Genomic DNA, 72,089 nt, shown 5'->3' with positions numbered 1-72,089 from the left:
GAAGGAACGTAATGCCCAAACATTTAAGAACAATGAGAGACTTGTTGATTTATTGATTTTCTTTTTTATGTTAGCTCTTCCCTTTGATTTGTTTGTATTTGTTTTGTTGGAGATATTACATAAAGTAATAATGGAAGAAAAATGTTAACACAAAAGACAAACAGAAAATAGATAACTTCGAGGCACTACATCAAAAGGCACGTATGGAGAGTTAAAATATTTCATAAAACTGTTAACAAGGCTTGAAACCTTTCCAACCTTTCTAAACAGTCACCAAAAAATTATGCAGAAAATTATGTTTCGCGATTTTTGATTCGTCAAAAATTACTTTCGATTGATCAAATGCTCTTTCCGATCGGTCGAACAAGAATCGAACAGCAATCGAGACATCCAAAAACTCCAGGATTTTTTCTTTATCATTTTCAAACGATTGAGCCAAAGCTTCGACTAATCAAAAATACTGATTTTCGAATTTTTACTTAGAAAATTTCAGAACTTGAATTTTCACTTTATTAAACCATATTCTCCAAACTCAAACATCATTATTACAACCTACCCTTGTATATACCTATATATACAACACGTTTTAAGTGTAGTGAGTTTACTATCGTCATCACATTATACTTTTCTTATCAATAAAACTTTAATTACCTATAATAAAAAAACATACATTATTTTTCAAAAAATGTATACAATTTTGTATATTCAATATACACAAAATTTAAAATAATTTACACAATTCAATCATTTAACATACACAAATTTTCAAAGAATGTACACAATTCTATACATTTCACGTACACAATTTTTTTACCGGATTTACATAATTATGTATAATCAATGTACAAAATTTCAAAAAAAAGTACACAATTCTATACTTTTATGCTTAGTTTTTCAAAAAAATTTACATAATTCTGTATATTCAATATACACAAATTTTCAACTCTACACTTTCAATATACACAATTTCATACATTCAACGTATACATTTTTTCAAAAAATGTACACATCTTTTCAGTTCTTTACCTTCATTATACACAATTTTTCAAAGAATATACACAATTCTGTAAATGTACACAGTTCAATATTTTCTAAGCACAAAATTTTTCAATTCTGTATATTATATGAACATAATTTTTAAAAATGTATAAAATTATGTATATTCAATGCGCACAATTTTTTGATGTGCACATCTTCCTTCACAAATTAATAAATGTAAAATTTGTACATCCAATCTCCAAACAATCAAAGAAGGTACACAATTTTGTATATTAAATGTTGTGAGAGACCGTGCCCCTGGCCCCCTTTTTTTATGGAATGTTGGGGCCAAATTCATGTGAATGGGTGGAGTCGTGTTATTGCCTCTCAAAATGGAGATTCGACTGATTGTATTTTCCCATTTTGATTAAGAGTTTTACAATAGAGTCGCCACTTATTTAATTATTGGAATAAATAAGAAAACCAAAATTGAAAAATTCCTCATTTTATTAATTTGAAATTAAATTTACATTGACCATAGGAAACTACATGGCTTTGGTCCTAGGTACAATCTAAGATAAAGTACATGGCTTTGTTTCCTAATTACAATCTAGAAATTAAAAAATTACATGGATAAGCATTGGATCTACTAACCCTTTATCTAAGTTTGGAGGCTATGTTATAAGGTAGGAAGGTGTTAGGCACCCACCTTGTCTGGTGAAACCAGTCTTTTAGACTATGGTGGCCAACATTCATATCATATCATTCAATATGTTAATCAATTTACATGGTGAATTTAATGTGTATGCATGTAATAGATCCTAATTCAATTTATTAAGCATTGCATTTGGATTGAAAAATAAATTCTAGTGAATGTGTGTGGATGGTGATAACCTAGATTCAAGGATTTGAAAAAATTATGAAACAAACATGTTTTTCATATTTTTGATGTGGATTTAAGATTAAAACTAGTGTTATGCATGAATATGTGATGAACAACCAAAAACATGTGAAGAACACATAATAACATTTAAGAACATCCAAACATATTCAAGGAAATTTAAATAGTTACTATCATGCTTTAATTCTAAATTCTCATCATGACCAAAAAAAAAAAAAAAGTTAGGGAAATGGATTATACCTTCATGCAAGATCCATATGATGGAGGAGGAGACTCTTGGTAGAGGTCCTAAGGGTGGGGGAAAAGAAGAATTAGGAGAGAAAGAGTGAGTCTCACTCAATTTCTTGAGTCTCAAGAAGACCAAGATATGACAAGACCGCTCAACTTCACTAGAACACAAGAGAGGGGAAGAGAGGGGGGTTTTTCTGTGTCTTGGAATAGAGGAGAGGGGGGGTTTATATAGTAGTGGTTGAAGAAATATGAATGGAAGACCATTTGATGAGGGTTGAGGAAGAATTATGAACCTAGAACTCATTTTAGCCTTTGAGGAAAATTGGTGCATTAAATGTAGAGATTGGTGGGAATGAGGAGTAAGCAAAATTCAATTTTCTCATAATTACTGTAACGGCCTGTAAAGCCAACTTCAAAAAATCATATCTTACTCAATTCTGATCATAATTATCTCATTCTTATGCTCAAATTGAAGCTTCGGATGTCTAGTTTTTGAGAAAATTAACCTCATTCACAGATTCAAAATATTTTGAGAGATATCAATGAAATAGTTAGCAGAGGTCATTTATTAGAAAACAATTTCAGCACAATTAGCATTAATAGGTCCCAAATTAGTTTCTAATTAACATTAATAGACTCCAATCACTCTCATTTCAGTCCTAATTAGTTTCAAATTTACCCTAATTAAAAGATAATTGTACAAATTATTCATTGAATGATTAATGTTTAACTATCTAGTTAATTAGGTGTATGCAACCCTACCATAAAATGTAGTCTTAACCAATCAAATTATGGCACATCATTGATCTCAAATTTATTATACTTATATCCAATTGAAATCAATTGTTGATAATCACATATAGTCGGACTCAATTTGTGATAGGTCATCTCGGCCATTAAAATTTGATTTGATGATAACTTTCAATCTGATGATCCGATTAGGGTTTATGACTAGTCAATTTGATCGTTACAACAACAAGATCATTTTGGTGAAATGCGATTAATGATCTAATGACCAGAATCAAGATGCATATTTCTAAGGTGAAATTATCCTTTTATCCTCCATATGAGGTTAAATGCGGGTTGCAAAATGGGGTGTCAACAGAATGCCCCTCATTGACAGAGCTTGAAGAGCGAATGTCAATGTATGAAAAAGACACCTAACTTTGCAATCGGTATTTAACCGTGGTGAATGTATGATGCATGCAGATAAGAATGCAGACCATCATGTAGTGGATCAAAATGTGGACCGAATCTCAAGGGAGATTGCCTACGTACCTCTTGGTGAAAGGATCAGGTTTAAACGTAGTTCGTACATGCAACATATATTTTTGGGAAAAAAATTAGTACAAGAAATGCTTACCAGTGATCACAAAAAAATGAGGATTTCAGTCATGATCTTGAATTTTGGATATGCTTACCGAAGGTCTAAGGATTTGAATTTTGGACATGCCTCCTAGAGGTTCGATGGATTTGAAGTTTTGGACGTGCTTCCTAAGGGTCTGTGGATTTGAAATTTGGACATGCTTCCCAGAGGTCCGATGGATATGAATTTGGACATGCTTCCCAGAGGTCCGATAGATTTGAAGTTTGGACGTGCTTTCTATAGATCCGATGGAAATTAAATTTTGGACGTGCTTCCCAGAGGTCTGATGGATTTGTGGAAGGTAGGAGAACTAAAGCCTATCCTATGGGTTTTGGGAGAACTATGGTCGATCCCTTAAAGGTAGGAGTTCTATTGTTGATCCTATAGTGTATAGGAGAACTAAGGTTGATCCTATGGGTTTCAGGAGAACTAAAGTCGGTCCCTTAAATGTAAGAGAGCTATTGTCGATCCTATAAGTTTCGGGAGAACTAAGGTCGATCCCTTGAATGTAGGAGAGCTACTGTCGATCCTACAGTGTATAGGAGAACTAAGGTCGATCCTATGTGTTTCAGGAGAACTAAAGTCGATCCCTTAAAGGTAGGAGAGCTACTGTCGATCCTACAGTGTATAGGAGAGCTACTGTCGATCCTACAGTGTATAGGAGAACTAAAGTCGATCCTATAAGTTTTAGGAGAACTAAGGTCGATCCCTTGAATGTAGGAGAGCTACTGTCGATCCTACGATGCATAGGAGAACTAAGGTCAATCCTATGGGTTTCGAGAGAACTAAGGTCGATCCCTTAAATGTAGGAGAGCTACAGTCGATCCCACAGTGTATAGGAGAACTAAGGTCGATCCTATGAGTTTCGAGAGAACTAAGGTCAATCCCTTAAAGGTAGGAGAGCTACTGTCGATCCTACAGTATATAGGAGAACTAAAGTCGATCCTATAAGTTTCGGGAGAATTAAGGTCGATCCCTTGAATGTAGGAGAGCTACTGTCGATCCTACAGTGCATAGGAGAACTAAGGTCAATCTTATGGGTTTCAGGAGAACTAAGGTCGATCCCTTGAATGTAGGAGAGCTATTGTCGATCCCACAGTGTATAGGAGAATTAAGGTCGATCCTATGGGTTTCGGGAGAACTAAGGTCGATCCCTTGAATGTAGGAGAGCTACTATCGATCCTACAGTGTATAGGAGAACTAAGGTCGATCCTTTGGGTTTTGGGAGAAATAAGGTCGATCCCTTGGAGGTAGGAGAGCTACTGTCGATCTCGTAGTGTATAGGAGAACTAAGGTCTATCCTATGGGTTTCGAGAGAACTAAGGTCGATCCTTTATAGGTAGGAGAGCTACTATCGATCCTACAGCGTTTAGGAGAACTAAGGTCGATTCTATAAGTTTGGGAGAACTAAGGTCAATCCCTTAAATGTAGGAGAGCTACTGTTGATCCTACAGTGCATAGGAGAACTAAGGTCGATCCCTTGAATGTAGGAGAGAGACTATTGATCCCACGGTGTATAGAAGAACTAAGACCGATTCTATGGATTTCGGGAGAACTAAGGTCGATCCCTTAAAGGTAGGAGAGCTACTGTCGATCCTACAGTGTATAGGAGAACTAAGGTCAATCCTATAAGTTTCGGGAGAACTCAGGTCGATCCCTTGAATGTAGGAGAGCTACTGTCGATCCTACAGTGTATAGGAGAACTAAGGTCAATCCTATGGATTTCGGGAGAACTAAGGTCGATCCCTTGAATGTAGGAGAGCTAATGTCGATCCCACAGTGTATAGGAGAGCTAAGGTCAATCCTATGGGTTTTGGGAGAACTAAGGTCGATCCCTTGAATGTAGGAGAGCTAATGTCGATCCCACAGTGTATAGGAGAGCTAAGGTCAATCCTATGGGTTTCGGGAGAACTAAGGTCGATCCCTTGAAGGTAGGAGAGCCATTGTTGATCCTATAGTGTATAGGAGAGCTAAGGTCGATCCTATGGGTTTCGGGAGAACTAAGGTCGATCCCTTGAAGGTAATAGAGCTACTATCGATCATACAGTGTATAGTTCATTCTATTATGAGAGAGCATAACAGGTCCTTCACTTTGATTCCTGAAAAAATGAAAGTTTCAATTAGCAATGGACATAATAAGAAATTGGAAGTACTTAGCCAATGCCCCTAGTTTGGGGCATATTCCATGCTTGGATGGGAGCTGAGTTAATTTTGATGTTGCAACCATTGGGGAATATGGAAGAAGATCATGGTCTGCCACCCTTGGCTCCTGAAAAATGGTTTTCTTTCTCTAGCTTGTTAGAAACCATTTATCATGAAAACATTTTTGGCCATTGCCCTTAGTGTGGACATGCTTGCCAAAAAAAATGGATTGATGCGTCAAATGAAAACATGCTTTCATGCAAGAAGGACATATCCACATACAACATAAATAGGCCAATGCCCCAAGTTTTAGCATGCTTGATGCAAAACAAATGGGCTTAGCCTAACATGCATCCAAACAATTTTGACACATTGTTTTGACTTCTAGCCCTAAAGTTGTTTGGGTGATTGGAACCGAGCCTTTGAAAGGTTGCCTACGTACTTCTCTCATAAAAAAAAACAAATTTCCATTTTTTTTTGAACAAGATGTGATCCTTTGGACAACCATTTTGGAAAATCATAGTGTTTAAGAACCAAAAAAATCTCCTTGATTATGAAGGATCAAGATCATTAAACTCATTTAATCAAAATTTGCTTCTTTCTTTTGAACATTGTCAGATTTAGTCTCCAAAGGAAATCAAGAAATGAAATGCGATAATATTTAGGAATCACATTGTTGGGTGCAAATAAGGAGAGTGCTCCAAGTTTGAAAGTTCTTTTGAATCATATGAGGATTTGAGAAATTTCATTTTTGCCTCGGATATATCATCCTGTGGGGTTTAACTATTTTAAGCATTTTTTTTTTTAATTCAAGAGAAAATATTATTAGAGCTTAAGATGTGCCTACAACTAGCAAAACTTCAAGGAGGTCTTTACTCACGGGTTGTAATATAAGCTGGGTTTAGGTTATGAAATGAATGATATAAAAGGCTCAAAATTCCCTATGATATTCCCCCAAGCATGCAGAACTCAAAAAACCAAGTATTGGAGGAGTTTTCCCATTTCTTCGTTGTCATCTTCTCACTAGTCTTCATTGGTCACTTGTATCAATATTTGTTTTTATACTCATTTATCTTGAATCATACCTCTAGACTTCCTCTTGTAAAATTCTTCTCTTTTTAGGTTGCATCCTTAAGTTTCTAACTTGGTAGGATTTTCCAATTTTTTCTTTTCTTCTTCTTTTCTTTGGCCCTAACTTTTTCCTAGACTGCCCTTTTGGGTTTTCAGCCTAGTGGGCTTTCTTTTCTTTTTTCTTTTCTTTTTTCTTTCATCTCTTGATTGAATGAACTTTTGGGGACCTTTTTCCCTCCTTGTTTTTCTCAGCTTAATGATTTTCAGTCATTTTGATGCACTTCTAGACTTCTTTCTTGCCTTGATGCACTTGCACTTTCTGTGCTTGATGAATCTTTTCCTTTTTTGATGAACTCTCTTTTAGATGAAACTTGTATTCCTCTTGGCATGATGAATTTTGGGCTCTTCAAACTTGATGTACACTTTTTTTTTTCTCTCACATTGATGAAATTTCATTTATGTTTCCTTGATTGAGTGAAACCTCATTTTTCTTTGATGATCTCTTATCTTTAGTTTAATGAATTCTCTACTTGTCTTTCATGTCTTCTAGGAGAGCTTTACCAATTAGCTTCAAAGTTGCAAGGTCGACTCCTTCTCAACATGGGATTTAAGCATGCATACTATGACTTTTCCCACCCTAGGTTTAGATTTTAGCGGGTTCATGCGAAAAAGAGGCTAAGTGTTTAAAGGCTCAAATGGGCTAGCAATGGATAATTAACATTCTAGGTAATAGGAAATAATTTGGTTTAATGTTTGCTTGTAGGCAAAGTGACTCGAGCTCTTTTAATAAATTCATCTTAAAAGAAAAATTATGGATTCTTTTTTATTGCCTTTTAAGACCATTTCTTCTTATATTCTAAGTCAAGTAGCAAAAGTCTTTACATGAATCAAATGAAATTAATCATTCCTTGGTACAAGTTGATTGCTCAAGCCTTTAAACATCAAGATTTAGAAAATGTTTTGTCCAAGGGTTCCTCATGTACCATTTTGAAAAGGAGACTCTTTTTTTTTTTTTAAATCTTGAAAAAAAAAAATTGGGTCTTTTTGAAAAAGTCGCTAGAAAGTTCAATGGCCCTAGTTCAAAGATTTTTTTTTAATAACTCAAAGGCCCAATGCCCCTAGTCCAAACAATTTCTTATTTGATTTTTTTTTTGGAAAGATTTGGGAATCTTGAATTTTTTTTATAAAATATATACATGAACAAAGTGCATCAAATGCTACATGGATTTTTAGAATTCAAAGAAGCATAGAAACATGGAATAAACAGACAAATTTCAAGCTTGACCATGATGTTGCAAACCAAATGTGGAGTGAGGCAAAGTTGGGCCACTTGCTTCTTCTTGGTCCATTTAGGATGCTTAAGACTTGGTATGCTTAAACCTTGGTTATGATAAAATGGCTTGGGCTTGCACTTGGAAGACTTGAACCTTGATTATAATATTTTGGTATTTGCTTGAAATGGCTTGTGCTTACACTTGGAAGGCATGCATCTTGTGAGCTTTTGGCCTTTGATGTTGACCATGTCTATACACCTTTGATGGGCTCAAGTGTTGGGCTTAGACTCATTCAAGAAACAATTTTGGGCTTCCATGCCAAGTAGGGTTCAATCATAGGCTTTTGGGCTTAAGTTCATTCATAACATACAAGGTTCAAACAATTATGATGGGCTCAAGCATTGGACTAGAGTCATCATGGTTCAAACAACGGCCAAACACATGCATAATGAAATGCAATTTACATGGACCAACCTAAAGGTAGGTTCTATGGGTCATTACAACATGGGTAGAAGGTAGGTTAAAGGTCCCCACAAGCTAGGACGTCATACCTCCCAACTTGTGACGTTAGAAGCGCCGCATTGGTCTGAACGATACAATTTGTCCCCATGAACCACCATGGTATAACCATGATGATCCTTGTCACGGTGGGTGGTAGGTTCACAGCTGGGTACGCGAGTCTCAAGAAGACTACAATCCACGGCTAATACTACCGGGCTTCTGGGCTTGCACATAAATAAAATAAATTTCATTCAAACAAATGATGCATGACATGCAATATAATAACATATTAAACATATTATATACAAAAAGCAAATAACAAACAATGACATGGTTGGCCACCATGACCTAATTGAAGCTTAGTCCTCAATATTCCCAGTGGAGTCGCCACTGTGAGAGACCGCGCCCCCAGCCTCGACCCCCCTTTTTTATGGAATGTTGGGGCCAAACCCACGTGAATGGGTGGAGTCGTGTTATTGCCTCTCAAAATAGAGATTCAACTGATTATATTTTCCCCTTTTGATTAAGGGTTTTACAATGGAGTCGCCACTTATTTAATTATTGGAATAAATAAGAAAACCAAAATTGAAAAATTCCTCATTTTATTAATTTGAAATTGAATTTACATTGACCACAGGAAATTACATGGCTTTGGTCCTAGGTACAATCTATGATAAAGTATATGACTTTGTTTCCTAGTTACAATCTAGAAATTGAAAAATTACATGGATAAGCATTTGATCTACTAACCCTTAATCTAAGTTCGGATGCTATGTTATAAGGTGGGAAGGTGTTAGACACCCACCTTGCCTGGTGAAACCAGTCTTCTAAACTATGGTGGCTAATATTCATATCATATCATCCAATATGTCAATCAATTTATATGGTGAATTTAATGTGTATGCATGTAATAGATCCTAATTCAATTTATTAATCATTGCATTTGGATTGAAAAATAAATTCTGTGTAGATGGTGATAACCTAGATTCAAGGATTTGAAAGAATTATGAAACAAACATATTTTTCATATTTTTACTGTGGATTTAAGATTAAAACTAATGTTATGCATAAACATATGATGAATGACCAAGAACATGTGAAGAACACATAAGAACATTTGAGAACATTCAAACATATTCAAGGAAATTTAAATAGTTACTATCATGCTTTAATCTTAAATTCTCATCATGACAATACTAAAAAAATAAGATAGGGAAATGGATTATACCTTCATGCAAGATCCATATGATGGAAGAGAAGACTCTTGGTAGAGGTCCTAAGGGTGGAGGAAAAGAAGAGTTAAGAGAGGAAGAGTGAGTTTCACTCAATACCTTAAGTCTTAGGAATACCAAGATATGACAAGACCCCTCAACTTCACTAGAACACAAGAGAGGGGAAGAGAGGGTTTTTCTGTGTCCTGAAATGGAGGAGAAGGGGGTTTATATAGTAGTGGTTGAAGAAATATGAATGGAAGGCCAATTAATAAGGGTTGACAAAGAATCATGAACCTAGACCTCATTTTAGCCTTTGGGGAAATCTGGTGCATTAAATGTAGAGATTGGTGAGAGTGAGGAGCAAGCAAAATTTGGTTTTCCCGTGGCTACTGTAACAGCCTGTAGAGCTAACTTCAAAAAATCATATCTTACTCAATTCTGATCGAAATTGTCTCATTCTTGTGCTCAAATTAAAGCCCCCAGATGTCTAGTTTCTGAAAAAAATTAACTTCATTCACAGATTCAAAATATTCTAAGAGATATAAACAAAATGGTGAGCAGAGGTCATTTGTTAGAAAACAATTTCAGCACAATTAGCATTAATAGATCCCAAATTAGTTTCCAATTAATATTAATAGGCTCCAATAACTCCCATTTCAGACCTAATTAGTTTCAAATTTACCCTAATTAAAAGATAATTGTACAAATTACTCATTGAATGATTAATGTTTAACTATCTAGTTGTGGGGAGTAAAAAGACCCTGATGGAGATGTGGGCCTTTGGCCCATGCTAAGGAAGGTCGACCTGTTCTTAGGTTTAGAACTTGTTAGTACTACGGGTCGGCCCATACGCCGAGGATCCGAGGATCCAGCCGAGGGTGAATTTCTCTTCGGACGGACACCGGAGAACTCGGGACTTCATGGTAAAGGTTAGGGAATGACACGGTCAAGACCAATGGTTAAAGGGGGTAAACCCTTGAATGTCCTAGAAGCATCGATGTTAGAGAAATACCAAAGATAAAGGCTGCCACCTCCACATTAAAGACCCTGCACCTACCACCCTGGCCGCATTAATGGGGAAGTGACACCTGAACAGTGGAAGGGAAACTTCTGGTTACTATTCAAAGGCACTGAGAAAAGAAATATCTAGGCTAAGGGGGAGTTGGGGCAACACGTGTACAAAGTATCAAAAAGATGAGTATTTAAGGAGCAACTTAGAACAGAAATGGGGGTCTCCCTTCTTTGTAATCTAAAAAGAAAAAGAAAAAAGAGAAAGAGAGAATATAAGAACATCTCTCGGCTTACGTCCGAGCAGGTTGATTTACAATATTCCTTGTTGTTTTCAAGTGTTTGCAATCTTTGACTTGTCATTTAATCCTCAAACACTTCTAACCTGGGTTTCAAGCCCATACTCTACAAATTCATATTGTTTAAGGCTCATTGGGCCTGAGCCCGTAACTGTTCTTGGGGCCAGGTGCAATTGTGCACTTACACTAGTTAATTAGGTGTGTGCAACTTTACCATAAAATGTAGTCTTAACCCATCAAATTATGACACATCATTGATCTCAAATTGATTATACTTATAATCAATTGAAATTAATTGTTCATAATCATATATAGTCGGACTCAATTTGTGATAGTGCATCTCGGCCATTAAAATTTGATTTAATGATAACTTTTAATCTGATGGTCCGATTAGGGTTTATGACCAGTCAATTTGATTGTTACAACATCAAAATTATTTTAGTGAAATGAGATTAATGATCTAATGATCAGAATCAAGATGCATATTTCTTAGGTGAAATTATCTTTTTATACTCCATGTAAGGTTAAATGCGAGTTGCAAAATGGGATGTCAACAAACGCACACAATTTTTTATGTATGAACATTTTTCTTCATCCAAGCATCATCTCATAACATGAACATGCATATATGAGTTGATGTGTATGATATGAACATGTTTGGATGCAATGATATAATGCCATGAGATGATGCTTGCTGTCTTCTTGCGATTACATTCAATATCCAAACTTTCAAAAAATGTACGCAATTTTGTACATTAAAAAAGTTGCATTAAAAGTGTAAATACAACTGTATTTATCAAGAGTGTAGTTGCAATTATTTACCCTTGCTTTTCGTGCATTGTTTGACAGCAAAACATTTTTCTTTTAGAAAAATGCTAACAAAAGCCCTTAGAGTATTGGTTAATAATCAATTTAAAGAAAGTATTTATGAAAAAAAAAAACAATTAATATTTTGACAACCTATTTCATTTTTCATAAAAATGGTGTCAAAACTTTTCTAAAATGGATTGTTAACCAATACTCTAAGGGCACTCATTAATATGACCCTTTCTTTTATTTGTTGGAGAGCTTTGACAATATACTCCACTTAATTACTGAAAGCCTGGACTTTTTAATTAGGAATGTCAAAATTGTACATCGGTGCAGAATTCAAAAAGGTTCCTCTCAAAGTATTACTTCCATCCAAGCTCTGTTTAATTCTTTTTAAAAATCCCACAAATAAGAAATTAATAAATACATGGAAGCTAAAGACGCTAAGCAGCTAATTGATCTGCAGCACGTATCTTGAACTATCGAACAATTTTTATCATTCCATTGAATGCACTTGTTCTACTGCAAGCGTAGGTAAAATGGCCATAGCCTCTCCATCAAGAACAAGAATCTCATCATTCCTAAAGCAACTTGTCTTGAATTTTACACTGTATCATATAATCAAACATCCAAGTAATTTGATGGTTAAAATCTCTCTTTAGTTTCAAAAAAATTGAAGAATTGCTTTAGTGATGTAGCTTACATGTATCTTTTCTTGTTTTCTTTCAAACTAATCGCTTGTACCACACCTGCCACCTTGTCTCCAATATAGACTGGCAACTTGAAATTCAAGCTTTGGGAAACATATACAGCTCCAGGCTACATATTAAGCATAAAATTAAAAAACATTAGACTATCTTGAAAAGGACAAGTCTTGCAACTGTGCTTTTCATACCAAAAGGGCTGAAATGTTGTCAGAAACTGAGTCTACAACTAAATTTTTTTTTTTGATAGGTAAAGTCTACAACTCAAATTCCAAGTGATGTTTTGATTAAAATGCCCACAAATGGTGCACCCATGTCGCATAATACCCAAAATCTACAATAACAAACCAAAATCATTTGGCCCAATATTTACCCATTCATCATGTTTATTTACAAAAACACAACCATTGACTACAGCTTAGAATTATAATTCTAAGCTGTTGGTGCCAAAATACATTTCCCGTAATGGAAGATGTGAGTGAGCTATTCATTATGTTGGGATCCATATGAGACCTAAGCTAGTTCACACGTATGAATAGTCTGGATCTTAGTGTTATACAATTGTAGAGAGGAAATATGCAATAATACATTCCTTTTTTTTTCTTTGTTTTAGCTCTAAATGAAATGCTCAGCTACTTCTTGTAGTTGCTCTTCCTTCCAAGAATTACTATAACAGGACAAAGACAAGAAGGCTGTATCAGAAGGAGCAGAGTGGGGAGCGCTAGCCCATTCTCACCCTTTTGATATAATTTTTTTTTGATGGACCCTTTTGATAGTTTACTACAATAATCTGAATACAAAAATTAAAAAGTAAAGAGGTGGTAATAAATTCCAAAAGGTGTGACTTACAAAATGGGAAGAAATTATGCGAGGAAATAGGGCAGCAACAAGCATCCCTTGAACAAGTCTATCTTCGAATCCAGCATTTCGAGCAAGCTCAGAATCAAAATGCATAGGATTTGAATCATGACTCACCTTCGAATATTCAAGGACATCTTCATTTGTAAAAATTCTTGCTTGCCTTAAGATATCTCCAATTTTTAGAACATTAATTGCCGACGAGGAAAAACATCTCAAAGGGAGGACATTGGCTGAAAGTAAACTCCTGATGAACATAGTTGTAGAAGTCTTGAAGAGGTTTTTAAATATTGTCTCTCAGATTCAAATTGAAGCAAAATTCATCTTAATATTCTCAGCCAAGCACGGCCAAATTAGAGGGATTGTATACATTTTAAATGACTTCACCAGTAATAGATTGCACCTCCACAATAGTACAAAAAACTAAGACATCTTTTTGAGTATTTGCATCTGTGACAAAGTAAGAAGCGTAACCATCAACTACATCAACAACTGTGACATGAATATGATATTTGGACAGAATTAGATTCGAGAATAAACATAGAAAGCAAAATTGAGAAAATACCATCTGCAATGACAATAAACTTTGTGAATAGTGTACTTTTTCATGCATACTGATTGACTCGATATATATATATATATATATATATATATATATATATATATATATATATCAATATCTTTTTCATGTTTAAATATAGGCACCCCATTATCTAAAGTCATATCAACATCCTAAATCCATAAAAATCTTAAGACTCTCTCATTTGAAATGACTCATTACAACTTAAGAATTACACTATTTGCTTGAGTTCTAGTTCTAGACTTTGCTCAACTCTATAACTTTCATATGTAGACAAATACTTCGTAATCATTCAGCTCCATCAAAACCCAATTCCTCCATATTCAATTGTCTGTTTTGACCACCTTAAACCACATTCACTTGAAAATCACGAATCAGATTATAATAGTGGGTCAAATAAAATTACATGGAACTCTTAGTTGAGCAGCAAATCCACCATAACCTCCTAACCAAAAGTTGCACCACACAACTAATTGCATAATAAAGAGAACTCTAACTCTTTACCCCTGGAAACCATTGTTTTGGCCAAAAGGGGAGAACCTTAGTATTGTTAAAGGAACACCCTTTAGTCTATGCATAACACAAGACCCTAAAAGAGTTTACATTTAAAAAACACAAAAGTAATGGGAATAGCATTTCAAATATAGCTTTTACATTCAATCTCCAATCCGTCCTAGGCATCAACCATGAGACAAGGAAATAAGAAAAAACAAGGCACCATATTGTTACCTAATAAATGCCTATAAATAAGCCAGAGAGAGATTTGGGTAAAGGGTGTATCTATGGGTACATTTGCTGCATAAGCATTTTATCGAACATGTAAAGTGCAGTAGTTGTACAAGTGTTCGATTCAGGAAGTTGAAAGATTAGTTGAGAATGGAGTATGAGAAGAAATTTTGGAACATTTTTAATAGAGTGAGTGATTGGGAAAATACTAAATAAATTACCTTAAATCCAAAAGCTACGCTGTTTCACGCCTCTACTGTTCTATATTATAGCTGGTGCGAATGTGAACGGCCCTCGTTTCTTTCTTTCGCGTTTGGCGCGGCAGCTGCATTCTTTATCAAGGCGATCAAATGGGCCTTGAGGTGGGCCCAAAGTCCGAGATTTAAAATAATAAAAAAAAAATTTGAGAAAATTTTAAATTTAATAGTTACATTGGAATTTTGGAAACCAATGATGTAAACTTGGAAGTTATTGACACACCAAAATGTGCCAATCAATTAAGGTACAATAAAATTTCAATTTATGACATTTACTCCATAATGATTGTTCTTTATTATTAGGCTAAGATATCGATTAGTTTTTAGTGTAGGTAGAAATCAAACCTTATATCTCTTATTTAACTACAAGAGACTTTACCAATAGAGCAAATTGAAACAAACTTTTTTCAATTAACTCAAAAAATGGGTCAAGTGTCTCATTGAAATATAATGAAGTCCCCATGGTTTAAAAAAACACCATTTTGAGGGAAGTTTTATCGCTTTAATAGATGCTCCAGTATACTCTCCTCATGGTTAAATAATAATAATAATAATAATAACAACAAAAAATCATACAACATTTTGAGAGTCATCATCAATGACTTTTGTTGAAGGGTTTATACACAGCAAAAATAAGGTTGAAGGGTATATAAATTGGCTTTGAATTTCGTGCTCAGTCAAACTTGGGAGATCAAGCCAACAGAAAGAACAGGGCTAGCAGATTTTCAAATGAGAGAGAGAGAGAGAGAGCACATTCCTATACACAATCTAGATACCTGACTCTTCGTATAAGTAGAACTAACAGATACCCCAAAACTACAGCTAAAATACGATACCAAACCAACAGATACCCCTAAACTACAGCTAAAATACGACACCAAAATTCTACACAAATCCCCCATAACAAATTTCTTTTCACCAGCTATCTCTAATTAAAGGGAATGTAACATCCTTTTAAGTCAGGATCTATATCGTAAGAGTAAACATTGCAACTCATTAATTGAAATGAATATCTAAATTAGGTCAAAATATATGAAATAATATAAAACATTTTCTATATAAAATAGTAACTTATACAGCTGAATTCTGAAGAAAACTTTATTTTATAGTAGTCTTATCATCGCCTAAATCTGCTTCAAGCAAACTATGCTAAAAACACCTACTCAACTCAAGCAGGGACTAGTGCCCTTGATAACTAGAATTACATGGCAAACAACAACGGACAGAGGGGAGAGATGATGTGATGTGGCTAGGAAGCAGGGTGCCAACTTCCCACCCAATCTGTTAAACTCGCAACATTTCTGGAAATGTCTTCAATTGTATCACTCTTTAATGCCACCACAATGTCCTCTGGATAACTTTCTTTCGCCTCTTGGAGCAGAACTTGGAAGATTTCACACTCAATGTTGTTTGAGAGCTTTGAACCTGTGTAACCTCTGTCACAGAAATGGTTTTTGAGACAATAAGATTAGAGGGAGGGATCAAAAAACAAGTTGAAGATAAAGTGACAAGGAAAAAAGTAAAGCTGGCACAACCTCCTACTCAAGCGATCATACAACACTGTGTTGTCGGTCTGAAGCACAACTACTCGATCAAACCAACGCTCGGGAAAGAAATCACAGCCATGGTAGTCCACAATGTTCCCCCCTTCTTCCATCAAATCCTCAAGCTCATCACAAACCTGCAAAATAAGCATGCTATAACTGGTACCATCACCTAAACAATGCACATATACAGCACTGAACCCCACCTCCCTCCTTGAGAAAGCGGGAGGAGGGGGGGAGCCATTTGGTTCCAAGACCATCAGCTATCTTACATTGTTAATTTTAAATTACATATCCCTGTTTATTCAGAATACCATGAATCTTCATATAGTAACATTGATTCTACATAACCATTAGTCGGCAAGAAATTGTGTCAAAAACCTCTCCAATTAGTAAACCATCATAAACCACTCAGGAGGTAAAGTTGAACACCAACATTCAAAAACCCTACGGCAGGATGACAAAAGCAAATGTTTGCTTCATTCAGATGAACCCATGCTCTCTCTGCTATTGCAAGACAAGATATACAATATATCCCTTATTATTATTTTACTGAACAATGTATCCCAGCTTAATGTGGAGACATCAAAGTCTCATCAAGTGCATAAACAAATGCCTGTATCAAATGAACACAAATATTAGTGTAGTTCTACAATTTTCACAAGTATGAAGTTGGTTTTAAGCCCCAAACATCTCAAACAATCTTTTCATCTAAAACTTTTGTGTAAACTTTTCTTCAAACTCCATTTTTCTTGACTTCCCAAGACATTCTGCATATGGCAGACTTAAAACGATACGTTTTAATTACCTCAAATCCAATTTATTTATTCAGTTTTAAGTGTATAGTTCATGTATAACAAAGTTAAATCCTCAACTTTGAACTTTTTTGATCTAAATTATTCCTTCAGCATCAAATGTAAAAATTTCAATATAAAAAACCAACTGCCCTCTACGTATCACAGCATATATAGAAACAAGTACAATAAGAAATATGGTTTTATAAGATTACGAGGTCTTCATTGATGAGGTAACAGTCAAGCTCGTCATCCCAGCCATCATGGAGGTTCTTCTCCTTGACCAAATCACCGATGATGATGTGGCGGAGCTGGGTGGCTTCTGCTAAAGCAGATGATGTCGTTGTCTTGCCTGTCCCAGGCGTCCCTGTCACCAGAATGTTCGGCCCCCTCTTTCTCACACTACCGTTTTGTGCCATGGAATTGAGTCCCTACTGCTTTGGTTATCTTAGTCACTTTCAGACCGTTCTGTCAGTGCTTGTTCTACTTCTATGTCTGACTAGCTATTAACCTGTGCCACACACAAAATAGAATTAGATCAAGTACATAAACGTATATAATTCAAGATTATCTACATAATATCAGTTCTCTTATATATACAAAAAAGAAGAAACTAAATATTTTTTTTTAAAAGTAATAAGTCAAAATTAAAAAGTTTTGAATTTTTTTCATTACATGTAAAATGTAATGAATATTTATTTTAAAGCTTATTAGAAATTATATTTGAGAAACTTCTAATGTAATACAAACTGATGTAAATCTTTAAGTCTCTTTAATCTAATAAAACTTTGTACTATTTTATTAGAAAAAAAAATCATCACAATTCCCTTAGAAAAACCCAAACAAGAGGAGCACACTACAAACTAGAAAACCTTCAACAACCAAGCAAACTTCTAATTGCACCAATACAGATTTCAAATATGCTAAATACAATCCAAATCACCAAAAAGAGTCCATTTGGGAGCCTAAGAGCAACCACATCAGTCCGTTTCGCAACAGCTTATACAAACGCACCCAAAACACATTACATCAATTAAGCAAAACAATCTAAAACGCATTGCAACACATACCAGAAAATACAAGCAATAAAAAGAAAAAAAAACCCATAAAACAATTTAATTGAAATAATAAGTCCATTGAAATGTAATGAAATTAGGTATCCATGTTTCTATATGAGCTTAGATTGAATAAAAATATGCTACTGAGTATAGGTTGCAGTTGGAAGTAGGTCATGAATAAGAAATGTTTGATAAATAACAGAACTAGAAATAAACAGATATTGAATTCACATGCAAACAATGTCTTTTGAAAGAGAAATTCATACCTGCGACGGCTACAGGTAGTTGCGGTGAAGACTGAAGTGTATCGACGGGAATTTCTTGGATTAGGGAAATTAGGGATTTGGTTTGGGGCACCGAATTGGAATTTTCGGGGAATTCGGTCCATTACCATTTGGGAGGTTTTCTTTAGGCCCGATTTTTTCAAACATAGACTCGAGTTATAAGTATCGGCCCAAGTCAAAAGGCTCTAACTCTAAGGTTTTTTTTTTTTTTTTTTTTAAAAAAAAATTTTAATTTGGATAGTTAGAATGAAAATGATACTATTTGAACCTGGATATTTTCATTTTAAAGACTAAGAAATGTCAACTAATTGAATAAGTTTTTTGACAACAAGCTGTTAGGCTTAAATTTAAACAAATAGTAGTGTTGGTTTAGAATCTAACAATACGCAATGAATTGAATAGATTTTTTTTTTATAAAAGAATTTTAATTTAATTGTTGTGGAAGGAGAGGATTCGAATTTTGAATGTTTGACTTCGTTAAAAAGACCAAGGTGTACTATTTGACCTATAAGAATTTTTACATCTGAATTGAGCTTCTAACAATCTTATTTTTTACTTATAAAATTAAAAACAATTTTATTTTTATACATTCAGCACATGCCAGTGATGGCTTCAAAAATTTTTCTTAGGGTGTTCCTTAAGAAGCAAAAATTATACAATCTAATAAAAAGAGAAATTCATATATTGACAACAATAAACTATAAGTTCATTTGAAATATTAATAAAATTATTAATTATTGTTGTTTAGTTGCTTCATTAATTTGTTTGTCTTTTATAATCTATAATTTGTTATATTGTTGTTTTATTAATTATAAAATTATTAATTGTTGTTTAACCTAACATAATTTAATTTGTTTGTCTTTTATAATGTATTGGTTAATTAAATTATTAATTATTGTTTATTAGTTGCTTTCCCTCATTAATTATTGGTTAATTAAATTATTGTTTATTAGTTGCACTAGCACACACCCCATGTGCATTTACTTCCACCAATTCAAATATCCCACCCCGACCCCATGCCTCCATCCACCCCCCACTTAACAGACAAGTCCCATGGCCCCTAATCACAAGAGTCAATCATATAAATTCACAATCACAAATCGCAATACACTAAAAGACAAACTTAGTAACTCACCAACACCAACAGATAAAGTCAAAACAGGGGCAAATAAATATTAACAAAGTTATAAAGTAAAGCTAAGCAATCAGCCAATCACAGTTCAAAGAAAAACAGATAAAGTCTTAAAAAGAGAGAGAGACTCTCATTTCACTTTTTGTCTTCAGATAAAAAGAGAGAGACAGAGACAAAGAGTCTCAGACCACTCACCATTGTATATGTAAGAGAGATATCCATTAACCCATATATGTAAGTGAGAAAAAGAGAGAGAAGTAAAGTGTAAAGATGAAATACCTTGAGGTTGAGGGAGCAGGGAGGCCTGAGGCTGAGGGGTGGCACCATCAGGGACTCGGGCAACATGTTGAGGCGAGGAAGACCGATCTCCGATCCAATTGGACCGATCTCCGATGCCTGATGTGCTCTGGAGCTTAAGTTTGAGGCTTGATGTGCTTTGGAGCTCGCGCCGTCCATTGGTTATTGTTGTTGATGACTGATGAAGTTTTTTTTTTCTTTAGGTTAGGTTTCTGGTTTCAGTTTTTGCTTTACTTGATGAATTGGCGAACGCGTAAATTGGGTTTTTGTTTTTGTTTTTTTTTTAGTTGAGAATCTATGAGTTTGCAATCATCTGTAATCTGTTGGGTTTGCTTCTTGTTTTTTTTTTTTTTTTTTTTTCTTTAGATTGGGTTTGTTTTACCATATGTTGTTTAGGATTGATGTTAGGCTTTTTTTCCTTTGGTGAGCTTGCTCTATTACAATTTTATTTTATTTTTCAAATTTTAGTTCAAAATTTTTTTTGGGCTTTTTTTTTTTCGCTTGAAAGTAGAACAAATAAATAAAAAAATTATTTGAGGGGGTTTCCTAATTTTGCTTGAGGGCGTTCCTAATTTTTTTTAAGGATAAACAAATAAAATTTTTTATATTATTATATATAAATTTTTTTTAGGGTGTTCCTAGAACACTCTGAATTGAACGTGACACCGTCACTGGCACATGCATCATCTCGCAATATGAGATGAGTGAAGGAAAAATTTTGGTTTTGCATCTCATACAAAACCTACAGCGGAAACAACGAACTAGGATCTATTTCATTCATGATTGATAACGTGCACTATGTAAATTTCAGAATTTAAGAACAAGATAGCGTACCTTGGTGTGGAGAAATTCAAAACAAAGATTAGAAGCACTTGGGAACACTTTTAATCTTCACTCCAATTCCACTTTACGCCCAAGATGTGTGGTCTCTCAATCAGTTTTTCAAAGGGAGAATGAAAGTGTGTCTCGCACACTGTTTCTTTTTCTTTTCTAATCTCTTCTAATAAAAATTCTGTATGTTTCTCCCTTTATAACTAACTGATTATCTAATTGGGTAGGCCCATTGGGCCTTTCCAATTGGGCTTTAGTGTGTAGCTTGGAGTGGGACCAAAAGGGACCAATAAGACACTAGCTCCAATGGGCCTTGGGCTTTTCCGTCAACTCTTGACAAGTCCAAAGTTACCATTAATTATATTTAATACCACTATATAAATATAATTGCACTCTAAGCCTTATTTATAAATTATATCCCAAGACTTTATTATACACGTAACCCCTTCATAAAATATTCGTAGTAACACAAAGTCATAAATGTAGACTGCCACTTTGTAAATTACTATATCTTATCCTTGAGTACCCGATTTAATTCTTTAAAGTTATTCATTATATATTTATGAAATCCAATTTCATAAATATATACTTTAGCAATTTTTTACTAAAGTGGTTAGGCCTAACTCTCTGAATAACTGAACCATTAAACTTATTTCAAGGGAATATTTTATATCTCCATCAAGAGACTATGAATTCCATCTTAAGAATATATGTTCCATCAACACTAAATGTGGCTGCCCAACATTCTGAGGTTTTGACCGTCACTTCAGATCTCACTCCTGATATATCAAAGCAACCTACACTTCATGATCAGGTCCATTATTCTCTCAGGATTAAGAGTTCATGCAAATAGAAGTCGTGAGATTTATTATTCATTTGACAGTCGTTAGAAGAATAATAAATCTCACAGCGGTCCAGTTCAATATGTTTCAACTCTTAAAACATATCAACATATCAACTAGAAGTTTCCACTTCCATGATCAAGATAAATCATCATAGTTGACACGTTATAGTCTTCGCAGATGAAATGCCCAATTTCATCACCGACTACAAACTATAAATTCTGAGTTTACAAAGAACTTGTGATTTACATCTTCTGTGACTTTTCACATAAATCACATACAATGCATCTCATGGACTATATGATAATGTCCCATATTCACGTTACCATTATTTTAGATAATAATAAAATAACTTAATCACTCACAATATAAAGTCATACATCATGTCATATATAATGTCATACATAATATCATACATAGCATCATACAATAGGATTTAAGGGCACTAATCCTAACAATCTCCCACTTGCCCTAAAGACTATTGTGCACTAATCTAACTCCCATTTCCTCCAAATGTGACTCGAAAGTCCTTTAAGGCAAGGCTTTGGTAAAAGGATCTGCTAGATTATTTGCACTTTCAATCTTTGCTACCACAACATCTCCACGAGCAACAATGTCTCGAATGATGTGGTATTTCCTCTCAATGTGCTTTCCTTTCTTGTGATTCCTTGGATCTTTGGATTGTGCAACCGCTCCACTATTGTCACAAAACAATGTGATGGGAACTTGCTTCATTCTCACTACACCAAGATCATAAAGGAATTTCTTCAGCCAAACAGCCTCCTTTGCTGCTTCACAAGCAGCAACGTACTCGGCTTCCATGGTGGAGTCCGCAATACAAGATTTCTTAACGCTCCTCCAACTTATGGCTCCACCTCCCAAGGTGAAAACGCATCCTGAAGTGGATTTTCTGAAATCTAGATCTGACTGAAAGTCTGAATCTGTATAGCTAATGGGAATCAAATCCTCACTATGGTAAACAAGCATATAATCTCTCGTTCTCCTAAGATACTTGAGAATATGCTTTACAGCTTGCCAATGTTTTGGTCCTGGATTTGATTGATATCGGCTGACCATGCCAACTGAATAACAAATATCTGGTCTAGTACAAAGCATGGCATACATAAGACTTCCCACTGCAGAAGCATAAGGAACTTGTCTCATCATATTTTCTTCCTCTTGAGTCTTAGGCCTTTGGTCATCAGACAGAGGAACTCCATGTCTAAAAGGAAGCAATCCTTTCTTGGAGTTTTGCATGCTAAACCGTTCTAGAACCTTATCTATATATCCAGCTTGTGATAAGCCTAACATCTTATTCTTGCGATCTCGCCAAAGCTTGATTCCTAGAATAAAGTTAGCCTCACCCAAGTCCTTCATATCAAATTGGCTTGACAACCAAACTTTAACCGATGACATTACCCCTACATCGTTTCCAATGAGTAGAATATCATTAACATAAAGCACTAGGAACATTACTACTTTGTCTCGATGCCTTTTGTACACACATGGTTCATCAAGATTTTGTTCAAAACCAAATGACTTAATTGCTTGATCAAATCTGATGTTCCATGACCTAGATGCTTGTTTAAGTCCATAAATGGACCTATTCAATTTGCATACCATATGCTCTTGGTTCTTTGTTATGAAACCTTCTGGTTGCAATATGTATATTTCTTCTTCAAGATTTCCATTAAGAAATGCAGTCTTGACATCCATTTGCCAAATCTCATAAGAGAATTCTGATAGATTTAAGCATGACTACTGGCGAAAAAATTTCATCATAATCAATACCTTCTTTTTGTGTATACCCTTTCGCCACTAGTCTTGCTTTAAAGGTTTCAACCTTTCCATCTATCCCTCTCTTCCTCTTGTAAATTCATTTGCAACCAACAGGTTTAATGCCGTTAGGCGCCTTTACAAGATCTCATACATGATTGGAATCCATAGAATCCAATTCAGATTTCATAGCTTGGACCCAATGATGTGCATCTATATCATTCATTGCTTCATCATAAGTGTAAGGATCCGATTCAGCCTCTTCTGAGATAGCCTCATAAGTTTCTCCCAAACTTATGAATCTTATAGGAGGCCGAATAATTCTCCCACTACGACGAGGCACCTGTGTACTAGACATCTTATGAGTAGTATCTTGTGGTGTATCTAATACAGTCACATCATTCCTAGTTTCATCCATTGGTTGTTCAACTACAGGTTCATTCATTTCAACCAAGACAACTCTACTTCTCGGAGTAAAATTATTCATATAGTCATTTTTCAAGAATTTGGCATTTGTGCTAACAAACACTTTATTATCCTTATAACTATAGAATAAACCTCCAACTGTTCCTTTTGGATACCCTACAAAAAATACCACTTCTGTTTTAGACTGTAACTTGTCAGACTTTCCTTTCAACACATGTGCTGGACAACCCCAAATGTGGAGATGTCTCATACTAGGCTTACGCCCATTCCACAACTCTACAGGTGTTTTAGGAATAGACTTCGAAGGTACTAAATTCAGAAGATACATTGCAGTATTTAAGGCATATCCCCAAAAAGAAATTGGTAGAGTCGAATAACTTAACATGGACCTAACCATATCTAAAAGAGTCCTATTCCTTCTTTCTGCTACACCATTTTGTTGTGGAGTTCCAGGTGCAGTCAATTGGGATATAATCCCATTTTCAGTCAAGTAATCCTTAAAATCACCAAGAAGGTATTCGCCACCTCGATTAGATCGAATGGCCTTTATGTGTTTACCTAATTGATTTTCAACTTCAGCCCTAAACTCTTTGAACTTTTCAAAGGCTTCGGACTTCCGTTTCATTAGGTACACATAACCAAATCTCGAGTAATCATCAGTGAAAGTAATGAAATACTCATAGTCACCTCTTGCTTGGATTGACATTGGACCACATACATCTGAATGTACTAGTTCTAGCAAATCTTGGGCTCTTCTACCCTTTGCATTAAAAGGTCGTTTGGTCATCTTACCTTCCAAACAAGATTCGCAAACTGGAAAACCATCAAAGTCCATGGGCTGTAAAAGTTCATCTTTGATTAGTCTTTGAATCCTATTTGAATTAATATGACCTAAACGCAAGTGCCATAGATATGCATCACTAGTAGAAGGAAACTTTCTCTTTAATGATTTCACATGAGAGTTACTATCTAATTCAGAATTGTATAATTCATGCTTATCAGGAGTTAAAATATAAAGACCATCCACAATATTGCCAGAACAGATAAATACTTTATCCTTCTTTATTACAACATTGTCTTTCAGGATAACACAATATCCATGTTTACCTAAGTAAGTTGCAGAAATTAAATTCTTACGAACATTAGGTACATACAAACAGTCTTCCAATATTAAAACTCTAGACTTAAAACACAAATTAAATACTCCAACAGCCTTCAACCGGAATCTTGCTCCCATCGGCCCAAAGTAAGAAATAGTTCTCCCTCATTCAACTTTCTCTGTCTCCTCGGAACCCCCGCAAAGAATTGCGGATATGATTAGTACAACCTTTGAATCCACACACCAGGAATCGTTGGATTCCCCGTACCAAAAATATTTCAAGAAGAAATGAACTTTTCATACATTTATTCTTGGCAGCCTTGAATGTTGGACAATTCCTCTTCCAATGTCCTTTCTTACCACAATGGAAACACTTTCCTTTGGTTTTCTTTCCTTTGTTGGCAACCCCTAAGGCAATTTGTTTACCATTTTTCTTAGTGAAGTCCTTCTTCTTCTTACCCTTGCCTTTCGACTTAGGTTGAGAAGTAGAAGCTTCACCCACATTGGCTTCAACACTAGAAGTACCAAGGATGCCTTCCGCCGCCACTAACTCATTCATTAATTCAGACAAAGAATAAATCTTTTGTTCATATTATAATTGAGTCTGAATTCCTTGAATGATTCTGGTAGTGACTGGAGTATCATATCCACTTGGGATTCTCCATCAATGTCGGCACCTAAAACTTCTAATGTGTTCAGATTAGCAATCATCCTAAGACAATGCTCCCTCACTGAACTTCCTGCAGCCATTTTGGTATTATAAATTTGCCTCATGGTTTCTTGCTTTGCAGAACGACCTTGCTCACCAAACATCTCCTTCAGACTATGCATTATGTCCGAAACAAGTTCTACATCCTGCATTTGATGTTGTAGAACATTTGAGATAAATGCTAGGATGTAGCATTTGGCCATCTCATTAGATTTCTGCCAACGATCATATCGCTGTTTTTTCTCAAGAGGAGCATCTAATGAAGGAAAGGTGGGACATGGTTGAGTAAGCACATACTTGTGCTCTTCAGCAGTAAGAACAAAATCCAAATTTCTTTTCCAATCAACATAGTTGGATCCAGTCAGTTTGTTTTGGTTAAGAATATAAACAAGTGGGCTAAATGATGCCATGACAAAATCTGAAAATAATAAACATGAATATAATAAGTAAATTGGACATTATCAATTTAGCATAAAAGCATATAATATGGAACCTTAATAAAACCATAAAATAACATATGCAACGACAACCCAATCTCATATTCAATATCCCTCAGCATAGAGTGAACATAAAATACTATGATTGATTGAGAACTATTCTCATTATTAGCACTATCATGATAACTCTTATCAAATACTAATAATATGCCGTTTTATATTTAGCCTCTAAGTAATAATAGTAAGAACTCAGCATAGAGGATACTATAATACTTAGTCTAGTGTATACCATTGTCTAGAATCATGTGTAACCACATTTCATTCCTTTAACATGCTTATTTTGTAGTACCATGATAAAACACCCTCCGCATGGAATGCAAAGCTCGAAACTAAGACAAGGTGTTTATCAAACCACTATAAACCAAGAAATTCAATCTTGTAGGACCATGAAATAAATACTCTCCGCATGGAATGCTAAGCTCGAGGCAAAGACAAAGTATATATTTCACACTACTATGAACCAACAATGGAGGCCGTGAGATCCAACCCTTGAATCTCTCTCCCACTAGATATTTTAAAATAAAGGTTTTTAAGATTAAGAACCATAATAATGCTAGACACGTTGAAAAAATAATCCTAATCTAATTAGGAATAAATTTCATTAAACTAGCATTAACGTATATAAAAATATATATATATATATATATATATATATATATATATAACGTAATAAAAACCCTTATTACATATAAAAATTCATATTATATTATATATAATATAATATACCAATTAATATATGTAATATATATTTAATTACATTATATTATATTATATATATATATATATATATATAAAACGTAATAAAAAACTCATATATTATAAAACAATATTATATTATATATATAATATAATATATAATATATGATTATTATATTATATTATATATATACAACAATGGTACTTTTAGATGGTAAAATCTACATACACGGATTCCATATTTCTCCATGGCATAAATGACAAAAGATGCAAGCCATGCATTGATTGCCAAAAGACAAACTCATGTACAAGGCAAAACTAACATGTGGATTCAAAAGCCATGCATACGTACCAATTGGAAGTTAATATAATGAAATGGTAGTTTTTTTTTTTTTTTTTTTAAATAACTACCATCCATTTCAATAACCACCTATCCATCCGTATGGAACATGTATAGAATGTAAAAAATGGTTATCATTTTGAATGTGCCCATACATATTTCAATGGCTATAAAGCATTAACATTCAATCATATTCTTCCATTAATGGTTATAGAATCAATGACCAATCCGTGCATATGCAGAACAATACATCACATATATTTATCAATGCACACAAAATTTTTGGAATAATATCTTTATGTAGAAATTTGAAAACACAAAGATATCGGTTTTCTTAAATTCTAAAATCCAATCACACGCTATACAATCATGATATGAAAACACGTTCGATACCAATTGAAGGAAAAATTCGGTTTTGCATCTCATACAAAACCCACAATGCAAGAACGAACTAGGATCTATTTCATTCATGATTGATAACGTGCACCATGTAAATTTCAGAATTTAAGAACAAGATAGCGTACCTTGGTGTGGAGAAATTCAAAACAAAGATTAGAAGCACTTGGGAACACTTTTAATCTTCACTCCAATTCCATTTTACGCCCAAGATGTGTGGTCTCTCAATCAGTTTTTCAAAGGAAGAATGAAAGTGTGTCTCACACACCGTTTCTTTTTCTTTTCTAATCTCTTCTAATAAAAATTCTGTATGTTTCTCCATTTATAACTAACTGATTATCTAATTGAGTTGGCCTATTGGGCCTTTCCAATTGGGCTTTAGTGTGTGGCTTGGAGTGAGACCAAAAGGGACCAATAAGACACTAGCTTTAATGGGCCTTGGGCTTTTCCGTCAACTCTTGACAAGTCCAAAGTTACCATTAATTATATTTAATACCATTATATAAATATAATTGCACTCTAGCCCTTATTTATAAATTATATCTCAAGACTTTATTATACACGTAACCCCTTCATAAAATATTCGTAGTAACACAAAGTCATAAATGTAGACTGCCACTTTGTAAATTACTACATTTTATCCTTGAGTACCTGGTTTAATTCTTTAAAGTTATTCATTATATATTTATGAAATCCAATTTCATAAATATATACTTTAGCAATTTCTTACTAAAGTAGTTAGGCCTAACTCTCTGAATAACTGAACCATTAAACTTATCTCAAGGGAATATTTTATATCTCCATCAAGAGACTATGAATTCCATCTTAAGAATATATGTTCCATCAACACTAAATGTGGCTGCCCAACATACTGAGGTTTTGACCGTCACTTCAGATCTCACTCCTGATATATCAAAGTAACCTACACTTCATGATCATGTCCATTATTCTCTCAGGATTAAGAGTTCATGCAAATAGAAGTCGTGAGATTTATTATTCATTTGACAGTCGTTAGAAGAATAATAAATCTTACAGCGGTCCAGTTCAATATGTTTCAACTCTTAAAACATATCAACATATCAACTAGAAGTTTCCACTTCCATGATCAAGACAAATCATCGTAATTGACACGTTATAGTCTTCGCAGATGAAATGCCCAATTTCATCACCGACTACGAACTATAAATTCTGAGTTTACAAAGAACTTGTGATTTACATCTTCTGTGACTTTTCACATAAATCACATACAATGCATCGTAAAATTTATATGATAATGTCTCATATTCACGTTACCATTATTTTAAATAATAATAAAATAACTTTATCAATCACAATATAAAGTCATACATAATGTCATACATAATATCATACATAGCATCATACAATAGGATTTAAGGACACTAATCCTAACAATGAGAGACATCATGCGTTTACTAAATCCATGAGATTATTATTGTTTCTCCACTCACATCCAAACATACATAGCAAGATGATATTGAAAGTGAGTGAACATCACATTAATGAATTGTACGAAATTTTTGTCATTAGATTGACAGCCTTAATTTTAACTTTGTTCACGCCTGAAGCATGATGGATTTGAATCTCCTGTCTCCAAGCTCTTTGACAATGAGAGCAGGGGAACAAAGTGAGAGAGAGCCCAAAATGTTTTCAGCTATTTTTATGTAATTTTTCATTGACTATAGAAAACTTTTTCTATTGTCTAACATTTTCAGATGCACAAAACATTTTATGCAAAAAGGCTACATTTTGTACCATAGTCCCTCTTACTATACGAGGAGTAATTTCTTTTTTAAAAATAATTCAATAATGTTTGGCTAAAAGTTCTTAGCTTTTAGTTTTTTGCTTTTTTTTTTTTTTTTTTTTTTTTTTGTCTCGGCCTTTTTTGGAAAATTTTTTAAACAAAATTAACTTTTTTGGAAAAAAAAATAAAAAAGAATGATAGCTTTTAAATACGTATTTTTAATATAAAAGTAATCAAAAACTTATATCTCTTTATAAACACTATGCAAATAAGCTACCGAAAACTATAATGTTCCCAAATACACAACCATGTTTGCTCTATGCCAACAAATAATTCTCCCTCTCTTTTGCGGAGTTCATGATCCCAAATAGCTACAATGACTAAAATGAAAATACGTCTTGCGGTTTATTAGCTTTCCCTAGGAAAGCATCAATGATAATTATATTTTTTATAAACACTATGTAAATAAGCTACCAAAAACTACAATGTTCCCAAATGCATGCCAACAAATAATTCTCCCTCTCTTTTGCGGAGTTCATGATCCCAAATAGCTACAATGACTAAAATGAAAATACGTCTTGCAGTTTATTAGCTTTCCCTAGGAAAGCATCAATGATAATTATATTACGTTGCAAATTCAAGGGGCTATTTCTGAATGCAGGCCAAGCTTCAACTTTGTATGAGTCAAATGACAACCACAATATGCACGCTTATGCTTGCACACATCACCTATGAGGACACACAGTCACACACACCCACACGAAAGAGAGAGAGAGAGATGGATATGATAATGAAAAGTTAGCAATCAGCTAATAATCAATTTTACAACAATGAATCATCACCTACAACAGATACATTTGATGCATAAATAAGACATATAATACATAATTATAGCACATCCCTAACAACAGACCCAACAGCTAGCCCATATGGCTCTGGTTAGCATATACGGCAAAGAAGCTTGAAAAAAACTGTAGCCTCTTTGCGTACAGGTTGCATGATCTGCTTACTGCAACATCATTGAGGAAGCTGATCAAAGCAATGTAGGAGAAGGTCAGCGCTTCAGTGGTGGCGCCACGTTTGGTTCAGGGTGTTCCCCTGACCAAAAAAAAACAAAAAAATTATATATAATAATTTAAAATTTTGTACTTATCTACCCTTAAAAAAAAATTAGAAACACCCTCAAAAAATTTAGGAACACCCTCAAATCTTTTTATACCAAACAAATTTTGAACTAAAATCTAAAAAAAAAAAAAAAAAAATTTGTAACAAAAAATCTTTAAAAAAAAAATTTGTAACAGAAAATCTAAAAAAAAAAATTGTAATAGAGAATATGTGAAAAAATGATTATAAAATAAGAAATATCTCTTAATTTGGGCGAGGAGCCGATCAAGGCTTTGGAGGAAACAGAGAAAGAGAGGAAACTGCATCTGCCGCTGCTTCTTCTTCAGAGTGAGAGAGATATTTGAGCAGTTTGTTTAGACATTTTAGATAAGAAGAGGAGACGACATTATTTTTAAAAAGTTTGGTATAAATGTGGGTGGATATCCTTTGGCCACGTTGATGGTCTGGTGGGGAGAGGCAGACCACTTTACTTTTTTTTTTTTTTTTTATGAGAAATACGTTTGTGATTACGTGGGTTTGAGTGGTCAATCAAAGGCAAAGAATTTGAATTATTGGTACTTTGTACCCCGGTAAGGTTATTGCAATAGCAAAAGTTTAAGATTACATAATTTTTCACAATTTTTTATTATAATTATGATTAAATAAAGTGTAATTGGTAAAAAAAAATTGTGGGTTCATGTGTAAGTGATAGTTAACTACTCACAATCTTTCATGTTAGAGTTGTGATAAAAAAGTTGTAAGATAATTTGTGGTCCTAGAACCACTCTATTGCAATATTAAAAAAAAACATAAAATATTTTTATAATAAATACAATTTTTTTAGAAGAAATATTTAGATGTGAAATTATATTAACATAGATAAATATTTTTAAATTAAATAATAGTTTTGTTAAAAATACTGAAAATTATATATGATTATAAAACTTTAAAACCATAACCTTTTTTTTTTTGGGTAGTTTGTTTAGGTTAACTTCTTTTTCTTCCTCTAAAAAAATGATAATTTATTTTTCTTTTAATTTGAGTTAAATTTAGTATGAAAATACTTCTAAAATTTTATATATTTTTTTAGTAGATATCAGTAGCTATATTCTTATTTATTTAATTTTATCATTTTTTATAATTATTTATTTATTAATTAAATTATTTATGATGTCACCGGTTTAACCACCGATCGGACACAGAAAACCGGTAACCAGTCCCTTTTTCGGATCTTGCACCGTACCCGTTTTTAAAACCATGGTAGGGGTGGATGGGGGCATGAGGCCGGGGTGAGATATTTGAATTGGGAGAAGTAAATGCACATGGAGTGTGTGCTAGTGCAACTAATAAACAATAATTTAATTAACCAATAATTAATTGGGAAAACAACTAATAAAAAAATAATTAATAATTTAATTAACAAATACATTATAAAAGACAAACAAATTAAATTATGTTAGGCTAAACAACAATTAATAATTTTATAATTAATGAAACAACAATATAACAAATTATAGTTTATAAAAAACAAACAAATTAATGAAACAACTAAACAACAATAATTAATAATTTTATTAATATTTCAAATGAACTTATAGTTTATTGTTTATTTTTTTGCTAAAATTATGGACAATATTTGATAAGAAAACCACATACCCAAGGAACACCATGAAAAAAATTTCTAGAACCGCACTTACGCTTTCTCTAGCTTGGTGTACTATTTAGATTGTCAGTAATAGGGCCTTGTGTACTATCGGGGTTAGTGTTAGTAGGACAGACAGAAGAAAATTGACAAAACCAGCATTTCCAGCGCTCTTCCTTTGGAGTACAATTGGCTTCTCGCCCTCCCAGCCAAAACTCAAGACAGCTCATAATTTGACTCTTGAGCCAATCAGAGTCATATGCAAACCGATCTTCACCAAGCACTGAATTATCTTTTTGGTATTCATATCTGCCCCAAACCAACCAAATAAATATCTTGCTAAAAGAATGGTATAAGCTGTTGCTAAATATAGGTCCCAGACATGAAGAAACTTTCATTTATTCTATACAATGAACTCCTTAGTATGATTAGTGAGTTTGCTAGTGTGGACCATTATGGTTCCCATCCAACATCTTTCATTATGTATTCCAAAAAGACTAACTAAAATACATTCCTAGGCACTTTCATGTTCATGCATCTCAATGACAGCTCCTATAATTTCAGCTATAAAAAATGGGCAACCTGATAATGACATGGCTTGAACTTAATGAGGAATGAGGTGCATTAATTGCACCTAATGCCACATATGAAGTTAATAGTCCAGTGTGAAGTTGGCTATTTTAATAAAGTTTGAGTGGTACTAGAATACCACCATGCCAACTTAGTTGGCTTCTCCAACTATATATGTATTCAGTCTTTCTTTTCTTTTTTTCTCAAGCAGCAAATAGTCAAAACCCAAATTCTCTTATCTTGAGCTTTTGTGAAAAAAGAGCTCTTTGGGTGTGTTTAGAGTTTGCGTTTTGTGCCACTCTTGTAATCTCCTTATTTTCTTAGTGAAACTTTCTCCTCAATGTCATTGGGGATGTAGGCCTAAGGCTGAACAACATAAATCTCTATGTTCTCTATGTGACTGTTCGTTCTACTTTTTTTATTCTATTTCATTTAAAGCCACTATTATTGACTATATTAACTACAATTGGTGTCAAAACTCCGCTGCCTCAACACAAACAATACTCATATAAAGAAATCACCAACATTAATTTTGCATTTACCTCAATAACAGCTCGTGTTTAGCAGGGGACAGCTTGCTACATATATTTCTATAACATCTCACCACATCATCAAGGGTCTGCACAGCCAAAGTAAAATAACAAACTATAAAAGCATGATTTTGAAGTTGTTAATTATCCAAAACTCTTTAACTTGACCCTACATTGTTCACCATTCTACAATTATGTATGGATTCATTCCATTTGCTTGGTAAGTAAGTTACTAAATGAATCACTAACTATGAACCAAATAATAGAATGAAAAAGAAACGCCCATCACTTTGCTAGAAGAGTAAGAGTATCGTTGTAAGCACTCCTTGAATACTATGATATGACTTTATAATTTCCACCTAAAAATGTGTCCCAGAAATACATAAAATGATAAAGAGAACATCATGCAATAAGGCATCCCTGATTTCTAGATTGAAGTAACTAATGATTCAAGACAGAGAGGATCTTTACCTTCACAGGGAACCCTGACTTAGCTGTGATCTCTCTGATTTCTTTGGATAAGATATAATACGGATTCAAGGTAAAGAAATCAAAAAACTGTTTTGAGGGGAAGCTATCAGCTACTAAATTGTCCCACAGATACTTGTAGCACATTAACTGAAGCCTGTAGATAGAAATGTGCACATCATGATTTTGTGTTGATGCAGTAGCTAACAGCTGCTCACGTCAATCACTCTGAAACATAAGCATTTTAATTTGTATACCTTCCATTTCTTCTCTGTGGTTCTGCAGGAAGTGTATCTCGCACACGAGTCTTGATGTCAACTAAGATCGGGTTTCTATCAGTTTCAGTTACTGGCATTCGAACCTCATCAACCATTCCCACCATCCAGACACCTTCTGCAAAGCCTATTCTGGTGTAGTATAGTCCATCAGAAAGGTAAAAAGAAATATTAAAGATCAGTTCTCCATTTTTTTTATTGCTCTCTTATCAAATTTTAGGAAACCATTGTCTCAGTTAAAAACAGGAAAAAAGGTTATATGTATATAATCATCATCATCACCATAATATTACCAAACTAACCCCATTGCTTTGCCAAAGGCAAGGGGATGATTTCTAAATTTCTTCTTCATCATTCATTTTCCATACAGATTTTAAATATCCAAAACATTAAAACAATGATTTTAAATGATTAGTACTATTCCAATGACATTTTAAGACAATGATTCTTAGAAAAAGATACAGATACATGTCACATTGAACTCAATTTTAAGGTCAGCATTTCCTTACAATCTCAGATTCATATTCATGCCATACCATTGGTTCGTATCAGGGTCTCAGGGTAAAATTATTCCCCTGAACATTATATTATATTATATTATATATATATATATATATATATATATATATATATATATTCTACTATATGCTGGGTAAGAAAAAACAGGATATTTGAAAGTCTGAATGGATCTCCCAATAAAAAATCTAACCTAATGCCCTTTTGTGGCCAACAAAATTTTGTTAACAACCACAATCAGGGGAAAATAATTATATTCCATGTGATGGTTGGAAGATAATTAAACCACGAGGAGCAGCAAATTGAATTAGATTTAACCACACATGATTGAACTTACAGTGGCAGCTCTCGTGTTAATCCGTCAAGCAATAATTGATTTGCACCAATTATAAAATTCGTAAGCTTCACAGCCCATGCATCCTCATCTGATTTGACATGAAGATCCACTTTTTTTACAACCTACCCAGAAATCCAATCAGGATCAGATTATTTTACAAAGTAAGTTTGGGAGGACATACAAGCTGACCAATAGAAAACAAAGCATTCAGTTTGTTGACCAAAATGTGTAGAAAAAAAAATTATTTAGTTGATGTCTAATATGTAATTACTATGTCCAAGTATGCTATCTATGTTCTCCGTCACTTTGCAAATATTACTTACTAACACCAATTATTTACTTACCAAAAAAAGGGCACCTTAAAAAAGAAAATGTTAAATACGCCCAATTGTATACCTCTTCTTCAAGTTTTGCATGGCGAGCTCGACCTGTTTTCATAGCTTCAGTATTCCTTCTCTGGCCAAAGAGAAGAAGAAACTCCATTTTTTTTTCACACCATTCCTATCATGATCATGAAATGAAAATGAAAGTGATATGAGTATGTTTCAAATTTGAAAAAGTTGCATGGACTAATAACTTTGCTTCACTAAATCAAATAATAATGAACAAATTAGAAAATTTTCTACAACAAAACACAACATATTAAGCTTGAATTTTCAGTTGGCACATATGATTTCACATCTTAAAAGGGAAAAATATATGAAGAGAGAGGGATAAATTCTGGGTAGTTCCTAATTTCCAGCACAGCCTTTTACTGTTTAGATTTGTAATCCTCCTAGGTGTGATTTCAAACATTATTCACTGATAGGCATGGTGAGAGCACTCAGCTGGTTGGGTAGTACAAGAGAATTTAATAGAAATTGAAAATACAGTTAGTAGTTTGGGTTGCCTATAGAAGGGCTGCCAAATAAATAAATAGAAGCCTGCAAAACCAGCAACTGAAATGGATGTCCGATCCACAAGAATATGTGTTCCCACCAATTAGCATGAAGGATGTCCCCTCCTGTTTTTACATATTAGCTTACTCTCTTACTTATGAGCTATATGAGTACATTTTCCCACCATACCGGATGCTCAGTAGATGACTGACAAGAGGAATCTAATCAAGGAGTTTGGAATGAGAAAAAGAAATGCCATATTCATAAGAGTCAATTTGATGTAGTCAACCCATTCAAGACAGTAAGGCCATACAATACACAAGCAAGATCAAGATGATGGGCTGGCAGACTTGAACCTATACAATTTGAACATCATGAAGGTGAAGTCGATTGCTCAACTACATCCTGAAGCATCTGATTCACAACAACAACTTTTAATGCACTTCATGAGCAGCAAATCAATTTGTCTGATAAGTATAAAAGACCTTGAGAATTTTGATGAATAATCAAGCATGGATTCCCATTGTATATACTGAGAACCAATTTATGATCAACATTAATTATCTTGCAGCATAAAGGCCATTACCTAGTGTTAGTCCCACCAAAGTGGACTGTAGGGAGGAAAAGGGAACTTGTGCCTTACAAGCTACAACCCAAAACCATCACCATTTCAACAAACCGAAGGCCCTAACCTATAAAGGCAACTTTGTGATAATTTCTAGGGCTCAACTTCTCCAGCAAGAAACCAAAGAATTCGGTGTCTTGGAAACAAGAATTTGTCTCTTTAACAAAGAAAAAGCAACCATTTGAAAGCAAAAGAATAAGACTAACCAAGCGTTCTCCAAGTAATCTTATAACGATATATAAAAAAAAGTCAACAGCGTTGAGATTGTTGTGGTTGTTAATTTACGCCTACAAACAAATCAGTAATTATTTAGTACTCCAGAAGCAACACTCCATTCACTTGCAAAATAGTAGTTTATACTAATTAAATTCATGATATTGAATAATATTCCCAAAAAAAGTCATATAGACATATACATCAATCAACGTGTCACAATGTAATCTTCAGAGTTTAAAGTACAATTAAACATGAAAATTTAAGAAAAATAAATCAAGCCCATTTCCCATTCCCCTCCAAAAAAAGTACTCCATACCGTTGCAGTGATATCTCCAACAAACAAGCCAGTCTTGATCCTAAAGCGGTGGAAAAACGAGTCAGCCACTCTGCTCTTCTTCTTCTGGTTACTCCTAAGGCTTCCCAAATCTTCAATATCGGAAGGTTCTGTACAAAACGAGAACCTCCTTTTGGCTCGGAGGGTGATTGACTGAATAGACCTCGCGTTTCTCTGGAACTCATACTGAGAGTGAGAGTGAGAGGTTGAACAAATTGCAGGGCCTGCAGAGGAAGAGAGTGAAGAGCGAGTAGAGGCCAAGGAAGCTTCAATGGAAGCCATTTCTTCTTCGCTCACGAGCACAGAGGCTGTAGAGGAAGAGGGTAAAGTGCATGTGGATGCTAAGGCAGCTTCAATGGAAGCCATTTCTTCTTCGCTAACGAGCTCAGCGACTGTAGAGGAAGATAGAGAAGAGCTAGCGGAGGCTAAGGCAGCTTCAATGGAAGCCATTTCTTCTTCACTCACGAGCTCGGTTGGAATGTCAACACCACTGTTGCTATTGTAGTTGGTGGTGGTGTTAAAGGGTAACTCGGAGTGTGACTCGTTCATTTTTGCGAGAGCTAGAGAGAGTCGAGGAGGAGAAATGAAATGAACGTTGGCAATGCTTGTAAAAGTAGTCGTTACAGGTGTGTGGAATCTATTTTAATATTTTATAGCTTTGGTCTGAAAGATCCTGAGTTTCAGACCCGTTGGGTTGTGTTGTACGAATGGAAAACGAAAAAGCTAATATTATTAAGCTCTTCTAAAAAGAATTAATGCAGTTTCCTGGGGGATTAATGGCTTAAACAAGTTAGTTAATCAGATTAAGTTAAATCTTTACACCTTTTACTTTTATGGATTCCCTGACTTTTAGGAGCTACAATATTGTGATTGGTTCACTCTTTCTTATGGAAACGAAAAAGTTAATATTATTAAGCTCTTCTAAAAAGAATTAATGCAGTTTCCTGGGGGGATTAATGGCTTAAACAAGTTAGGTAATCAGATTAAGTTAAATCTTTACACCTTTTACTTTTTTTATATTTTTTTTTTTTGATACATACACCTTTTACTTTTATGGATTCCCTTTTTTTTTTTTTTAGATGGCACTTTTATGGATTCCCTTGACTTTTAGGAGCTACAATATTGTGATTGGTTCACTCTTTCTTATGGAAAGTTGAAAACTACATGGTTCCGTCCCTATGCTCCTACTTTAGAAAAGAACTTCGGGGAGCTTAGTAAGCAAGCAAAGTAGAAGACGCAAAGAGGACGACTTCTTTTTCCTCCATTTTATCCTTTTTCCTCTTTCTAAGTAACGGTTTGGATTGGGCAATACGCCTCACTCGGTTGGATTGGCCTTATTGCGCGTGCGTTGAGTTTCACATTCCTTTTCTTTTTTTTTTTCTTTTTTTTTTTAATATTTTTGCACGGTTACTATTTATGCACTGTTCATAAACATTTGCCGTGGTATTTGACTTTTTAGCACACTAGTCACAAATCTCATTTTTTAATAACTTTTTCATTAAAAATAGGTCTCACAATACTATATACACATTTAAAAAATATTTTGCTACAATATTTTCAGTTATATTCAAACAGACTCTAAACATGATGATAGGAGACTACACATTTTAACATAGGTTACAAATTGACATGTCACAAATTATAAAAAACCAATTAAAACATTTATGCCATATTGGTTGCTAAACTTTAAGTTACTTTTTGTTTTTTGAGATAGAATATGTACTATAACTTTTATTGCCTAAAACTTATGGAAAAGGCTCTCAATATAAACTTTTTACAAAATTTTTTACAAACTGGTAATGTGACGAGTGGTTATTTGTAAATAAAAAAGTGATGGTAGTGGGTGTGGGGAGTAAAAAGACCCTGATGGAGATGTGGGCCTTTGGGCCATGCTAGGGAATGCCGACCTGTTCTTGGGTTTAGAACTTGTTAGTACTACGGGTTGGCCCATACGCCGAGGATCCGAGGGGATCCGGCCGAGGTGAATTTCTCTTCGGACGGACACGGAGAACACAGGACTTCATGATAAAGGTTAGGGAATGACACGGTCAAGGCCAGATGGTTAAAGGGAAACCCTTGAATGTCCTAGAAGCACGATGTTAAGGAAATACAAAGATAAAGGCTGCCACCTCCACATTAAAAGACCTTGCACCTAACACCCTAGCGCATTAATGGGAAGTGACACGAACAGGTGGAAGGGAAACTTCTAGTTACTATTCAAAGGCAACCTTTGAGAAAGAAATATCTAGGTTAAGGGGGAGTTGGGGCAACACGTGTACAAAGTATCAAAGAAGAGTATTTAAGGAGCAACCTAGAACGAGAAATGTGGGGCTTCCTTCTTTGTAATCTAAAGGAAAAAAGAAAGAAAGAGAAAGAAATAATATAAGAGCAGGTTCTCGGCTTACGTCAGAAATAGTTGATTTACAATATTCCTTGTTGTTTTCATGTGTTTGCAATCTTTGGCTTGTCATTTAATCCTTAAACACTTCTAACACGGGTTTCAAGCCCACGCTCTACAAATCATATTGTTTAAGGCTCATTGGAGCTGTCTTGTTCTTGGGGCGGAGTGCAATTGTGCACTTTACAATTGGCGCCGTCGTGGGAAATCTAGTCTAGAAGGCGGGGATACTATGGCGGGCTTAGGTGCTCACCATCTTGAGTCACGGGGATCACGGCGGGAAGATCATTTTGAACGTCTTGAACATCGAAGGGATCGTGAGGGGAGTGTCCATACAGAATACCCAGGTGCTAGCCATATTCATGAGGGGGGTAGCACCACCCACGATGAGGGTTCTAAATCCATGCAGAAGGAAATCAACCGTTTAAAGAGAAAGCTACGCCGTGCCAAGCGTAGGTTTTCATCGTCCTCAACTAATTCTTCCTCAGAGGGAGGATAGGGGAGGCGGCTACGGCTCGAGGTCGCGCTCTCCCGCCGGTGCAACATCCTCGGTGAGGAGGACGACCAGCCAACTCGCAGACGTAAGAAGCCTCATTCTAGGGGCTTAGGCAACGATGCTATGAGTAGGGCGTTGCACCAGCTCTCCAAATCTCCATTTGCACGGAGGATTGAGAAAGGAAGGCTTCCCCGAAGGTTTACCCAGCCCACTTTCACCATCTATAATGGCCGGACTGATCCGGTGGAGCATGTGAGTCACTTTAACCAGAGGATGGCAGTGCACTCTCACAACGAGACCTTGATGTGTAAAGTTTTCCCCTCTAGCCTGAGACTTGTTGCTATGAGGTGGTTCAACGGCCTTAAGTCGGGGTCTATAAGTTCGTTTGGGGAGCTTACTAGGGCATTCGCTTCACGGTTCATTACGTGTAGCAGAGTACCTCGGCCATTGGACTCGCTGTTATCCATGACCATGAGGGAAGGGGAGACGTTGAAAGCATACTCCGATCGTTACTGGGAGATGTTTAATGAAATAGATGGCGACTTTGATGAGGTGGCGCTTAATACCTTTAAGGTATGCCTCCCTATTGATCACGACCTGAGAAAGTCTTTGACTAAAAGCACATTCGCGGTGTACGTCGCCTTATGGATCGTATTGACGAGTATAAGAGAGTGGAGGAAGACCAACGGCAAGGAAAGGGAAAGGAGAAGGTTATCCGCCGGGGAGAGAAGGGATTTCGGGTCGGACGGATACCACGATAACGGGCGAGGAGAGATTACGTTGGACGGTCGCCTCGGCGGCACCTCGGGCCGTGAACAACCGTATTCCAGGAACCGAGTACATCGAGCTTTGGAGAAAGTTCGTAAGGAACCCTTCTTTAAATGGCCGATAAGATGGCGGGGAGACCTGCGAAGAGGAATCATAACCTCTTTTGCCGGTGCCACGGGATGTGGGCCACGCTACGAGAGCTGTCGGACCACGTGGAACCATCTAGAGCGGCTCGTCGGTGAGGGAAAGTTAAAGCGGCACTTGTGTCGGCCCCGGGCGAGGTCGGTCAAGTTGGCTCGAGCAACCGGAGGAACAATACATCTCGGCCGGCATTGGGAACAATTAATGTTATCTTCGGCCGCTGGTAGGACCGGCTCGGGTCCGCTGGGGTGATGGCGATTTCCCATCCTCGGAGTCGAGGATATGGGTCGCAGCCGAAGAGATTGAAGGAGTACTTTGCCCGTCTTGGAATCTCTCAGGGAGGATAAGGTAGGGACTATCCGGCCCGTGACGATGCTCTTGTGGTCACCCTCGAGAATAGGGAACGATGATGTGAGAAGGGTGATGATAGATCAGGGCAGCGGTGCAGATATCATGTACCCTGATCTATTTAAGGGGTTAAGATTGAAGTTGGAAGACCTTACTCCTTATGATTCGCCACTTATAAGCTTTGAAGGGAGAGCCGTCGTGCCGAAGGGACAGATCCGTTTGCCCGTTCAATCCGGCTCAGAAACGGTTGAGGTGGACTTCATCGTGGTTGATGCGTACTCTCCATATACAGCCATCCTTGCCAGGCCTTGGCTGCATGCGCTTGGAGCCGTCTCCTCTACCTTACATGTTAAAGTTAAATTCCCTTCGGGGGAATGTGTTGAGGAAATCCTCGGCAGCCAATCGGTAGCCAGGCAGTGCATATCGGCTGCGGTACTGCATCAGACAGAAGCCGAGTCTTCGGCTTTGATCACCAAAGACTTATAGCAGTTAACGGCTCCTGGTTCATCTGGAATGGTGACAGGAGATGAGACACATTGCGAGGAGTTAGAGAAGTTCCCAGTAGCTGATAATCTAGAGAGGTTCTTCCAGGTCGGCATACTTCTACCACACCAAGAGAAGATCGAATTGTTAGAATTTCTGAAGGAAAATATTGATGTTTTTGCGTGGGATCCTTATGAAGCTCCAGGCGTCGATCCAAGCTTCATTTGTCATCATTTAAATGTCAACCCAGCTATTGTTCCGAGAAGGCAACCACCTCGGCGCTCATCCGAGGAGAACATTCGAAATTTGTGAAGGAAGAGGTGCTTAAACTCAAGAGAATTTGGGGCTATTAAAGAAGTTTTCTACCCGAGTGGTTGGCCCGTACGATTGTCGTTAAAAAGAAAAATGGAACGTGGAGGGTATGTGTGGACTTTCTTGCGAGTACGAACAAGGCCTGTCCTAAAGATTCGTTCCCAATGCCACGTATTGATCAGGCGGTGGATGCTGCTTGTCGGACATCCTCGGATGAGTTTTTTGGACGCCTTCCGGGGTTATCACCCGGATTCCCTTGGCATTAGAGGATCGGAGAAGGCGCCTTCATTACACTTGAGACGGGGAATTATCATTATAAGGTCATGCCATTTGGCTTGAAGAATGCGGGGCTACCTATCAAAGGATGATGACCGAATGTTCGAGCAAATGGGGAAAACCATTGAAGTATATGTTGACGATATGGTGGTGAAAAGCAAAACAATACCCTCGCACGTGAAAGATTTGGCCGACACTTTTCGGATATTGAGAAAGTACAAGTTGCGCCTCAACGCCTCGAAAGTGTTCTTTCGGCGTGGGGTACGGAAAGTTCTTGGGATACATGATTACTCATAGAGGCATAGAGGTAAATCCGGTGCGAGTCGAGGCTATTCGGGACTTGCGGCCTCCTCGCGACCCCAAAAGAAATTCAAAAGTTAACGGGAATGATTGCCGCCTTGAATAGGTTCATATCTCGGTCGGCCAGTGACCGGTGTCGTCCTTTCTTCAAGCTTGTTGAATAAGTGGAAAGGGTTTCAATGGACCAGAGGGCTGCGAGTTAGCTTTTCAACGGCTCAAGTAATATCTTTCTTGGCCACCCATTTTGTCTCGTCCGAGGCACATGAGATTTTGTTTGTTTATACGCGGTGGCCGTCACGCGGTCGGCTGGTCACGATAAGAGATGATAACGGGGTGCAAAGACCGGTATATTACGTTAGTAAGTCTTTGGGTGATGCCGAGGTGCGTTATCAACCCTTAGAGAAAGTGCTCCTGGCCGTGGTTCATGCCACGCGAAAGCTTCCCCATTATTTTCAGTCCCACACGGTGGTTGTTCTGACCCAATTGCCCCTTAAGGCAGTGCTGTGTAGCGCCGACTACTCAGGAAGGATAGCAAAGTGGGGGACCATCCTGGGGGCTTTTGATGTTAAATACAAGCCTCGCACCTCGGTGAAGGGCCAGGTCCTCGTTGACTTGGTGGCGGAATTTGCCGAGCCATTACTGGAAGAAACTCTAAAAGAAGCACACATGGATGAAAAATCAGTTGGTGTAATTACAGCTGCCATGCCTCTGATTTGGAAAGCATATGTAGATGGGGCGGCTAATCAGAGAGGATCTGGTGTTGGACTTGTTCTAACGTCCCCTAAGGGAATTGTCTTCAAAAAATCTTTGAGATTGGCGTTCTCGGCTACTAACAATGAGGCCGAATACGAAGCGGTCTTGGTAGGCATGAAATTGGTGCATAGAATGGGTGGAAAGGAAATCCATATCTTCTCGGATTCTCAACTGGTGGTCGGCCAGGTCACGGGAACCATGGAGGCTAGAGATCCAAGGATGCATGAATATTTGGCCCAGATCAAGCACCAGCAAACTGAATTTGACTCCTTCGCCTTAACCCATATCTCTCCAAGCGGAAACACTCATGCAGACTCCTTAGCCACGCTGGCAACGTCCTCGGCTCAAGGTTTACCTAGGGTTATCCTCGTTGAGGATTTACTAGAACCCTCTCTTGTCATTACCAATGCGCCTCGCATCCATCTAATAAGGCCTGGACCTAGTTGGATCGACTGGTCATATCTTTTCTTAGGAATGATGTCCTTCACGAGGACAAATCGAAAAGCGAGATAAGATACGGAAGACGCCACGTTTCGGCTGTCCGAGGACCGAAGCTGTACAAACGATCCTTTTCGGGACCGTACTTGTTGTGTGTACACCCTAATTCAACGGAAGGGCTTCTAGAAGAATTGCATGAAGGGATTTGTGGCAGCCACCCTGGGAAGATCCTTAGCCCACAGCTACGACTCGGGGGTTATTGGTGGCCCAATATGCAAAGAGAGGCCCAAGAAGACTATGCCGGGAAATGTGATAAATGTCGAGAGTTCGCTCTAATATTCATCAACCTAGAGGAGTTCTTAACCCCCTTTCCGGTCCTTGGCCACTTTGCCTGATGGGGACTAGACATAGTTGGGCCATTTCAGAGGGCAACGGTAATAAAAGATGGCTTCTCGTGGGAACGGACTATTTCACTAAATGGGTTGAGACCAAGCCATAGCAAATATTAGAGATGTTGACTCCAAGAAGTTTATGCTGGAAAAACATCGTTACTAGATTCGGTATACCACACACACTCATCTCGGACAATGGTGTTCGATTCGACGGTAAGGCTTTTAGGAAGTATTGTGGTGACATGGGTATCATAAATAGATATTCCACCCCGACTTATCCTCGAGGAAATGGGCAAGCCGAGGCCGTTAACAAAGTCATTGTCGGTGGGCTAAAGAAAAGGTTGGATGATGCGAAAGGCGAGATGGGTAGAAGAGCTCCTCATGTTACGTGGACGTATCGGACCACACCGTGCGGGTCCAACGGAGAAACGCCATTCTCTATGACTTATGGGAGAGGCGGTGATACCTCTGGAATCTGGGTTTTCCCACCCTAAAGGCGAGCTCTTTTAATCCGGAGAACAACGCGAAACTCACGGAGAAAGGCCTAGATTTGCTTGAGGGAGCAGGCGCGAGGCGGCTATGGTCCAAATGGCTTATTATCAACGAAGCTAAAACGGGGATATGACGCCCGCGTGAGGCTAAGGCCACTTGCACACAGTGATCTCGTACTAAGAAAAGTTGTGGGCACCTCTAAGAACCCGGCTTAGGGTAAGCTAGGACCCCAGGCCCAGGAAGACCCTATCACATTGTTTCGGTAAGCGGAGCATAGGGTCGTATCGGCTAGCTGACCTAGATGAAAGAATTGTACCACGGCCGTGGAATGTAAATAATCTTAGAAGGTATTATTATTAATAAAAGGGGTTTTTGTTAGTTAATATTCCAAAGTTATGAGTACCTCTGACACTTAAAGTTACCGATCTTAAGAATCAAACAGAAACTTGGTTAAGTGCAGTCCTCAGACCACAAACCTTGTGGAAATTGATGTCTTGTCATTTGTTAAACAGAACCTTAGTTATGTCGGGTCTTCGGACCTCCTACTTTGGGGAAATTAACATTTGAAGTTACTGATCTTAAGAATCAAACAGAAACTTGGTTAAGTGCAGTCCTCGGACCACAAACCTTGTGGAAATTGATGTCTTGTCATTTGTTAAACAGAACCTTAGTTATGCCGGGTCTTCGGACCTCCTACGTTCTGGAAATTAACATTTGAAGTTGCGATCTTAAGAATCAAACGAAACTTGGTTAAGTGCGGTCCTCGGACCCTGAGCCTTGTGGAAATTGATGTCTTGTCATTTGTTAAACAGAACCTTAGCTATGCCGGGTCTTCGGACCTCCTACTTTGGGGAAATTAACATTTGAAGTTACTGGTCTTAAGAATCAAACAGAAACTTGGTTAAGTGCAGTCCTCGGACCACAAACCTTGTGGAAATTGATGTCTTGTCATTTGTTAAACAGAACCTTAGTTATGTCGAGTCTTCGGACCTCCTACTTTGAGGAAATTAACATTTGAAGTTACTGATCTTAAGAATCAAACAGAAACTTGGTTAAGTGCAGTCCTCGGACCACAAACCTTGTGGAAATTGATGTCTTGTCACTTGTTAAACAGAACCTTAGTTATGCCGGGTCCTTGGACCTCCTATTTTGGACAAATTGACGTTTAAACTTCTTGATCTTAAGAACCAATGGGAAATTGTTTAAGTCTTGTCCTCGGACCACAAACTTGATTAAAGTTAATTTCCTATTGCGCCTGGAAATTAATTCCTTACTGGTCATTAACTCGGATCTTAAGTTTTATATTTTTAAGCGTTAAGCAAATTTATATAAGGAATGGTCCTCGGATCTTACATCCTACTAAAAACAATGCTACACATTATAAGGTTTTAATCGTTATATGAGGTCTCTCTTTTTTTTTAACCAAGGCATTGTTTAAACATATTAGCTATATCACTTTTTATTAAGTTTTTAATAACACGCGAATGACTGCTTGGAGATTATGGTTGTGCAAAACTTGAAGTTAAATTTGTTTGCTCTGCCCCTTTTTGACCATGTACTAATGGCAATCTTTATGACTAATATAACAAGAATAAAGTAAAATGGATACAGCATAAATCAGGATCAAACGAAATAGTTCTTCATTAATCACTTAAATGTACATTACATATTTAATCCAGGTTTAGAAAAAGAAAAGTCCTAAAGCTAGGTCCTAAGCTTTTGGAGGGGGGTCTTGCTGAGAGGTACTGGTGGCCTCGGTCTTTCTCAACTCCAGCTCAAAGGGAGTTAGGACTTGCTTTCCTTTGTCTGCTGTCTTTGTTGGAAGGACGTTGGGTTCCACTTTCTGGCTCAAGTCCTTCTCTTCATCCCCGCCTCCTTCCTTCTCTTTGTTGGAACTTGAAGGTTCTGTAGGATCTGGAATTAGAGCGTGTGGGCCGTCGGAGCGGAAGCGAGGAGAGTTGACTCAGGGGTAGGAGTAGCAGCAGGAGCCTCTTCAATCTCCTGTATCTCCAGGGGAAGCCAAACGTTCTCGGACTTCCTCAGATCCGAAGATAGAGGAACTCCAGCTACGTTTAGGGCTTCCCCCTAGACTTTCTGACAGTACTCCCGGCACAAAGCCGCGAAGGCCTCTGTCAGCTGCTCCTCGGTGGTTGCTACCCCTTCCTCGTAGCTCGTACGCGGCGGCTTTGTAAGAGCGTTGGAATGAGTGCGCTTCTTCTTTCATCGGCGCAAGTTCCTTTTCCAAATCCGAGCGTTCCCTTTGGGCTCGGGAGAGCTCATCATCTTTTCGCGAAGGAGCTTGCGCTACCACTTCTATCCCAGGTCTTCATGGTCTTCGGAATTCGCCTCGGCTCCATTCTTCTCCTGTCTTTCGACGGCCACCTCGAGATAAGCTTGTCGTTCTCGGCAAGGCTGTGCCCAAGGACTTCTCGGTCTCTATCCTAATCTCTAGCTCGGTTACGCTGGCCTTCTTCGAGTGTCTTCTATGAACTTCTCGGCTACAAAAACCTACTGAATGGCCTGTAACAAAGTATGATGGAATCAGGAATACTAAAAAACTTATGAGTATTCTTAAAAGTGGAATCTTCCTAAAAGAATTAAACTTACCAGCGCTAGATCCCTTTTTAAAGAAAGGAATAGTTGTGGCTGGCTCATTTTTTCCAAGGTCTCCATATCCTTGGGCAGCAGAAGAAGGCGGCTCCAACACTTCGGCCAAGTGGTGGGCATGGCCTTGTTGAACCGCCCTTATCTTTTGGATTGGCGGGGAGATAGGAGCACCATCCAATCTTAAGTCGGGGGGACCGGGTGACCGGTGCTCGGCGCACTTCGGCTTCGTCACGCTGATCTCCCCGCTTTCAGGCGAGCGGGCCCTGCCCTTGCCTTTATCCGGCTGGCTGCTGAGCCGTGGGGGGTTGTTGTCGTGGTTTCTTGGGGTCCTTGGCGATCGTCCCCTCGGCCTCCCCCTTTCTCTTCTTTTTGGGATCCTCGAGTTTGGAAGTTTTGGCTCGAGTTTGGAGGAGGAGGAGGTGGCAAAGCTGGAAGAACTTGGGACGCCCCGTCTTTTCCCGGCGACCTTTGCACCTCTCTTGGTTAGAAGATCCTGCATCCTATCCATGTCTTCCTCGGATTCGTCTTCGGTCGGGCAACTACGAATCCTGCAATTCCGAGAGCCTCGGTGGCTTCTTCCTCCTCGTCGAAAGTACGACAAGCGGGTCCACTCGGGTCTTTCGGTGTCTTCAAGTTGGAATTGATCTATCTCTTCGTCTAGTGTGTATGCGAAGAAGACACACCCTTTCTTACCGGAACAACGGTTGCTGAGAGTGCACGGCGAGGATTGCCGCAATGGGGCATCCGTATAAAACGGTGTCGGGGGCGTCGGGGAGATCGTGGTCGTCCAAAAAGTGGGGCCGGGCTACGTTTATCTTCCTTCGCCTTCGGTCACCGAAGCTACTTATGGCGTTTTCTATCTCTTGGAAGTCAGGAGATGGGAGTGTACCCTAGAATCGGATGAGCGCTGCGAGTTGTAGGTCCTCGGCCCGACAAACACCTCGGAACGTAGTACTCGGTTAAGATCTGCAACGTTGCAGTGGCTTAAGCGTGGGCGCACGTGTCGCTTATCTGCAAAGAAAGACGTGAAAGTGAACAACATGGTTAGATTCACACAGCCAGTGATAAAGTTAAACAAATGTAAATACATGTTAGTGTGCATGTTTGTGAGTATTAAAGGAAGTTGTGAGATGGGAAGGCTAATCCTAAGGTGTCGCACCTGGATCTCCCCACTCAACTGGGCAGTGGAGGCCGTCGTGCCAGTTCCCAGAGACGATCAGGTAGTCATCCTTCATGCCTTTGTTGGATTTGGGCAGACAGGAGATTAGCCTAACGACGCTGGAACGGGATTTAATGTAGTAACCTACTTTGGAGAGTTTATGGGACTCGTACAGAAATACGACATCGTGCCAGGTGAGGTTTAGACCCATTTGCTCGTTTAGAGTATCGACGCTACCCAAAACTCTAAAAACGTTTGGGAGGCACTGATCGGGACACAACCGGTGGTTGCGGAGGTACTCCCTAGTTACAGGCCTCATTGGGAGGGTCATCCCACCTTCTATAAAGGCTATCATTGGGATGATAACCTCTCCCTCCTTTCTAGAATCGGCCACGGCTTCTGCGGGGCAATATTTCAAGCCTACATCGCTGGGAATGTGATACTTGGCTCTGAAGCCTTCCATTCCAGTGGCGGTATCAACTAGACACTTAAACCTACCCATCAGAAAAGAACGAAAGGCTAAACTCTAAAGGGGAGAATATCTACAAGGACAGCCGAGGACTATATCCGAGGAGAAAAGGTTAAGAAGAGAGAGAGCAAGAACTTACAACGTTAAAGGTGTGCAAATTTCCACGGTTTTCTGCAGGTAAAGTGTGATTGCTGATGTTTTGATGGGATTAGCCCCTGGGGAATTAAATGAAGGCGCAGGTTCCCGAAGCGTCACGATGTGCGGAAAAGCGGCCTCGAAATTATATTTGTCCCGCCCAAATTTTCGTGGGGTAACGAGGACCGTTGGATACCCATCTCGCCGTTGAACGTGGAAGACAAAGTGTGGCTTACAGCAATAAATGCGCGCGTTTTTGAAAATAAAACCGCCAAGTGTCATCTTCTGGGACGCGAAACGATTTCCACACGTGTAGTCACTCACAAAGTGTGTGGAGTAAGTTCTCGTCAGATCAAAACCCTATTTTTCTCCTCGGACGTTGAAAATTAGAGTTTTGAGGGGTTATTGTGGGGAGTAAAAAGACCCTGATGGAGATGTGGGCCTTTGGGCCATGCTAGGGAATGCCGACCTGTTCTTGGGTTTAGAACTTGTTAGTACTACGGGTTGGCCCATACGCCGAGGATCCGAGGATCCAGCCGAGGGTGAATTTCTCTTCGGACGGACACCGGAGAACCTGGGACTTCATGATAAAGGTTAGGGAATGACACGGTTAAGATCGATGGTTAAAGGGGGGAAACCCTTGAATGTCCTAGAAGCACCGATGTTAAGGAAATACCAAAGATAAAGGCTGCCACCTCCACATTAAAGACCATGCACCTAACACCCTGGCCGCATTAATGGGGAAGTGACACCTGAACAGTGGAAGGGAAACTTCTGGTTACTATTCAAAGGCACTGAGAAAAGAAATATCTAGGTTAAGGGGGAGTTGGGGCAACACGTGTACAAAGTATCAAAAAGAAGAGTATTTAAGGAGTAACCTAGAACAGAAATGTGGGGCTTCCTTCTTTGTAATCTAAAGGAAAAAAGAAAGAAAGAGAAAGAAAGAGAAAGAAATAATATAAGAACAGTTCTCGGCTTACGTCCGAGCAGGTTGATTTACAATATTCCTTGTTGTTTTCATGTGTTTGCAATCTTTGGCTTGTCATTTAATCCTTAAACACTTCTAACCTGGGTTTCAAGCCCACACTCTACAAATCATATTGTTTAAGGCTCATTGGGCCTGAGTCCGTAACTGTTCTTGGGGCCAGGTGCAATTGTGCACTTACAGTGGGCTCAAATGAAAACCAGTAAAAAATTGGCCACAACAACATTTTGTGAAAATGTTGTAAAATAGTTTATACCTGTAACATTACTCAAAACTTATTACTTATAAAATAATGTGTTATCAATTACATAAAAAAATTTCAAAAGAAATTACATAAAAATAATTCAAATATTTATTAATTACGTTTTTTAAATTTACCAATCACATTTATTTTCATATCAATCTATAAATATTTTATAATAAAATTTGTATATATTTTAGCATTATACATGTTTTATTATCTTCACGGGAAGCTCACACTCTTGTTACCTTTATTTTCGAATAGTGCATTTATACGCTGGATTGTGAGAGTATACTGAAGGTCACACTCCGAACAGTATGTGAGGGAGAGGAAAAGCAATTATAAGAAACAGAGATCTATTGCATGGATTAGCAAGGGAAGTGAGTTTGTTGAAGATGAAATGCGGAGATAGAAAGGTGAGAAAGGAGGGAACAGAGGAGAGAAGGAATGTGTTGTGGGAGGCATGAGCACATCTCATTAATCTGTTGAACTCTAGAACAACTGAAACCAAAAACAAATATGAGAATCAATGTTGCAGTTTATAAGCTGTGTCATTAGATAAGCTCAAGATCGGTGTTGAAAATGGTATATGCAATTTTATGAGGGCTGTGTCCAAAGTGCTTTCTAACCTTCAACTCTTTGCAACACAAACAAACTCACAGAAAAAGAACAAGGTTGATATACATTTATTTAAAAAGAATGAATTTTGTTCAGCAACAATCAATTTTACAACAAAGAATCATTTTTGCTTACAACAGATACAATTTGATGCCTAATCATTGCACATACCAGAGGAATGATCCAACAATGGTCAGCAATACACCACAAAGAAGCTTTCATAAAAATCTATGCTTCTTTGCAGCCAGACCACATGTTATTTAGGAAACGGATTGGGAGAGATTACAACAATGTCAGCATTTTTTCTAGCTTAGTGTACTATTTGAGTTCGTGTGTGGGGTATGCAGTACTGTCAGGGCCGGTGTTTGTGGGGCTTGGAGTACTATCAAGGCCATTGTTTGTAGGACAGATAGAAGCAAACTGACAGAACCGACATTTCCAACGCTCCTCTTCTGCAGTGTAAGAGGCATCTCGTTCCCCTAGCCAGAACTCAAGACAACCATGAATTTGATTCTTGAGCCAATCGGAGTCAAAGGCAAAGTGATCTTCACCAAGCAATGAATTATCTTTTTGGAATTCATATCTGCTCGAAACCAACCAAGTAGTAAATATCTTTTGCTAAATCACAAAATTTATTCACATGCATGCAGTATGTATCCCACACATTTCAATATTGCTCTACAACCTACTCTTAAGTACGAATTTGCCAATGTATCTTAAAAAGGTTCCTCCTAAATTCATGATGACAATGGCTGTCATTGAGGCAGTAACATATGAAAGCCTAGTACACATCAGCCAAAGCAGGGTAGCCAATTTTATTTTATTTTATTTATTAAAAAAAAAAAATCTCTGCTTTAAGGTAGACTCAACAGTCAAACCAATTTTGACTGGAACCAAAAAACCTTGATTCAAAAATATTAAGGTGAAGGATGGTCCAACTGAAATTCTTATTGAATTGGCTGCCTCTTGTAGTGGTTGCCAATACCATCCATTAAATTGAGATCTTTCAAGGTTTATGGGAAAACTCATCATAGAACTCAATAGTTTATTGTTAAATGAGTGGTTTAGGTTTTGTCATTGAAACAAGCATTTAATATCATTATTTAGGCATATTTAAGTTATTTAATAGGATTCTTAGAATTCTACCCATTCATTACCCTAAGAACTCCAGAGGATCTCAATCCCCCATCCAGTATCTCATAAGGTGTGTTCCAAGCCCAATTAGTATGTAGTTCATGTATATTAATAGGAACTTCTAAAACTCAAGCTACAAAAATATGCAAAACCATTTTTCCTAGAGAGAGAGAGAGAGAGAGAGAGAGAGAGAGAACATGATACTCACCTCAATAAAAGCTGGTCATGAGCTGGGGGCAGTATGCTACATGTATTTCTGAAGAGCCTCACTATGTCATCAAGGGTCTGTGTAGAAAACAATAAAATAAAATAAAAAACATTTATAAAATATAAAAGCAGGGATGGACTTCTTTTAATTATCTGAACATGCCTATCCACACTTTCACAATTATGCAAAGGTTCATGCCAATTACATGTTAGACATCGTCTAGGACAAACCATTGACAATAAATCAAAGAACAGAATGAAAAGAATCTGATCTCAATTTGTTAAAATTATTTTTAGTGATATCTTTATTTTTCAATAACATGTTTAAGTACTTCTATACAATGTAATAAGGATTTGTTGTTTTTTGTATTCAGAGAACCTCAAAGATGTGCATAATGATGATGAAAACATCACACACTCTATAGAGCGGCGTGATCTCTCAAATTATGTAGTTAATGAATTAAGGGAGAAAGAGAGAGTCCTTACGTCTGCCGGGAACCCTGAGTCAGCAGTTCTTTCCCTGAGTTCTTCAGATAAGATAGAATAAGGATTTAACGTAAAAAAATCAAAAAACTTTTGAGAGGAGAAATTGTCAGCAACTAAATTGTCCCATATATACTTGTAGCACATTAACTGAAGCCTGCCAAGAAACATGCAAATGTCATGACTTTATTCTGACACAATAGTTAACAAAATTTCATCTACACGTACCTTCCATTCCTTCTTTGCGGTTCCGCAGGAAGAGTGTCTCGAACACGAGTCTTTGTGTCAACTAATATCGGGTTTCTATCAGCTTCTGTGGCAGGTATCCGGATCTCATCAATCACTCCCACCATCCATACACCTTCTGCAAAGCCTATTCTGATTCCATAAGCAACTATAGTCCATCAGCAAGGGGGAAAGAAAACACGAAGACCAATGGTCCAAATGCATTCCACGTGTGTTTGTGGGTGTGAGAGTGAAATATATATATATATATATATATATATATATATATATATATATAATTTCTAGAAAACCATTGTATTTCATATGTACAAGCACCATCTCTATGCTTCCCAACAAAAGAGGAGGTCTTTTGTAAATTGCTTTCCAAGTTTTGTTATCCATACAGATTTCAGTACATCCCATGATTAGGGCAATGCCAAAACAATAACTAAAAAATAATCAAATCTTTTGCACTTAATCAAGGGTTAGAACAATCTTTTCAAAATGGGACTCATATCCAACCAATACTAAAATGTTGACCGCATATCTGCTTATTCATATGGACCTTTGACATAGTTACCATTTGCTATACATTAACTACTCTACTTTATACACCATAAATCCCCTAATCAGGATATGATATCCAGTAATATGGATAAATCTAAATTCTACAGGAACAACATAGTAACACCCTTATCTAACTTACTTTCCAAAAATATGTCCTACATTGAGAACAAAGCAACATTTCACTCAAATTTATCACAATGTGCTTCAAATTATATAATGAACCACTTGCAAATGCAGAAAAAGCATAGATATGTGGCCATTGGGGGCTAGCAAAAACCATGATAAGCTAGAAGCATAGAAATTGAGTTAATAGATAGCCAAAGATTACTGAACTTACATTGGCAGCTCGCGAGTTAATCCTTCAAACAATAACTGATTCACACCAATAATAAAATTTAAAAACTTCAGAGCCCATATGTCTTCTTTAGATTTGACTTGAACTTTCACTTTTTTCACTACCTGTCAGATATACGATAAGGATGGATAATTACATACAGTGAACATAAGCGGACATAGAAAGTACTAATAAAATAATCAGGTTTGCTACTCCAAATAATTCAGGAGAACGAACATAGAAATAAGTTGAATGATCTGCAAAATATTCTACATACAATTGTGTATCAGAGAAGAATTTCCAAGGCCAAACTAATGGCTAAATAAGAATGAATACAATTTGCAATTACGCTCTCGTTTAGTACAGTAACTAATATTTTTAATAAACTAAACTTCATGCAATGGAATTTAAGCCAAAAATGTCTGCCCATTAAATTAAAAGAAAGGAATAAAAGCTCATTTTAAGTGTACAAGCAATGATAAGATTTATCAAAATTGACCAGAAAAACAAACCATTAGACTTAGGGAGTCATAAGTTCAAGGCAACAAGAGGCATGCACAACACAGATTTTTTTTTAATCATTTTTTTGAGTAAAACAGAATTAGTTATATATCAGGAGTCTAAAAATGTACCTCTTCTTCAAGTTTTGCATGCCGGGCACTACCTGTTTTCATAGCTTTATTAGTTCTGCGTTTGGCATGGAGGAGAACAAACTCCATTTGTTTTTCACACCATTCCTGTTGATGAACTATAATTAGAACCAATGTGATCTTCATGACATCACAAGATACAGAACTTCACTCTATGAAATATTGCAACATTGTAATGTGCAATAGGGTCATAAAGTTCAAAATTCTAACTTCCAACAACATTAAAAAGAAAAAGAATATATTAATGTAAACTAAGCCTGACACTTAATAGTAAAAGAGAAAAAGGGTGTGGATAAAGTTTGACAACAATTTCTATAACAGATAATATTAAACTTGGAAGTACCAAAGGGCCTAATCTGCAGACGAAAACAAGCATGCATATGAGAGAGAGAGAGAGAGTGATCTTCAGGGTAAAGTCCTAACTTCCAGCAGACCAGTTACTCCTAAAAAATTGTAATCCAACTAAGGGTGGAAGTAAAAAATTATAAGTATAACCAACATCACATTAGGTCCGCCGATTGAGTTTGGTCACAGAAAATGTAACATCAAGATTGGAAATCAAATTACGTTATTTGGGTTTCCAAATATTAGGTGCTCATTGATAAATTAAAACTTGTCCCAAAAATTTTAAGTGCTAATAAGAAAGGGTGAATTTAGTCACTTAATCATTATTCAAACACTCCCCCTCACGTAAGAGTCCAGAATCTCCCTTAATATTGGGGCCAATTGTGTAGGATTTTGTACTTTTTATGGGTGGTAGGGTGGAGACAAGGTTCAAACTCAAGACAACCTGCTTTGATACCATGATAAACCACCAGTTGTCATAACAGCTTAAACTATTAGTAAATGCTGAATTTATTCACTTCAATTTCTTCTAACATCCATAAGATAGGTAGGTGCTTGCTCTAGCAGTGAAATATGTAACATTTGCTTCACAGAGTTGATCTTAGTCAAAGGCCAAGAAAGGTATTGGCATTTGCTTCACAAGACTGATCCCTTTTGTGGATTTTTTTCCTATGATCCTATCCTTCTGCTACTTTCATATCAGCATTACTCTCTCACTTATGAACCACCTGGATGAGTATGTGTTTCCATTCATGAACTCAAGAGAAATTAGAAAGACTAGAGATTGAGCAAAAGGTTTTAAACTCCTATCATTATGGAAGTCAAATTCTATGTGGTCAATTCATTGAAAGTACCTTGGCCAATTGGCCATCAAATACACAAAAAAAGATCAAGACGTCACACTAAAACCTTTAATATTCTGGACTTCACGCAAACAAAAAAGTTGATTGCAAACTACAACCAAATGTATGATGACTCGCATATGCTGATACTTACCAGGGAAATGCTCATGGTCCATGGAACTTCATGAGCAACTCAACTTTACTCTTAAGCTATCAGTGACATAACTATAACGGCAAAATGTATTTGTAGTGGATTCATTCGTAATAATGTGAATATAATTTACGCTGGTGATCACATCAAAGAACAAATAAAATTTCAATAATCTAAGTTACAACAACTCGTTTAGGCCTCCTCCAAGTTTTCTCTGTAATACATCACAGACTCACAGTGATTGTTGATTCACATAGACCACAAGTTACAACCAAATCTAATACACGCTATATTTTGCTGGTGGTGACACAATCATGAACCATATATCATATATGGAATTTATTTAAAGATGCCAAAATTAGTTTAACGGCATTATATATATATATATATATAAAATGCTTTTCTTGACTTGCTCCCCTTATCAAAATTCAAAGTATGGTTCCCATTTTCATCAAATATCATCAGCAATTTAGCATAGAAAAATCATATACTTACTATTTATCACATACTAAACTCAAACTCAAAAATCTAGCAGAAAGCATTCCGACCCACTTGCCAAACCACGAAAATCTTTCATATCAAAAGCAAAATTTAAAAACTTGAGAACAAACCCGTTGAATACCGTGGAAGTAATATCAGTGACAGACAAGCCCTTCTTCTTTCGAAAGCGATGGAGAAAAGACTCAGTGTTTTTGTTCTTCTTCTGGGTACTGGCGAAATTGCCCGAATCCTCGATGTCGGGTTCGGTACGACCCGAGAAGGTCCTCTTGGAAAGGACAGTAATTGACTGAATAGACCTCGCTTTGCTATGGAAACTACGAAGTGGTGAGCAAATAGCACTTGCATTCGCAGGGACTGAGGCTAAGGCTAAGGCTGCTTCGAGTAGAGCCATTTCTTCTTCGCTCACGATTTCAATATCGATAGGGATCTCGGAAGAAACGGTGTTGCTTTTGTTGAGGGGTAACTCGGAGAGTGACTCGGTCTCGCTCATTCTGTGAGTCTCGGCCTCGGCGTGGAGAATTGACCGTTGGGATCGCCACGCTTTAGGGGCAAGTCATCGACCTGTATTGTCTTGTCGTCTTGGTAATTTCAATTTTGAGTTCCACAGGGGTTGGCCTTGCGTGTGAAACGCTTATACCTCAACTCTACGGCGCGGGCTAGCAAGTAGACAGTAGGCGCTAGTAGCAACGTCTTTTTCTGCTTTGAATATCAGCATTTCTTTTTTATCTTTTTTTTTTTAGAAAGAACTTTTATCATTTTAGTAAAAAAATAGTTAATTATATTATATATATGTTTTTTTTTTTTTTTTTTGAGATTATATAGAGAGAAGACACAGGATGGGAAAAGTAGGAGTGAGAAGACAAAACTTACAATACTAATACTTACAAAAAGTCCCATTATATGTTTATTACACTTAACCAAAACATGTCCTCAATTCCTAAAATTTGTTTATAGTTCATTTTATATTTTTAAACTTCTAAAAATTCTTCTTTACCCCTAAACTATTATAAACATTATATTTATACATTTTCGACTTTTGTCCACACCAGAAAACTTTTAACTTATAAGTCTAATTAGGTAGATTTTTTTTTTTTTTTTTACATGAACTGATAGTAACAATAGAGAATTTCCTTAAAAAGAATATTTTCATGTTTGACATGAAGTGTGTATATATATATATACTCTAGAAGTGTTTTGGAAGTTTAAAAGGACACTTGAGTTGATTAGGAGGCACGGAACTATTGGTCACATGCATAATATGAAATATTTTTTAAAAGTTTACAGAAAAAAAAAACACTTTTTTTAATATATTAGGGACAAAAAAAAATCATTTTAACAATTAAAGATAGAAAATATAACGTTTTTAATAGTTTAGGAATGAATATATATATATATATATATATATATATATATTTCAAATTTAAGGATGAAAAATGAACTTCATTGGAAACTTTAGAAACAAAAATAGTATTTTTGACAAAATTTTATTAAGTTACCTCTAATTATATTACAAAAGGCTAACGAAAATATCTAACAATAAATGTAATTGATGATACATCAATAATATAATCAGTAAAAAAAAAAAGTGTTTTGGTTACTGCAAATTTTATTGTATTTGTGGGTGTAAAAAACAAACACTATCCTAGATTACAATGATTATGCAGATGAACTGCACAATTAATTTATACAAACTACAGGGTAAAACTTCCACAATGGAAGATCCAAACAACTAATTAAAAAGTGATGAGAAACAAGAATACTATTTATTGATATGCAAACTGTTTTCCCGAGGTACAAAGAGTTGGGCTGAAAGCTAAAAGCTCTTATATCTATTCAACTATTACAATTTTTTCTCTCTTGTTCTTCCCTAAGTTTTCTCTCTTAATTTTTCTGAACCCCTTTTCCTATTGCACCTCCCTTCCTTTTATAGGCACCTTTCCCTTTCTTCTCTCTCCAGTTGACCTGCTTCCAACTAGATTTAAGAGATACTTGTCTAATCACCCCTATGCTTTGCCATCCTTTCATCATGAAATAGGATTTTTGCGAGTGCCTCCATTGTTTAGGCTAGTCTACAAGCATTTAATGTGGAAGAGATTAGGTAAAGAACATTTCATTAATGCGGAGGTGACTCCCTCTATAATCATTATCCTTTCGTGGCATTTTCTGAGACAAGTTTTGATGTGGGACGAAAACGCTGGTCGTTCCTGGACGGTCGTCACCTCGGCAGCCGTCCAGGAGTTATCCTCAGAACGAGGGTAACGGGCAAGGCCGTCCTGAGGATGATGGCGAAGCTCCCTCTCTCGTCCACGGGATGCGCACGGTTTATCCCGAGAGGACTCGTCCACATAAAGATTGGTGGACGAGGATGCTATTGGAATTCAAGCACACTCGACGGAATTCCAGGACGAGGACATCATACTTGGGAAAATCTCCGAGTACAATATAATAATCCCTTATTCTACGCATAACTGTCATGTATCCGTTGTGAAATGGAAATGTAACTCCTAAACGGTTATGGCAGTTACATTTAATCCTTTTTGCCTCCTCGGATCCAGGGGAGGTTCCAGTATTCAATAACCGTCTATGGAAACGCTATACAAACACTGATTCTGACAAAGCAAAGGTATGTTCATTTTTACTCCAAAAAAGTTGGAACTCAGATAACATAGAGAGAAAAACTAACTTTGCCATCGGAGGATTTTTGGCCGGCAGCCTCGGTCGCCTTTGATTCGCTTTTCTTTCTTTCTCAGGCCAAAGAGAGAACCAGTGGTCCTTTGAAGTCTGAAGCATCCAGCCTACTGATCTTCTTGGCATCATCAGTTGGCGCCGTCTGTGGGAAGGAGTTATTCTATCCCAGACAAAAGGCTGAATGGTTCGAACAAGATCAAGGGCTACCAGCCCAGGCCACCAGGAGAGTAGGGATGCTTCCAGCAATCCCCTTCGCGATCGCAGATCAGCACCTGTAATGCAACCGCCTTCTATTCAGCACATACAATCCATGGCTGCCACTATGGCAGAACTGACACGTCAGAACTAGGAGTTGAATAGGGAGCTCAACCTCAGAAGGCAGCATCAAGGACACATGGAGGGAAGGGCCCCAAGTCAGGAAGGAGGAGGGGAAAATGTAGAGTCCGAAGATCAAACAAGGGGTACCGCTTCAAGAAGGGTGCCGCACTTGGAAAAAGAAATGGACCAGATGAGAAAAGCCATGGATGAAATGAGGGAAAACATGAGGCGATCAAACCCAGTAGATGATATGGTCCACCGAACGGACTCCCCTTTCACGGCTTCCATCAACAGTCACCCTCTACCCCCGAAATTCAAAATGCCTTCTTTAGACTCGTACGATGGAAATCGCGACCCTTGCGATCACATTGCAACTTTCAAGACGACCATGCACCTGCAGGGGGTCCCGGACGAGATCATGTGCAGAGCTTTTCCCACCACACTCAAGGGACCAGCGCGAGTGTGGTTCAGTAAGATCCCCCCAAACTCAGTGGGATCATTTGAAGAACTGAGTAAGCTGTTTGTCAACAACTTCATTGGAGGACAGCGTCACAAACGTTCCTCCTCCAGCCTGCTGACTATAGAGCAAGGGGACAATGAGAGTTTGCGATCTTTTATCACCCGGTTTAACAGAGAAGCCTTAACGGTGGACGAGATGGATGACAAGCTATTGCTGGCCGCTTTCCACAATGGATGACTTGTTCATTCATAAGCTCTACGAGCAGGAACCACAGACTATGGCTGTGCTTGTCCATTCGGCCCAGAATTTTATGAATGCTGAAGACGCCATCATAGCCAAGAAAAGAAAAAGGGCAGAGCGCTCGGAAGTGGGCCACCATCGCTATCCGGACCAGGGACCTCGTCCAAAGAAAGTTCGGGCAGACGAGAGAAAAGATAAGGATGGTAAGAAGGCCAGTTCCTCCACGAGGAATCAGCAATACACGACCCTGACTATGCCATTAGAGCAGGTTCTTATGCAGATCAAAGATGATCCGTCCTTGAAGTGGCCGGACAAAATGAAGGGAGACCCCAACAAGCGTAATAGGAGCAAGTACTGCCGTTTTCACAGGGACCATGGGCATGATACAGACGAGTGATTTGACTTGAAGCAGCAGATAGAAAATCTCATTAGACAGGGAAAATTGAGGAACTTCCTTGGACGAGACTAGAGAGATGAGAAAATGAAGGCCAAGGTGGAAGAATCATCACGCCCCCCACTAGGAGAAATAAGGGTAATTATAGGAGGAAGCTCGACGGCGCAGTCGTCTAAGTCAATGAAGACATACCTAAAGGTGGTGCAGAGCATCCAACAGTCTGGACGACCTCCTAGGACGAGGGAGGTAGACCAACATGCTGTTACTTTCACGGACGAGGAGGCAGGACGAATTCACCACCCACATGATGACGCGATAGTCATCACCCTACTCATCTCTGACTACACGACCAAGAGGGTATTGATAGACAATGGCAGCTCTGCAGACATTCTCTACTACCCCGCATTCCAACAAATGAGGCTAGGACGAGATCAGCTTCGACCAGTGAACTCGCCGTTGGTAGGATTCGGAGGAATGAAGGTGCAACCTGTGGGCACCATCACGTTGCCAATGGTCGTCGGAACATATCCGCAGCAGATAACCAAGGAGGTGAATTTCCTTGTTGTTGATTGTGCATCGTCATACAATGCAATTATTGGAAGGCCAACTTTGAACAGCTGGAAAGCAGTAACCTCTACCTACCACCTATCCATTAAATTCCCGACTGAGCACGGAGTAGGCCAGGTACAAGGAGACCAGCTGGCGGCCAGAGAATGCTACTTAGCTATGCTGGCTATGGACGAGCACATGCAGGCGATGAGTATAGACGGAAGAAGGGTCGTGGCTGAGCCCACTGAAGCATTAGAGGACGTCCCTTTGGACGATAACCAGCCTGAGAAGTCTACCAGAGTTGGGGCGAGCATGGAAGAGGGGGCAAAGCACGCTTTGATTCGGTTTCTGAAGAAAAACCTCGATGTCTTTGCATGGAGTCATGAGGACATGCCTGGCATTGATCCGAGCGTCATTACCCATAGCCTGAACGTGTGTCCCTATTTGAAACCAGTGCGTCAGAAGAGAAGAGTTTTTGCTCCCGAGCGAGACAATGCCATTAAGGAAGAGGTGCAGAAGTTGGTCGCCGCGAAGTTTATCTGAGAAGTTCATTACCCAGACTGGTTGGCAAACGTAGTCATGGTCAAGAAAGCCAATGGCAAGTGGCGGATGTGCGTGGACTTCACTGATCTAAACAAACCTTGCCCCAAGGATAGCTACCCATTGCCGCGCATTGACCAGTTAGTGGAATCGACGGCAGGTCACAGGATACTTAGCTTCATGGACGCTTTCTCAGGGTATAACCAGATTCAGATGAATGAAGCGGATCAGGAGAAGACCTCATTCGTCACGAGCCAAGGGTTGTATTGCTACAAGGTTATGCCCTTCGGTTTGAAGAACGCGGGGGCGACCTACCAAAGGCTAATAACCATATGTTCCGTCCTCAAATCGGGCGAAATGTGGAGGTTTATGTGGACGACATGCTGTTGAAGAGCCAGGACGAGGATAAACATCTTGACGGCCTTCAAGAGACTTTTGATACGTTGCGACGGTACCACATGAAATTAAATCCGAGCAAGTGTGCTTTCGGGGTTTCATCGGGTAAATTCTTGGGGTTTATGGTGTCGCACAGAGGAATTGAGGCGAATCCGGATAAAATCCAGGCGATACTGAACATGGAGCCACCGAAAAATATCAAGGAAGTCCAGTCTCTTACTGGACGAGTCGCCGCCCTCAACAGGTTTGTATCGAAAGCTACTAACAAATGTTTACCATTCTTTAAAGTCCTTAGGAAGGCTTTTGAATGGACGGACGAGTGTCAAAAGGCCTTCCAAGACTTGAAGACGTATCTAATGACGGCACCATTGTTGAGTCCGTCTGTACCTGGGGAAGAGTTGTACTTGTACTTGGCAGTGTCCCCACACGCAGTAAGCTCAGCGTTAGTCAGAGAAGAGGGGAGAGTCCAGAAGCCGGTCTATTACACAAGCCACGCGATGAGAGGGGCAGAAGGACGATACCCGATGATGGAGAAACTAGCCTTCGCATTAATCACGGCTTCCAGGAAGCTGAGACATTATTTCCAGGCACACGTCATCAACGTCCTGACAGACCATCCCATAAAAAAGGCGATGAGCAAGTTGGAAGCTGCTGGACGGCTAGTACAGTGGGCCATTGAGCTCAGCGAGTTTGATGTCAGGTACCTCCCGAGAAGCACAATAAAAGCGCAAGCATTGGTAGATTTCATTGCAGAATTTACCCCCAGTCAGGACGAGTTGAATAAGGACGAAGGAAATGAAATGTGGGTGGTTAATGTCGACGGATCGTCCACAATGTATGCAGGAGGGATTGGAATTGTACTGAAGTCCTCTGAGGGTGACAAGCTGGAGTATGCGGCCCGTCTGCAGTATCCAACTACCAACAACGAGGCTGAGTACGAGGCTTTACTCAAGGGGTTGGAGTTGGCCAAGTCCTTAGGGGCGGAGTCGTTAACAATCAGAGGAGACTCTCAACTGGTCATTAACCAAGTAAATGGGATGTGTGATGTCAAGGAGGATCGAATGAAGAAGTACCTTAACAAAGTGAAACGCCTTGCCCAAAAATTTTCAGCCATAAGTTTTATTCAACTTCCCAGGGAGGAGAATGCGGAAGCGGACGCCTTGGCGAAAGCCACCTCGGCAGGGGTCATAGACGAGTTCGGCGACATTCAGTACATGCCGAGCATAGACATCCCTGACATATAGCAGATAGGAGGAGGAGAGAATTGGATGAGTCCGATAACAATTTACCTCAAGGATGGGAGGCTTCCAGAGGACAAGGATGAGACGAGAAAGTTAAGGGTCAGGTCGGCCAAGTATGTCCTCATTAATGAAGTATTGTACAAGCGAGGCTTTTCCCAACCCTACTTAAGATGCTTGGCTCCTGACGAGTCAAACTATGTTCTAAGGGAAGTTCATGAAGGATCGTGTGGAAATCATTCACGGGCAAGGTCCCTTGTCCATAAGGTTGTCCGTGCCGGCTACTATTGGCCAACAATGCAAGCAGACGCTAAAGCCTATGTCAAGGTATGTGACCAATGCCAGCGTTATAGCAATGTGCCTAGACAGCCGTCAGAATACCAGACCCCAATGACGGCCCCATGGCCCTTTTCACAGTGGGGCCTAGATATCCTGGGTCCTTTCCCCGTAGGAATCCGGCAGATGAAGTTTTTGGTGGTAGGAATAGATTACTTTACCAAGTGGGTAGAAGTCGAGCCTCTTGCAGCAATCACTCAGCAGAACGTGAAAAATTTCGTATGGAAGAATATCCTATGCAGGTTCGGAGTACCCAGGGTGTTAGTATCTGACAACGGACGTCAATTTGACAACGCACCCTTCAGGGACTTTTGCAATCATTTTGGAATCAAGAATCACTATTCTTCACCCTCCCATCCACAGGCAAATGGGCAAGCAGAAGTAGCAAACCGATCCCTGCTGAAAATCATCAAGACTCGGCTTGAGGGGGCAAAAGGGATATGGCCAGACGAGCTACCAGGTGTTCTTTGGGCCTATAGGACGACTGCACGAACTCCGACAGGAGAGACCCCTTTTAAACTAGCCTATGGGAGTGAAGCTGTCATACCAGCGGAGGTCCATATGGCAAGTTACCGAGTGATGAAGTACCAGGAGAAAGACAACGGGGAACAACTTCGCCTTGACCTCGATCTTATTGATGAGGTAAGAATGGATGCGGAGCAAAGGACGGCAAGGTACAAAAATCTCATGGCCAGACAGCATGACGCCATGGTAAAACCCAGACGTTTCAGTATGGGGGACCTTGTCCTCAAGAGGGTCTCCTTGGCGACCAGGAACCCAGCTCATGGAAAACTGGGACCCAATTGGGAAGGACCCTACAGGGTAATCAACTGCAAAAGGCAGGGGTCCTACTACCTGGAGGCCCTGGACGGGCGGAAGTTAGAGCATCCTTGGAACGTGGAACATCTGCGAAGGTACTATCAGTGATGAGCGGGACGAGGGAAGTCAGTGGCAAAATTACAGTTGTGATTTGCGTGTTTGCTTATATTTACTTTTGCTTTTACTACTATTATGGTGTGTCATGAATAAAAGTGCACTAGTTCTTAAACTTTTGCACTACTTACAGACTAGCTTATGAAAGACGGTGTTATGTACTTGAGTATCTTAATAAGGCACTAGCTTATAAGCATGTGCCAAGTTTGTGAACAATGTTCATGTAATAATATGGTTTGGATTTCTTATGTATTTGAATTCCAGTTTCCCTGATAATATACACGGACGAGGCAAAAGCCTTAGACAAATAAAATCTCGGGACGAAGGCAAGCTCGTCTAAGATTTCCTTTAAATGAGGATAAAGCAAAGAAAAAATGCTAAGGCATGCTCGTCCAAGCCTCCTTTAAAAAAAAATGAGGACAAAGCAAAGGGAAAAATGCGAAGGCCTTCTCGTCCAAAGCTTTCCTTTAAAAAGGATAAAGCAAGAGAAAGAAGCCAAGGACTGCTCGTCCAAAGCTTTCCTTCAAAAAAAAAAAAAGGGGTAAAGCAAAAGGAAAAAGGCCAAGGCCCACTCGTCTAAGAGAGAAAAGTAAGCCTTAAGGTATAACATTCCAGAGACGAGCACTCGTCAAGACGAGAAAACATAAACATTATAAACTGCTTTCGAGAAGACGAATAATAATTGCCTAAAGGACAGGCCAAAGTAATGCTGTCATCATCAGTCCTAAGTGGGTCGTCCATAAAAAGATTGTAGACGGTCATTCAACACTTAGAGCATTGTTTAAAAGACAATGACATAAATGATAACAAACAAAGAAGATATTCTTTAACTTGAAAAGGATAGACGGCCACCGTCCAAAAACCCTTATAAAATGAGCAGTAAAAGACATTGTTCATAAGCTCGTCTAGAACACTCTAGACGAGGAAATTGTACTTGAATAACATTTCAAATTCTTAAATACATTTAAAAAAAAAAAAAAAAAAGCTAAGTGACAATGACAATTGGTTAAAAAACAGAAACATCTTCTTCAAGAGGAAGGGGCATCAGCATTAGGGTCGTCCTGGGCTGGTCTGGTGGAAGCGTCGTCCTCAATGTTGACATCGTCTGAACCTGTGTGGACGAGAGAACTTGTAGCAGCAGCAAGGTTGAGCTTGATGATGCTAAAGTGAACTTCAGGAAAGCTGTCCATAGCGTCCATCCTAAAGTCTTCAAACCCTGCTACGTAGTTTGTGTCCATCAGGTCAGTAAACTCCTTAGACGCCTTGAATTCCTCCACTACCTCGTCTTTAGCTTTCTTAAGAAGGAGATTCAGCTCGTCATTCTCCTTTTGAAGAAGCTCCAGACGGTCATCCTTCTTGGCAGCGTCGGACTTCAGCTCCCCCACCAAAGCCTTCAACTCCTCAGCCTCGTCCTTGGCCTTGTTCGCCACCTCCGCCCATGTCCTACAGTCATTCTTGATCTCTTCTATTCTTTTCTCTAGAAGGATCCTTGTCCTGTCCATCTCTGTGGCCTGCCTGGACGCAGCAATGAACTTTGACATTGCCTACATGGAAAAATGGAAAGTTCAGAAGATAGAATGGGCAAACATGGATGAACCAGGATGAGGAAAAATGCTCACCTTGAAGAGATCGTGGACGCCGGAGTGTTCGAACTGTTTCAAGGACATGTCGTAGCACGCAGCTACGTCCTCGCCTTTCACAGCCTCTTGGAATCATTCCCAAGCCAGATCCTCACTCTCCAGTAAATTGGTAGAACTTCTTCGAGGCTGAGACGAGTCAAGAGCAGGAGACTTGGACGGAGTGATGCTAAGGGGCGTGGACGAGTCTACGTCAACGACCAGGACGGGTGGCTGGGAAGGAGGATCAGGCCTAGTAGTTTCAGGCCTGGACGACCCAGACTTAGCCTTCTTCCCTCGACGACTTGGCAAGCTAGCCAAGTCCACATGCTTAGACAAGCTCTTCCGTTTCTCTCCAGAAACAAGACGAGGTTGGGGTTGAGGGTCAGATCTAGCTGCCTCGTCGACCACTTCCTTCCCCTTGTTTCCCTTCATGGTTGCCATTCCTAAAAAAAATAAATAATAATAATAATAAAAGTAAAACAAAAATGGAAAACGCATGTCTTAAAAGGAGCACTCACGTCTACGGGTAGTTAGCTCGTGTGCTAAGGCTTCGACGGACGGTTTAGGGCCAAGTCCCCACTTGTGTAGACACTTAAGGGTCACTAACGAGTGAAAGTCTCGTTCAGAATGTAGACGGGCCCTGTGGACGCGATCTCGGTGGAACTTGCTTAGAGAAGGTCGTCCAACGGCTGGTAAGAGAAGAAAGAAGTTATGGTTAGACCATCGTCCAAAGAGAATAATAAAAAGAAAACAAAAATGAAGAGCATAACATACCTTCTGGACGAAGGTTCCCTATGTCTCCAGTATAAGGAGCAAAAGAGTCTCTACCAACCTCAACGGGATGCCCCGCCCAGAAACTAGAGACGAAGAAAAATTCCGTCTTCCAGTTTCTGTCAGACGAGGGCAAAGACTTAATCAGTCTACAGTCATTGCCCCTAGCTGTGAACTGATGGAAGCCTCGAGATTGATTTATCTCGGAGGGTTTATAGCAGTACAAGAACTTGTCCACGGTGATAGGACGGTCCCTGTCAAACACCTCCATCCATAAGACTTGCATGGAGACAATTAGTCTCCATGCGTTGGGGTTAAGCTGACACACTCCCAAGCCTAGCCTAGTGAGTAATTCCCTAGCAAAGGCATTCAAAGGAAGTCTAAGCCCCCCCAACAAATAAGCCTCATAGACACCTATCCCAAAACGAGGTTGGCAACACCATTCACCTCGGACAGCTAACCTAGGGTTTAGATCGTCAGGAATCTGAAACCAAGTCCTAAGGGCGTCTAACCTTCTCTCGTCCGTCCTAGAAGGAACCTCTAGAGCACAACTATACACAGTTTCCCGTTCGTCTAAAGGGGAGGATGGCGGGGAGCTTGTCGAGGTGTCAGCCCCAGAGGCTGTCCTCGTCCTAACACTCTCTTGAAAGATTTCTACGGGGATTCCAGGAACCCCAGATGTGTACTCCTCGGTTGTATGACCACTACTACTATTGACATTACTAGAAGTATCATAGCTAGAGTCGTCGTGGTACTCATCTATGGCCTTGGCCACACTGTCGCTAGACGAGCAGGAGGCCATTGAAAACGCCCTAACACTTCAAAAGGAAAGCTACAATAAGTATAGAAAGATTACCTGGCTCTAGACGAAGGACACTAAAGACGCTGAGGATATTTCTTAGACGAAGCGACGGACGAGAGTGTCAAAGCAGAAAATTTGAAAAAGTGAAAGGGGCATGAGAGGGAAACCACTATTTATAAGCAGAAAAGTCTTGGTAACCGCAACGACGGAACCAACTAAAAGGCGACACGTGGCGCATGCCTCGAAGGAATAAAAACAGATGACTGGTCCCCTATGGATGCGCGACACGCAGTGCATAAAAAAAAAAAAGGGTAAAGGGGAATGAACTCGTCCTAAAATCTGTCGATACGTTGCATAACTCCTGGACGAGGGGGCAACTGATGTGGGACGAAAACGCTGGCCGTTCCTGGACGGTCGTCACCTCGGCAACCGTCCAGGAGTTATCCTCAGAACGAGGGTAACGGGCAAGGCGGTCCTGAGGATGATGGCGAAGCTCCCTCTCTCATCCACGGGATGCGCACGGTTTATCCTGAGAGGACTCGTCCACATAAAGATTGGTGGACGAGGATGCTATTGGAATTCAAGCACACTCGACGGAATTCCAGGACGAGGACATTATACTTGGGAAAATCTCCGAGTACAATATAATAATCCCTTATTCTACGCATAACTGTCATGTATCCGTTGTGAAATGGAAATGTAACTCCTAAACGGTTATGGCAGCCCCGGTCGCCTTTGATTCGCTTTTCTTTCTTTCTCAGGCCAAAGAGAGAACCAGTGGTCCTTTGAAGTCCGAAGCATCCAGCCTACTGATCTTCTTGGCATCATCAAGTTTAGTGACGGTGACATCTCGAATAAAAAGGGACTTGGTTACCCGTGGTCCCTTACACATCTATTGCAGGAAAGCCCTGCTTACTACCTCAGATAGGAGCCTTAGCAATAGTGGCTAATTCAAATCTACATGGGATCTATTCCAGGGAGTAATCTTTTATTCCTCAGGCTCCTTCACCCCTAGGAATGGCAATGGGTCGGGTTCGGGCCGGGTTTTTGCATACCCGGGCCTGACCCGCGGGCCAAGACCTGGAACCCGGACCTGGCCCGATTATTAATCGGGTTTTTTTCCAGAGGCCCATACCCGCCCTGCGGGGCCCTGCGGACCCTGTTTATCTTCTTGGGCCCAAATCTAGCCCAACAAAATTTTTTTTTTGAAGCCCATTAAATTTTTTTCATAGATTCAAGTCCATTCAAGCCATTTAGGGAGTTAGGGTTACAAATCTCAAATGCTCAATGATATATATGTATATATATAGGAGGGGGTTTAGTAATTTAATATAACTGGGTTTTTATCCAGGTCGGGTTTCGGATTTTTTTTATAAAACTTGGACCCGACCTGAACCTACTTCAGGTTTTTTTTAAAAACCCATACCCGATCCTATTCTTTATCGGGCCGGGTAAAATCCGGCCCATTAGGGTCGGGCCAGGCCGAGTATCCATGGGGCGGATCTGAATTGCCATCCCTATTCACCCCTATCCATATCTTTGGACCGGACCCATCTTTTAAGACATGATCTGCTGGGCCTTTGGCTCTCAGCCCAGGCTCAAATTCATCCCCTGTCAATTTCTACACACAAGGAAAAAAAAAAGTAAAAATACTACCAATTTTACAACAAAAAAAAATTACAAATTAACATAATAATAATTATTATAATTTGTGTAATTTCTTAATTAATTTTTGTTTTAATTAAAAAGTATATACATCAATTTGTAAAAATTATAAAATAGAATTATAATATTCCCAACATTATTCACAAATAAAGTTTTGAATTACTTTATTGTTTATTATATTTAAAAGCTGAAATATCAATTGATAAGGTTTATATAATAAAATTGGTAATAATCATTATATTATTTGTCAAAATGATAATTAGTTTAATTTTTTAAGGCAAAAATATTCAATTTAAATTATGTGTAATATTTTATGTTAAACTCTTAGAAAATCTTAAATCTTCCCATTGAAATTGTTAGAAATACTGAATAAATGTATTGTATTTCTCATTGAAAGAATATACATGAGTGCCTTTATATAGGAGGCATATGAGTGCAGTACAAGTAAGAGTGTAGTACAAGAATGTGTGCTATACAAGTAAACTAGTTGGGCCTAAAACCCATAACACTATACATATTAACAGCCCCCTTCAAACTTAAGGTGGATGTGAGACCAGCTTGAGGTTGTCAACCAAAGTACAAAAGCATCCTTTAAGATGTGACTTGGTGAAGATATCTACAAGTTAATCTGTAGAGGAGACTGAAATTAGCTTGAGAGCACTGTGGACAAGATGATAATGGATAAAATGACAATCGATCTTGATGTGTTTAGTTCATTCATGGAAGACATCATTGTGAGCAATATGAATGACACTCTTATTATTACAATAAAGAGGAGTAGTAGAGGATGTAGACACACCTAAGTCTTTGAAAAGCCATCGTAGCCAAAGAAATGTAGTATCAGTAAGGGCACGGTATTTTGCTTCAGTACTGGAACGGGCTACATGAGTTTATTTCTTGCTTCACCAAGAAATCAGAGAAGAACTAAGAAGAAAGCAATAACCAGTGGTGGACCTGCGATCAGTGGGATCTCCTACCCAATCAGCATCAGCAAATGCACGGAGAACAAGAGGAGACTGAGCAGAAAAGAAAAGACCATGGTAGAAAGTGTCCTTTAGGTACTGAAGAATGCGCAGAATAGCAGCATAGTGAGTCGATCGTGGAGCAAACAAATACTGGCTTACCTGATGAACAGCATAGGAAATGCTTGGACGAATAATAGTGAGATAAACTAGACTGCCAACTAAGCATTTGTAAAGAGAGGGATTAGACAACGGTTTTCCCTCTGAGGGAGTCAGATGCACACTAAGCTCAACTGGAGTGTCAACAATCTTGTTATCAGTGAGTCCAGCTCTAGACAAGAGTTTAGAGGCACATTTGGCTTGAGTAATGTAAAGTCCATTTGTAGAATGAGTGATTTTAAGACCCAAGAAGTAGTTGAGATGTCCAAGATCTTTCATCTCAAACTGCTGACTGAGAAAATCCTTGAGTTCTTGAATGCCATTGAGGTCATCACCAGTTATGATCATATCATTCACATACAGGAGAAGTAAAATAGTGCCTTCGTCAGTGCGACGAAGAAATAATGCAAAATCAAAATGACTGGCCATGTAACCCTTACGAGAGATGGTAGAGCTGAATTTAGCAAACCAAGCACGTGAAGCTTGTTTAAGGCCATAAAGTGCACATCGAAGGTGACAAACCCTGTTTGATTCAACATAGAGACCAGAAGGAGGTTGCATATAAACTTTTTCATTTAAATCCCCATTAAGGAATGCATTTTTGACATCCATCTGGAAAAAGGTCCCATTTTACTAGCAATAGCAACAGCTAAGAGGGCACGAACAGATGAGATACGAGCAACCGGAACAAAGGTCTCTTCATAATCAATCCCATACTCCTGTGTAAAACCTTTTGCAACAAGACAAGTTTTGTAGCGCTCAATGGACCCATCAGAGCGAGTCTTAATCTTGTAGATCCACTTACAACCAACCACAAATTTCCTAAGGGGGAGAGTGACCAAATCCCAAGTATGGTTTTTAGATAATGCATCAAGTTCCTCTTTTATTGCAATCTGCCATAAAGGGTCAGTGGAAGCCTCACGATAGGTGTGAGACTCGTGCAGTGTAGCAAGGGCAGTGTAACAATGATAGTTAAGTAAATGTGCAGGAATGGACTTTACCCGAGTTGAGTGACGAGGTGGAATGTCTTGTGCATGATCTTCAGGCAGAGCAAGAGTAGGGGACCCAAGATCAGGGTTGGGTAGCTCGTCTTCGACCTGTTCATTAAAGGGGAAACTAGGAAAGGGATCAAGGATATCTGGTGGTTGGACAGAGAAGTCTATAGGAGAATCAGGACAACTACAGGAGGGTCAGGAGTAGCTACGGAAGGAATATGTGCCTCATCTGGAAATAGATCTAAGACAAAAGAGGAAGATAGAGAAGCACAGAAGTGAGAGAGCTCGACAAAGAGGCGAAGTTCCCAAAAGACAACATTGCGGGAGATACGAAGATAATGAGAAACAGGATCACAACACTGATACCCCTTTTGAGTTTTGTCATAGCCAAGAAAACAACAAAATCTTGACCTAGGCTCAAGTTTGTTATGCTCATGTGGCTGAAGAAGAACGAAACAAGCAGAGCAAAAGGAGCGAAGGTGGTGATAGTTTGGAGGTGACCCAAAAAGGCGCTCATATGGAGTCTGATTTTGGATGACAAGATTGAGAATGCGATTAATAGCATGCACAACATGAAGAGTAGCTTCACCCCAAAAAACCCCAGGAACTGAGAGGTTGGAGGTTGAAACGGAACCTATATTATGACCAAACATTGTGGAACCATTTGCTGTGGGAATAGTAAGAGGGTGTGGTGTAGGTTTAAGTTCAGAAAATAAGGACGAGTGAGGTGTCGTGTGATTGCAACAAGCAGAATCCATAAGCCAAAAGGAAGGAGACATAATAGATAAAGTTGAGAGAGAAGAGGAATAAGATGCATTACCAACCATACGAATGAAATTGGCGATGATGTTTTTAAGGTCATCTGTGGATATGGTG

General features: G+C 38.4%; 4 protein-coding genes across 5 annotated transcripts; all 4 read right to left on the bottom strand.

Moving 5' to 3' along the window:
• Positions 1 to 12,076: 12,076 nt before the first annotated feature.
• LOC142607903 (3-hydroxyacyl-[acyl-carrier-protein] dehydratase, mitochondrial) lies at positions 12,077 to 15,008 on the bottom strand. Of its 2 annotated transcripts, none has more exons than XM_075779563.1 (4): positions 14,885 to 15,008; positions 13,349 to 13,807; positions 12,499 to 12,614; positions 12,077 to 12,403 (listed from the first exon to the last, which is right to left on the bottom strand). In XM_075779563.1, the coding sequence occupies exons 2-4, from the start codon at positions 13,613 to 13,615 to the stop codon at positions 12,292 to 12,294; spliced, it is 495 nt and encodes a 164-aa protein (XP_075635678.1). In that variant the 5' UTR covers positions 13,616 to 13,807; positions 14,885 to 15,008; the 3' UTR covers positions 12,077 to 12,291. The 2 variants fall into 2 exon arrangements, with proteins under 2 accessions (XP_075635678.1, XP_075635677.1); XM_075779562.1 differs by having other exon boundaries at positions 13,349 to 13,849; positions 14,885 to 14,970.
• Positions 15,009 to 15,938: 930 nt separating this feature from the next.
• LOC142606639 (adenylate kinase isoenzyme 6 homolog) lies at positions 15,939 to 18,732 on the bottom strand. The gene is made up of 4 exons (XM_075777958.1): positions 18,583 to 18,732; positions 17,474 to 17,769; positions 16,456 to 16,601; positions 15,939 to 16,356 (listed from the first exon to the last, which is right to left on the bottom strand). Exons 2-4 carry the CDS (start codon positions 17,675 to 17,677, stop codon positions 16,170 to 16,172), a joined length of 537 nt encoding a protein of 178 aa, XP_075634073.1. The 5' UTR covers positions 17,678 to 17,769; positions 18,583 to 18,732; the 3' UTR covers positions 15,939 to 16,169.
• A 13,324-nt stretch (positions 18,733 to 32,056) lies between these two features.
• Positions 32,057 to 37,581, bottom strand: LOC142607034 (exonuclease V, chloroplastic-like). Its single transcript, XM_075778444.1, has 7 exons — positions 36,881 to 37,581; positions 35,242 to 35,346; positions 34,846 to 34,967; positions 33,975 to 34,124; positions 33,721 to 33,874; positions 33,262 to 33,338; positions 32,057 to 32,458 (listed from the first exon to the last, which is right to left on the bottom strand). Exons 1-7 carry the CDS (start codon positions 37,445 to 37,447, stop codon positions 32,212 to 32,214), a joined length of 1,422 nt encoding a protein of 473 aa, XP_075634559.1. The 5' UTR covers positions 37,448 to 37,581; the 3' UTR covers positions 32,057 to 32,211.
• Positions 37,582 to 50,756: 13,175 nt separating this feature from the next.
• On the bottom strand, positions 50,757 to 56,764 carry LOC142606665 (exonuclease V, chloroplastic-like). Its single transcript, XM_075777994.1, has 7 exons — positions 56,270 to 56,764; positions 54,292 to 54,396; positions 53,663 to 53,784; positions 52,762 to 52,911; positions 52,537 to 52,690; positions 52,052 to 52,128; positions 50,757 to 51,292 (listed from the first exon to the last, which is right to left on the bottom strand). The coding sequence occupies exons 1-7, from the start codon at positions 56,636 to 56,638 to the stop codon at positions 51,028 to 51,030; spliced, it is 1,242 nt and encodes a 413-aa protein (XP_075634109.1). The 5' UTR covers positions 56,639 to 56,764; the 3' UTR covers positions 50,757 to 51,027.
• Between the last annotated feature and the right edge of the window lie 15,325 nt (positions 56,765 to 72,089).

The sequence above is a fragment of the Castanea sativa genome, chromosome 8 (assembly GCF_040712315.1).
Source record: "Castanea sativa cultivar Marrone di Chiusa Pesio chromosome 8, ASM4071231v1".
NCBI classification, from domain to species: domain Eukaryota; kingdom Viridiplantae; phylum Streptophyta; class Magnoliopsida; order Fagales; family Fagaceae; genus Castanea; species Castanea sativa.
This window is presented reverse-complemented; position numbering and strand designations above follow the sequence as displayed.

What these genes read in the sequence shown, in the direction of transcription:
- LOC142607903 (XM_075779563.1), bottom strand. Translation starts at nt 13,615, where the DNA reads ATGTTCATCAGGAGTTTACTTTCAGCCAATGTCCTCCCTTTGAGATGT. An exon ending in GCATAATTTCTTCCCATTTT is followed by an intron (nt 12,615 to 13,348) that starts GTAAGTCACACC and finishes CTTAATATGTAG; the next exon opens with CCTGGAGCTGTATATGTTTC. An exon ending in GAAAACAAGAAAAGATACAT is followed by an intron (nt 12,404 to 12,498) that starts GTAAGCTACATC and finishes TATATGATACAG; the next exon opens with TGTAAAATTCAAGACAAGTT.
- LOC142606665 (XM_075777994.1), bottom strand. Translation starts at nt 56,638, where the DNA reads ATGAGCGAGACCGAGTCACTCTCCGAGTTACCCCTCAACAAAAGCAAC. An exon ending in TTAACTCGCGAGCTGCCAAT is followed by an intron (nt 52,912 to 53,662) that starts GTAAGTTCAGTA and finishes TTATGGAATCAG; the next exon opens with AATAGGCTTTGCAGAAGGTG. An exon ending in CATGACCAGCTTTTATTGAG is followed by an intron (nt 51,293 to 52,051) that starts GTGAGTATCATG and finishes GGTTTCGAGCAG; the next exon opens with ATATGAATTCCAAAAAGATA.
- LOC142606639 (XM_075777958.1), bottom strand. Translation starts at nt 17,677, where the DNA reads ATGGCACAAAACGGTAGTGTGAGAAAGAGGGGGCCGAACATTCTGGTG. An exon ending in ACCTCATCAATGAAGACCTC is followed by an intron (nt 16,602 to 17,473) that starts GTAATCTTATAA and finishes CTTATTTTGCAG; the next exon opens with GTTTGTGATGAGCTTGAGGA. An exon ending in TATGATCGCTTGAGTAGGAG is followed by an intron (nt 16,357 to 16,455) that starts GTTGTGCCAGCT and finishes TTTCTGTGACAG; the next exon opens with AGGTTACACAGGTTCAAAGC.
- LOC142607034 (XM_075778444.1), bottom strand. Translation starts at nt 37,447, where the DNA reads ATGAACGAGTCACACTCCGAGTTACCCTTTAACACCACCACCAACTAC. An exon ending in TTAACACGAGAGCTGCCACT is followed by an intron (nt 34,125 to 34,845) that starts GTAAGTTCAATC and finishes ATACTACACCAG; the next exon opens with AATAGGCTTTGCAGAAGGTG. An exon ending in AAACACGAGCTGTTATTGAG is followed by an intron (nt 32,459 to 33,261) that starts GTAAATGCAAAA and finishes GGTTTGGGGCAG; the next exon opens with ATATGAATACCAAAAAGATA.